Below are 52,391 nucleotides of genomic sequence, written 5' to 3'. Positions count from 1 at the left end.
AAGTGCAGTGGAGAAGAATTCATCAATGAGGTCTCTACCATCCGTAGGATTCATCACATAAACATTGTGCGGCTGATTGGATTCTGTTCAGAGGGATTGAACAGGGCTCTCATCTATGAGTACATGCCTAATGGATCACTTGATAAGTACATCTTCTCCTCAAATGGAACAAGTCATCATCCCTTCACTTAGGATAAACTCGTTGATATAGCCCTGGGAGTGGCTTGAGGCATTAATTTCCTCCATCGGGGATATAATATGCAAATTCTACACTTTGAGATCAAGCCCCACAACATTCTCCTAGACCGTAATTTCACCCCAAAGATAGCAGATTTTGGGCTTGCAAAGTTGTATCCGAAGAATCATAGCCAAGTGTCCATTAGTGCTGCCAGAGGGACAATAGGATACATCGCTCGTGAATTAATGTCGAGGAACTTTGGGGTTATATCTAACAAATCTGATGTTTATAGGTTTGGAATGTTGCTCATGGAGATGGCAGGGGGGAGAAGGAATGTGGATCCAAGAGTGGAGAACTCAAGTCAGATTTACCACCCCTCATGGATATATGATCAGCTCACTCAACAAGAAGGGCTCGAAACTGGAAACATCGTGGAGATTAGCGAAGTGGAAAGCAAGCTATCTAAAGTGGGTTTATGGTGCATTTAGATGAAGTCAACTAACTAATCGCCCCCATGAGCAAAATTGTTGAGATGCTCGAAGGGGATAAGGATAACCTGCAAATGCCACCTAGGCCCTTTTTTTTGCTCACCACGGCCAAAGTCTACGAGACAGACTTGCACCAACTCACTTTCCACTGGATTATCAATCATTTCAGAGCATGATGACTTTCCCTGACTAAAGCACGGGTCTATCAGATTGTATTTCTTTTTGCAATAAATCCATGGCATTGTGCATCCTGTTTTATGCATGCAGAATTTCTTTTTGTTTAAATTTGCTACACAATATGACAGACTTTTTTTTCGAAAAAATACTGATTAAGTACTTCTGTCTATTGCTTTGATGAATTTTATTATCTTCACTTTCCCTAGTCTGAATAATATTTGTATTGTTTGCATAGCTCTCTCTCCCATGTACCCCACTCTGCTTGTAAGCCTTACGATAGAAGGTGATGAGAGCGTTTGCTTCTTCCGTGGGAAGGCTCGATCAATTTCTAATAATATAATGACCAACTAGTTAATTTTGGAGACAACACATGATATAACGCTAGAACCGGTGAAAGGATTGTATTTACTCTACCCAAGGCCAGCTAGCCTCGCATAATAAACCGTGGCCGATACAAAATCTTGAAATTTGTTACGATAAACAGGAAGAGTAATAAAACAAAAAGAAAAAGAAAAATAATAGGGATGAATAATATTTATGTAGTTTGGTATGTTGAGCTACGTCCATAGCTAGGTCGATACAAAAATTCCACTATAAAGAATTGGAAATTATAGAGTCCAAGATTTTCTTCCAAACTCTAGCTCTTAATACATCCGATCTCTAGAATACTCAATTTTATCTTTCTTTTTAAATTTTATATATTTAATAAAGAAAGTTGATTTGGACTTAAATTAGAATATATCATTTCACTCATTGCACTATACTCTCGCTCTGCTTTGGAAAAGGATTCCTTTTTGCCTCTCTAGATCTTATAAACTCAAGGCATATTCCATAATATTAAATTATAAATGTAGCGGACTAACGAGATTATGGTTATTTATATCATATTATTTGAGTAGAATATATTAATTCTTCTCTTCACAACTATTTACTCAAGGGTCTCTGAGGCCAGCTAAAAATCTTCAATTTATCCTATCTTACATTATGGAGGACCTACTAATTAACCACCACGACATGTCAAACTTGGATTTCCAATTTTAGATGTCTTCAAATGAAGACTCACATTCACCAAAAAAAAAAAAACAAAGAGCAGTCATAGATAGTATTCGAACAACCAATGATTAATTCTCCAATCCCTGAGGTTCTGATATCCATTTATCATAGGATTATTCTCTATTGGTCTATCTCCACTGAGCTACCTCTTAGTCTCGATCCTTGACCAAGTTGTTTAACCTAATTAGGTGGCCTCATCTTGGGGATGAACGTATAAGAATTAATCGGTATACAAGAAACTGCTCAGGCTTCGGGTTTTTTTTTTTTTTTTTTTTTTCGAGTGTTGTTGGATGGGGAAACCATGTGAGTTTGTTTTGACATGGCTTAAGGGTTTAAGCACCACGTATTGTATATTAAGAAAATGAAGAGGTTTTACCTATTCTACAAAAGAATCAGGATCTAGGACTTAACCATGTTGTGCTTTTTTCTGTTGTTCCACTAAGTCTAGAAGGACAAATACATCCAGTTCCCGATTTTCTTCTCTTTTTGTCTCATTTAACCAGCTTATTTTTTTCTTTAAAGAATTTGTTTAGCTGCACTATGCCTACCATTATCTCAAAACAAATTTTTGAGAGCAGGTCTACGATGAAATATGAGAAGAAATAAGACAAGATAAGAGGACAAGTCCCAATCCTTTCAAGTCTCTCGTATGGTTGCTTTGAGCAAGTTGATGCAAGAGTCAAGATGACAATGACTAACTCTTCAATAAAAAAATAGCAAATCAATGGTGTGATAGATGTCACTTGCTCTTCAAAAGCTACTCTCTTTTCAAGAGAACAAGAGGCATAGAGTGTCTAAATTTTTTTTTAGAAAATAAAGTATGATCCACGCATTCCAATTGCAAAAAGAAACAGGATAAGATGGAGAAAAATATTCAATTCTTCCAACAAAGAAAAAATTTGGAGGGGCAGCAGAAATTTAGTTTCTGCCATCCACATGGTTAGCTATTAAACTTCTTGAAAGTGAACACGGGAGTCAAAATAAAAATGACTTGCTCTCCAATATAAAAAGAAATGTTCATAGCAGATTATTGATGTGAGGCTTGATAGACGTGACTAGCAGTGTCACTTTTTCAGATCTTTCTTATCAGATTTATGTATTTCTAAGCGTAACTAGGTTAGACTAAAAACACTGAGCATCCTGTGCAATATTTCTAGCTCCAAATGCCCAGCAAACACAAATCAAGCCAAAGATGGGAAAAATCAAACATTTGCAGCCATCTTGTTTTATTGTTAATGCAACTTTTCTGATGAGAACGTGAAGACTTTAGAGCTATGTGACTTTTCTTTAGGAGAATGAGTCAAGGGTGTCATAATGTTGCAGTCTTTATTTATTTTTTATTTTTCTTCTTTGCTTTTTTGCAACCCTATTTATTAAAATTTTCTTCAGGCTTTTTCTTGCTTATTGTGCTGTGGAATTTCTGATGTTGTCTTGTATGGCTCATTTTGTGTTCTCTATAATATTGTGACATGCTTAAACTTAGTTCCATTTTGAAATCAACAGCAGCTATGCGGAAGAAGAATCTTGCTTTCCATCCTTTCATGGTTTCATACAATCCTTTCACCATCAATTTTTTATTTTGATATCCCATACTCTCAACTATTGGAGTGGATATGCACTCTTAGAATTGATTTATTTAAATATCGAACGGCTTGCCCAAGCCTAGAGCATTCCGAACGGATCTACGCCTGAGATTGAATTTTAAATCTAATGGGCCAAAATGGGCCTACAATTTGAGCCTGCCCATTATATGGAGTTTAGATCCACTCGGCCCAAGGCCTATCCGGTCTTAAACTTATGTGTGCATCTATATATAAACCTCAGCTTGGTTTCATCAGAACTTAATTGAGTGGTGTTTTTTCTTCCACTTAGTCTGAGAGGACTACATCCTACTCTCCATTTCTTTCTCTTTACTTCTACTTATAGTAGCTTTATTTTTTTCTTAATTTAATAAGTTTGTTTAGCCACTCGGTGCCTACTATTCTCTAAGAATAGGTTTTGAGAGTAGATCTATTATGAAAGTGTGGTCCACACATTCTAAATTTAAGAAGAAATGGGATAAAATAGTAGGATATATCCGATTCTTTTAAGCCTTTCATATGGTTGGCTTTAAATATTTTTCAAGATTGATGTGAGAGTCAAGATGATACTGACTTGACTATTCAATAAGGAAGAAAAAGTTAACAGCAAATTAATGGTGTGAAGCTGGATGGATATACTTGTTTTTCAAGTGCTATTCTCTTTTTGAGAGAAGAGGAGGTACGGAGTGTCTAAAAAAATTAATTAAAAAAATAAATTATAGTCCACACATTCCAAATGGGAGAAGAAATGGGATAAGATAGGAGAAAATATTCAATTCTTTCAACAAAGGACAAATTTGGAGGGGTAGCAGAAGTTTGGTTTCAATCTTTCATATGGTAAGTGTTTGAAATTTATTGAAAGTTGATGCAAGACTCAAGATAAAAGCGACTTGCTCCCTATGTAAAAGAAAAATTTCATGACAAATTACTGATGTGAGGCTTGATAGATGTGACCAATCATGTTATTTTTCTATATATTCCTTGTCGGAGCTATGATTTTCTGAGTGCAACTAGGTTAGAGAGGAAATACAGAGCATCTTATGCGATATTTCTTGACAAACTCAAATCAATTCTGAGATGAAGAATTAGACTTTTAGGCATCTTGTTTAATTGTTGATGCAACAGTTCTAATGGGAGACATGAGGATTTTAGAGGTGCAAGACTTTTCTTTAGAAGAATAAGTCAAGGGTGTACTAGTGCTGTGCCCTTCATCTATTTTTTTTTCCCTTCTTTCTTTTTTTCTGTAATCCTACTCATTAAAATTCCTTTAGGCATTTTTTTGGCCTATTGTTATCTAGAAAAAAAAAAGAGGAATTTGATTAGGAATTTATGATGATATCTCCTACAACTTATTCTATGTTCTTTGTAATTAAGATTAATTTAATTTTAGAATCAATGGAAGCTATGTTGAAAAGATTCTTGCTTTCCATTATTTCAGAGGTTTACCAAGTCCTTTTACCTTCTATTCTTTGTTTTGATATCCCATACTCTTAACTATTTGAAAAGATATGCGCGCTAAGAATTGATCTGTTTAAATGCTGCACAACTTGCCCAAGCTTAGAGCATTTAAAATAAGCCTGAAATATTAGTTTGGTGGGCCTAATTAGGCCTACAATTTGAGCTCCCCATTGAACGATAGTTGGATATGCTTGGCCCAAGCCTGAACTTATCCGAAACCTATATGTGCATCAATATATAAACCCTAGCTCGGTTTCATCAAGAGACGTGTTGTTTTTTTTCAGATTTGCATGGCCCGAGTATAACCCCTGACTTGGTTTCATTAGGACTTTAACTTCGTAATGTTTTTTTTGTGCAGTTAATCTGGATGAACAACCTCCTATTCCAATTTCTTTCTCTTTATTTCTCCTTATACTGACTTTAATTTTTTTCTTAAATTTTGTTTAGCCACTCCATGCCTACTATTCCCTAAGAACAAATTTTTGAGTAAATCTATTATGAAAGTGTGGTCCACATGTTCCAAATTCAAGAAGAAATGGGACAAGCTAGGAGGACATGTCTAATTCTTTCAAACCTTTTATTTGGTTGGCTTTAAAAATTCTCCAAGATTGATGTGAGAGTCAAGGTGATACTAACTAGCTGTTCAACAAGAAAGAAAAATTCATAGCAAATTAACGATATGAAGCTGGATAGATGTGACTTATCTTTCAAGTGCTATTCTCTTTTTGAGAGGATGAAGCACAGAGTGTCTAAAAAAAAATTATTAAAAAAATAAAGTGTGGTTCACACAATCCAAATGCAGAAAAGAATAAGATAAAATAGGAGAAAATATTCAATTCTTTCAATAAAGGACAAATTTGGAGGGGCTGCCGAAGTTTGGTTCCAGCCTTTCATATAGTTAGCTTTTGAAACTTTTTGGAGGTTGACATGAGAGTCAAGATAACAGTGACTTAATCTCTATGCAAAAAAAAAATTTATGACAAATTACTACTATGAGACTTGATAGATGTGACTACTCATGCTAGTTTTCTATAGTCCTTATCAGAGTTATGATTTTCTAAGCACATTTAGGTTAGACTTGAAATGCAAAGCATCCTACACCATATTTCTGGATGGACTCAGATCAAGCTAGATATAAGAAATCAGACTTTAAAGCATCCTGTTTTATTGTTGATGCATATAACACTTCATGGGTGATTTGAGGACTTTAAAGCTATGAGATTTTTTTTAGAAGAATGAGTCAAAGGTGTACGAGTACTATTGTAACCTTCATTTATTTTCTTTTTCTCTTCTTTATTTCTTTATACCCATGCTTATTAAAATTTCTTTGGGCTTTGTTTTATACCTATTGTTTTCTTTAAAAGAAATTGAAAAATTTTGATGAGGAGTTTTCAATCCCGTCTCCTATGACTCATCCTATGTTCTCTTTGACATTGCGGCATGCTTCATATTAGTTCTATTTTGATATAAGCAGTCTTGATGTTGAGAAAAAATCTTACTTTCAATACTTTCATGGGTTTGCCCAACATACTCGTCAATTCTCTGTTTTGACGCCGCCAATAGCTATCTTGAAGCTGTCTTTTATTTTCCTTCCAAAAGCAAAGATAGTGCCTCCTTTTTTTATATTGATATTTCATATGATAACATATATATATATATATATAAAGGAAACATATGAGAATATAGAGATCAATATCGTTTGATTCTTGCTTGGTGGCTAGTCAAAGGATATTATTTAGATTTCTTGGCCCTGCATTACTAAAGATATTTCTAGTACATAATCCATATGAAACTAAATACATGCCCATATAGTTTCCTCCATACTCCTCTCATTTGAAGCTTAGCAACCTTATTAGGCTAAAAAATCAAATTCGATTAAATCTAGTAAAAAAAATACCAAAATTGGCCTATAGTTAGCCCAAATGGGCCAATATGATGTATCCTAGCCTGCATAGGCCATGAACTGCATTCTTTCTAATGCCATTTATCATGACCCAAATATATGAAAAACCATGCGAACGTATATTTAGTCTTACGATAGTCATACACTTCGAAAATCTTGAATATTTGCATAGAGTCAAAAAATCCAAATAATACTTTTTGATTAGTATTTTTAAGTAAAAATCTGAATTGTTGCAAATAATATTAACGTGTATTTAGTCCATGATCCATGTATACTAGTAGATTAACATTTGGACTAACCACAGCTGATCATGATGTTGATAATTGGATTTGATTGAATTTGGACCCTCTGTTTGGTGGGGATTCTAGAGTTAAAACAGAGAATATATATGAGAATCTATACAATATTTGGAGATTTATACAAATAAAAAAACTCTAGAAATACATTCTAACTAGGCCTCTTTATTTTTTTTTTATTTTTTATTTTTATTTTTCTTTCTGTTGGGGGTGCGCGCGCTCTTAGATTGTTCGAGCTTCCAGCAATATGCTTTTTGCGAGCCGATGCACCTGGATGCATATTGGATCATAGACTCCTCCAATAGGGGTGCACTTTTTCATGGGAAATGATGCCGGTGTCCCTCCTCGAGACGAAATACCCTCGGATGTATTTAGATCATAGACTCCTACAAGAGCGATACACTTTCCCATATGACCCGATGCCAGTGCGCCTCCCTGATTAGAAATCTTAGGCGATCGATCACACTTCGACAGAAGCATCAAGAAGAACGGCTATCGATACATCACCAACCTACTTTCCACAATGAAGCACCTCTACTGAGGCTCTTGGCGATAGACTTTAGCTCTTCAACGCCTTTAATGCGTCCGGCAGTCACATGTCAAACCTATGATTTTGAGAATTTTTTTTCCTCCTCTTTTCGAGGGAATGTACTAATGCTATTGTGACCTCACTAAATTGGGATAAAACTCTGGAAAAGCTTTACAGATGCATGCCTGATTCTAATTTGTTTAATCCCAAGCCATGCAGGATACTTTTTGATCGTTTTGATGGAAAATCTAAGATGTTGGTTGAATATAGCGCAACGGGCCATACCACCAAAATTCTGGGCAAATGAACTTCCCCTCTACCCAGTTCTATTATTTCAATTAATTCGGCCAAAATGACTACCAACAGCAAATGAGTTTGGGGATGAATCAAATCAGTTGTGCCGTGAACATAAAACAGGGATCAATGACCCAGGACGTCATGAGCTCTAATTATTTTTCTAATCTTAAATTCTGGAAATCAACGAAAACAAATAAATATTGGCTTGAGATTTCATAAGATCTACTTTAATTTTCCTCAAAAAACCTACTTTAGTCTAAAATTCATCAAAATATGATCCAAACAAATTTTAATCTAAATTTGCTTATCTTGCCTTACTTGCATGATTGTCATGGAACATGATCCATGTTCTGGTATTGCATATGCGCATATAGCGATGCACAGGGTGGTCGTTCTCATAATCAAAGAACAAGTTTGATTATGATGAGGAACAAATACTCAATATTTCATTAATTACTCAAACAAGATTACAAAGAGCCTGATTTGGAGGTGCTGATCAACATAATATCTACTCACTTTATTATAAGAAATGAACCTTCATAGATATTTTATAGACCCTAGGGACTTTTATAGAGTGATTATTCAGTATTTGGACTTCATTTAATATGACTTTTTTGTAGGTCTTCACGACCATTTGAACGTTCTGTTTCTCGATCGGAAATTGAAGCACAATTGTTCCAGTGTGGAAAAACATTATCTACTGGAACTATCTTTCCGAATTCTTACGTGTCTCCCTCCTCAATTTTTAAACTTTTTGTTTTCTAATTATTACGGATATATTTACACTCGTATTATTTCATAGTTCGACTTACCAAAAAAAAAAAAAAAAAAAACACATTATCAGAAGTCTACCACCCTTGGCCTGTTAGTCTCCTCTGGGCATCTATTGCCACTGTTGCTACCAAATGTCTGGTTTCAGTTGCTCCCTACGTCCCCATCAACTAGGAGCTCGGATTTTTTCCAATGATGTCAGTTTGACTGGTGCGGATCTTTATTCTTCTTCTTGTTTAGACATGCTTGTGCTCGCCTCATTTCCAACCATTTCGGCTGCGGGGAAGAAGCTTGCTCTCCATCCCATTATGGGCACACACCAAGTTTCATCCATCTGTTCTGTGCTTTCGTTTCTCCTCTTCTTCAGTATTAGACTAGCTATGGGCCTCGCAAAGCGAAAAGGCTGTTCTTCCTCCTGCGGACTGCAAAATATCAGCTACCCTTTTCGTTTAAAAGATGATCCAGCAGGTTGTGGTCTTTCATCAGGGTACCAACTCATTTGCGAAGCTAACAAAACTATCTTGGATATCCAATCAGACAAGTTCTATTATGTTTGGAATGACTTAGCCTTCCATTTTCTCAAGGAAACAAGATATTATGTCACTGAAATTTCATATGACCAACAAGAAATCCATGTTGTTGATTCTGGCTTGGCAAGTGGCCGTTGTGGTCTTCCCACTCGATCTTCGCTATTTGAGCTGGATGATTTTGAAAATTCTGACGATGACTTTTGGTTATCATTCCCGTACTGGTTAGCATATTCGAGTAATTGGTCTACTTTCATGAGTTGCACTAGGCAGATTAAGAGCGACACGTTTCAGTTCATCCCTTGCCTGAGCCACAACAACAACACATTTGCTTATGCCGTTGTTCGAGAAGACGCGAATTCGTTGCAGTTTCTTGAGCCTTCCTGCAGGTTTCTGGCTGCGATTCCCACGGCTGGTTCTCCTGAAATGGATTCAAGGACTGATGTTTTCAAACTCCTTCAGAAAGGCTTTGTTCTTTCATGGTTCTCTAGGAGAACCCCATTTCAGCAGTGTCTGGACGAATTACGGTGACCAGCCTCAAACTCTCGATCTCTTTCCCAAGCTTAGAGGTGAATGTTCCTAATTTGTTTTCTTCATCTTCGCATGTCATGCAGGTGGGATTTCCGTTATTTAAGGCGGCAGTTCCGTGATTTAAAGGCAAAGGAAATTCCCGCTGGGATGTTCGCTGCCTATGAAACGAGCATATCCTTCTTACCCTGCATCGTCGATGCATCCACTCGAAGTTATCCTCCCCGTATTCGAGTAGCCTTGGGGATTTTAACAGTAACGGTGGAGCACTTGATAAGTAAGACCATCCATCGATCACAAACCATTTTTCTTGCTTATGCAGTACCGACTAAAGACGTTCTGCTGTTTTGCAGCACTGGCAATACTAGTCAGGCTTGTATTTCCACCTTTAGCGGTTTACGTTTTCCTTGCCCACAAATTTTGGAGCATGCGAGCATCGATCGACAGCGTTGAGAAGTTTCTGCGGAACCAGCAACCACTTTTACCAACGAGGTATTCATATACTGACATCGTTGCCGTCACAAACCACTTCAAAGAAAAAATAGGACAAGGGGGTTTTGGGTCCGTCTTCAAAGGGAAACTCCTTGGTGACCATCTGGTCGCCATCAAGATGTTGGGCAATTCCAAGTGCGATGGAGAAGAATTCATCAACGAGGTCTCCACAATTGGCAGGATTCACCACGTAAATGTAGTGCAACTTGTTGGCTTCAGTTCAGAGGGATCCAAGAGGGCTCTCGTATATGAGTACATGCCCAACGGGTCACTTGATAAGTATATCTTCTCGCCAAGCGGAACGAGACATCGTCCTTCATATTTCACTTGGGATAAACTCAATGATATAGCACTAGGAGTGGCTCGAGGTATCGATTATCTCCATCGTGGATGTGATATGCAAATTCTACACTTCGACATCAAGCCTCAGAACATCCTTCTTGACCAGAATTTCACCCCAAAGATTTCGGATTTTGGACTTGCAAAGTTATACCCGAAGGAATATGGCCTGGTGTCCATGAGTGCTGCCAGAGGGACGATAGGATATATAGCTCCTGAATTGATATCTAGGAATTTTGGGGTAATATCTGATAAGTCGGATGTTTATAGTTTTGGAATGTTACTCTTGGAGATGGCAGGGGGAAGGAGGAATGTGGATCGAAGGGTGGAGAATTCAAGTCAGGTTTACTATCCTTCATGGATCTATGATCAGCTTGCACCGGAGAAAGAACTCGAAATCAATAACAGTATAGAAATTGGTGATGCGGAGAGAAAGCTATGTATGGTGGGTTTATGGTGCATTCAGATGAAGTCATCTAGTCGTCCCTCGATGAGCAAAGTTATAGAGATGCTGGAAGGTGATGTCGATAGCCTGCAGATTCCACCCAGACCTTGTTTTTCTTCGTCGCAGCCAATCTCTATAAGACAGTCTTGCATGGACTCTTCTCTCACAGAATTATCGATCATCTGCGAGCATGATGAACTTCCCTGAATAGACCACTAGAGTGGACCTTGCTAGAATGTGATGATTCCCAACTTTCGAAGGCCTTGCAAGACCAGCTTCACTATGCAACCTGCTTTGTTTTGAGTCCTAGCATTGATATTATGTTTTCTTGAATTAATATGTAGCCATCATATTATATCATGTAATTAGTTGCATATCTTTATGACTCTATCTATGGAAAATTTCTTGGTAGGTCAACCATGGATTGTACAACCAATTTGAAAGATGATTATCTTTTAGCTTTTACTGGAGCATGTAGTCATTTTCTGCTATAAGTATTTTCTTCCTATAACGGAGATGCAGATTTTTTTGATGTAACAAAAACAGAGGGGCAAGTTGTGCACCAGAATCTCATCTTTGGACCATTTATAGAGTGATATACTTCAAGATGATGCAAAACGTTTCAGTCAAGCACGTTGCCAAATTTCTTTGCTTCCATTCCCATGGCAACCACCATTCCCTGAGAAGAAGCCTGCAGGCTACATGTTCGATGAATTGCTTAATAGGAACGAGAAGATGTTGGATGATAAGGACAATTATAAAGGATACTTTAGACATGTTTAGCATTTTTTTTTTATTATTACTAGGTATAGCCTACTTACTGGGAAGCCAATCATCTTGTTTTTTTGTTTTTTATTATAAGAGAGTTTAGAAAAGATAAAAATAAGGTCCCAAACAAATAAAGAACTATAGTGAATGTCTTCCATTACCTTGATGTGAGAATGGAGTCAGAGCATTTCCCTTTTTTTTTTTTTTTTTTCAATGATGCGAACAAGAGGTAGCAGGAAGCTATACCCCCATTTTATTCAATTAAGGAATACAAAATGCTCTATAACAGAGCTCTCAATAGAGCCCAACAACAGAAAATTTCAGCTTACGGTCACATTGATGAATGGGAAAGAGAAGCAAAACAATAAGAAAGATGCATTTAGCTGCAGGGAGGGTGGGCCAAATTTCTGTACTCAATAATCAGATAGCACAAATTTCCATGTATAAAACAATAAGAGAGCGTTTCTATATTCAGATAGCACAAATTTCCATGTATAAAACAATAAGAGAGCATTTCTATATTCAATAATCAGATGGGACGACAAATTTCCTCAAAAAAAAAAATAGATAGCACAAAAAAGACACACTGATGTGGATTTGTACATGGAACGTTCGTCAATTCATACAAGGGAAATTCGATCATGTTCCTTCTTTGATAAATTTATTGCATCACTCTTTATTGCTTCAAGTAGAAAATTTCGGGCATAGTTTGGACAACCAAATAGTTTGGGCTTCAAACTTTTCTATGGATATCTGCCTTTTGTAGTTTGGTGATATGAGCATCGTTTCTAGTCAAAAAAAGATGCCATTAGCATCGCTACCGAGAGAATATGTTTAAGTGTAAGCATGCATCTGTAATACCCCTCATTATTGAAAAAACATAAAGTTAACGGTAAAATCTCAATTTACAAGCTGCACGAGTCCTGTTTCTGTCCCCCCTCCCTTCTCTCTTTCTTTCTTTTTCTTTTTTTCTCTCTATTATATTTTTAGCCGCTGAAGTTTATATATAATCATTTTATCATGTAGAGGGCTCCTGTGAGTACTTGGTTTGGATGACGCTGGTGTAAGCAGCGCGTATATATATATATATATATATGTTGATGTATACTGGAAATACTTCCAATATTGTAAAGATAAATTTGTTTTCAGTTGCTTTAAAAAAAAAAAAAAAAGCTTCCATTACTTCTTCAAATGCTCATCATTGACTCGGAGAGGGAAGATTCCATAGGAACGGTCCTCTTGAGAACAGCGTTCACCATCTACTTGCGATAAGACTCACTGGTTACGCGCATTTCAGTGGATCGATGACCAGGTCAATCACTTACTAGTCAAATCTGGCTGTGGTCAATGATGGCAAAATAATTTCAGTCCCCATAAAGCCGTAAGGGAAAACTCAGAAACGATCAGCTCTCTTCTGGAGCTGAAAGTTCTCACTTATGCTCGTTCATGGCGGTGTCCGGGCTCCTCAGTGCGATCTTTCTTCTACTCTTCCAAGCCAGAAGCAAGATGACACTGGGCTATAAAGAAGAAGATTTTTTCACAGCTTGCCCTCCTTCCAACTGTGGAAAAGGAGGCCTAGATGTCAGATACCCTTTCCGAATAAAATCCAGTCCATCACACTGTGGTGCCCCGGGCCTCGTTCTCTCGTGCTGGGGAAACGAAACCCTCCTCTCACTACCCGACTGGGGCTCCCATAAGGTGATTGACATCGACTACGTAGAATCCTTCATAACGATCAGGCTTGGAGACCCGTGGTCTGGCTGCCAGCTGCTGGGCTATAAACCAGTCAAGGATTCAGCTTGACTGGGGAATTCTAAGTAGAGCATTGTCTCTGCTATGGAATGTAGTTTAATGATTTATTCAATCTTCCTGGTATGTAATCTAATTAGTATTCTCCCTATTGTCCTTCCTACCACTTCTGTCTTCTTTTCTACATCCTATATTTATTTCTTCATAAAATTGGATGAGAATTAGGGCTAAAATCAGATCAGATATAGATCGAATATTAGCATATCCATATCCATATTTGTTTTGTCTGATGAATACAAATATAGATACAAATATTATTTGTATGCAAAAATTCATATCCATATTTGTTTTAAATGAATAGGGATATAATTCGAAATTTGCAAGTATGGATATAATGACAGATATAACTTAAATAATTAAATTTTATAACTATAAAGTCAAAGATATTACTAATTAGATGATAAATCAAGTTAATAATATATTTATATGGTTGTATATTTTTTTTTAAAAAAATAATAAATATTATATGAAATTATATAGGGTTACATGTAGATTCGGATATTCGGATACAAATTAGATAGTTGTCCATCGATATTTATATCAATTTTTCTTTGATGGATATAGATACGGATGCGGATATTAGTCGAATTCTCAAATTTTTGTCCATATTTGGATTGATTCGGATATGGAAACAGATTCGGACAGATAATATCCATACCACTTTCACCCTTAGTGGGAATGAGATAACTCTCCCTCACTATCATAAAAATAAAAAAGATAATAAAAAAAAAAAAACAAAAAGAAGAGCATGTTATCAACATTAAGCTTATTCATTAAGGTGGTGAATGCTACCACACATGCACAGTAATATGAGGACATGCATCATACGTGCAACCTGTCATTACTATTCACACTCGAGTGGCACTAGCCACAAATGGCGAGCCAAACCTTTTATATGCTGATCTCTTGGGTTGAGTCTTTACATGCTTTGCTATTTAGATGCCGGTAATAATTATCAATGGACTCAACCAGTCCTAAAACTAACATGACTTCATTGGCATAACTCTTAACAACACTGGAATATGCGATGATTTTTACTACTCTTCATTGCATGGTCTATGCTAGCAACTCCTAAAAACTACACTAAGTAGGCCATCAATATTTCACAACTCAACCCACCTTGTCTCAGCTGGTCGGCACCACTCTCTTAAGAACTTGATCTTGGTTAAGGTTTAGGGGTTCAAATCAAAAGTAAAAAATCAAAGAAAAAGAAAAGAAGAACTCTCGTCAAAGAAAAAGAAAAGAAGAACTCTCGTCAAAGATCACATTGTTTCAAAGTAAAAAATCAAAGAAAAAGAAAAGAAGAACTCTCGTGAATCACATTTTGACTTTTGCATGTTTTATTAATCAACAAGACTTGTTTAATGGAAACAAATTCCATAAAATACGGCTAAAAATGGACACGGGACATTTAATAGGCATATAAACCTCACATCTCTTCTTTTAACCATATTCCAACTGCCCATATGGGTAAATCCAATCAGCTAAATTAGTTGTACTCTTGAATGACCCTTCTTCACGTTTGTATTCTCTTCAAAATGAAATATGATGCATGAGATGTGCAAGATGGGCTACAACATTGCCGAGACTTGTGACACAAGTGGGAGCTTCACAAACGCCCTGCTACAGAGTTTGGGTTCTATCATGGAATTGATGCTTTTCTGTTTTCAATTTAGATCATAGTTTTTAGTTTCATAGACAGATCATATTTTGACTGCTAAGACATCACAATTTTGGCTTTTGCTTATTTGGAAGTATTCTTTGAAATATAGGTAAAACCATAAAATGCGGGTATTAGTTATATTCCAACTGATGGCTAGTATTTCTGTTTAATTGGTTCTTTCATCCCTCGATCCTTTCTGTGATAATCCTCTTTTCTATTTTATTTGACACTTTGTTTCCTGTGGAAACTTCTTACGTTCCCTCAAGGCACACTCGGTAATTGCTTTTTTAATAAAATTTGGGGGGCAGAGTTTCACTGCCTCCCACTTCTCAAAAGTTATATTATCGGAATTTATATCCATGTGGATTCATTTAATCAGCTGGCTTAGTTATACTCTTGAATGACCTTTTATCCAACTTGTGCTGATTGCGTGCTAATTCTCTATAGTGCTCACATAATTTCCCTATATATATGCATCTTATAACTAGGTCAACCAATGCTAATGAGATAATCTATCTTGTTTTAACTAATTTAAACATATCTATTGTTTTACATCCAACTAATTCATGTTATCTGTTAATCTTAATTTTCTGGTCGTGCAGATCCTTCAAACATCAACCTCATCATAGGTGAGTCCCTGTAAACTCTTAACAGACTTTCGTAGGAAAGCACTCCACTGAACCAGTCATCTAACATAACATTTAATGATAGATGACCAACAAAACAGTCAAGATGTGGCTTTCTCAGGAAATTCTCAGTAGAGCATTCTCTCTTGCACCCCCAACCTAATTTGTTCTCTCTCTTTTATCCTTCCTACCTCCTCTTCTCTTCTTTCCAATATCATAAATTTATTCCTTCATAAAATTGGGTGGAAGGGGGATAACTCCCTCCCTTTTTATAAAAAATAAAGTAAAAAGAAGGGCATGGTATAAACAGTTTATTCATTAGACCTCACCTATAAAATTTCCATGTGACTTTTTTAAGTATTCGAGATGGAGTGACTCTTAGGAGGAACTGCATGGCGTTGGTAAAAACTACAGCCGGACTTGGTCGCATATGAGGATGAGAGGCCTTCTCGATGATATATAACAATAATTTTACCATTTTTTCCTCTTGCAACTGAGTGTGGCAGGACAAATTGTGCTAACTACTGCATTGTTTTGCTTCATGCTTATCTCTTGGTGCATTTGTCGTACTTGTGTCGGTGGCATTCAGTCTAGTCTACATCTTTAGAAAATCTGACAAGGAAAAAGAAGTACGTTTAAGGGCCCGTTCTTTTGTAGGTAAAAGATTTACCCATGAAATTATATTTTTCTGGATAAGTATTTCCGAGATAACATTTAGACAGAAAAATAACTTACTTATGTTCTTTTGTACATGGGAAAGTGACTTTGAAATCTGTTACCCATGTTCTTTTGCATTATTACTTTCCCGGATAAGTTGCTAAACTTTATCCATATTTTCCATAATACCCTTTATGCTTCTTGGGTCAAATTTGATGATTTATTTATAAAGCTTAATTTTTTTTGTACCAAACTAAGCTAAGCTTTAGAAAGTTATTAAGCATGAAGATGATAATGATCAAAGAGATAATAAGAAGAAGAACATGAACTAAGCTTTGGAAAAAATAGTCTGAGTTATTAGGCATTAATGATAGAGGCATCGGAAACGAGAAAAAGGATATTTTATGAATAAAATTAAGAGATCACTTTACCGATTGATGGAAAAATCATTTAGCCATCCCCTGGATGGATAAAATTTTCCTCCTATTTCATGGGTAAATGCCACCCATGGAAAATAATTTACCCATCTTGAAATCTGTGAGAACATGGGTAAGTTGATCAATAGGAAAGTTGACCAACTTTTCCATGATATTTATCCACAAAAGAACAAGCCCTAAAGGTAGAAATGTTTCTTGCAACCTACGGGGCCACAAAACCCACGCGATACTCTTTTGCTGATGTTAAAAAGATGACAAAGCATTTTAAGCATAAATTAGGCTACGGTGGATTTGGAACCGTGTATAAAGGAGAGCTACCAAATGGAATTCCAGTGGCAGTTAAGACGCTGATAAAATCTAAAGGGGAGGGAGAAGACTTCATCAATGAAGTAGCCACAGTTGGAAGAATCCACCATGCAAATGTGGTTCGTCTTTTGGGATTTTGTTCAGAAGGAACATGGCGTGCACTTATTTATGAATTTATGCCAAATGAGTCACTAGAGAAGTATATTTTTGATAAAAGAAACAAAACAGATCATCAACCATTGGACATGAAAAAGCTGCAAGAGATCGCTATTGGGATTGCTCAGGGTATCGAGTATTTGCATCAGGGATGCAGTCACCGCATCCTACATTTTGACATCAAACCTCACGATATTTTATTGGACCATAACTTTAATCCAAAGATTTCAGATTTTGGCCTTGCAAAGTTATGCTCAAGAGACCAGAGTATTATCGCGATGACTGCTGCGAGGGGAACAATGGGCTACATTGCACCCGAGATCTATTGTAGAAATTTTGGAACAGTGTCTTATAAATCAGATGTCTATAGTTTTGGAATGTTGGTGCCGGAAATGGTGGGTGGGAGAAAGAATGTTGATCCTGAAATCGAGAAAACAAGTGAGATATATTTTCCAGAGTGGGTATATGGCCAGATAGTACAAGGTCATGATCTAGGATTGGTGATGCAGAGGAATGGAGTTGAAGAAGATATCGCCAAAAAGCTTGCTATAATAGCATTGTGGTGCATACAGTGGAATCCAATGGATCGGCCCTCCATGACAAAAGTGATTCACATGCTGATGGAAAATTTAGAGAGCTTGGAGATACCTCCCACACCTTTCGTCACCTCCACTGGCCAAAAGAATGGCGTGTAAACAAAATGCAGATTTCAAAAGCAGACTCAGTTGACATACCACAGAATACTATAAATGTTCCACCCTATCAATACTGTATAATGTTATATTTATACTTTTCATATCTTACTCCTACACTGTGTCAAGACTATCTATCTTCTACTTAGCTACAATGACTTCCTGTAAGTGATTTTTGTAAATAATGTCTTGAAATAATTCAATAAAAAAATTGATTGTCCCTTGAGATGAACCGTTGCTAGTAGAAAACCTTAAAACGATAGAGGGTAATAAAAAGTTTCAAATTTAGTGACGGATGCACCAAAATTATAACTAGTGCCAGGAATCTATTTGCCAACTTTGTCAGACTCAAAGTCCGAAACCCCTTTGCAAGAAAATGAGTTCATAGGCATTCTGGTGACTCAACAAGATTTGGGCCAAATTCAAACATGAACCTGCCAAAAAAATCATGTTAAATAAATTCATATAAAATAAAATTCACTAGAAAATTTGAATATTTTTTGCCAGAATATTTTCTTTGCTTTCTGTAAAGCATGTTTTTAGGAAGCAAGTAATAGAAACTTTCCGCAAAATATTTTGATCTAAATAATCTTAAAAGTATTTTATCTAAATTTCTCTGCCTCTATAGTCTGTTTAAAACATCAATTGCTAAGTATTATGAAGTATAGATTATCTTTTATGCTCATCAAAGAAAAAAAAAAGAATTCAACCAGCCATGTAAATTCAGCAGATTATTGACCATTTTCAATGCAAAAGTTCAAGCACCAAGGTGCCTCTGGCATTGAGGCCTGGTATGAGCTAGCCTCCGTGTCGCCCAAGTTGAAGCAACCCCATCTGCTTCTATGCACATCAATCCCGATCGAGGTCATGGATTGTTCCATCGCTACATCCTAATCTCGCCCTTTAGATCCCAGATTCGGATGATTTAATTCCTAGTTCAAATGAAGGAAAGAGATTAGCACATGCTGTAGCCTTTCTTGTCATGAGATATTTTAATTACTTCAAAATTCTTTACAAATGTACTTTTTCTTCCAAACATTGTTTCCTTTTCGATTTCATTCTCTTCCCAAAAAAAAAAGGGAAAAAGAAAAAGGAACAAAGAAAAGAAGCAAAGTAGCGAACTAGAAAAATAAAGATGTTTCTAGATTTGATTGCACATTATCCAGTCATGTTCCTGGCAATCTAGAGTCCTGTGAATCACACTATAATTTGCATGCTAATTTGTTGTTATATTTTTCTGCTGGCATTACTCTGCTGGTTTCTTAGGCAGGACCATGTTATTGGAATTTTTGCCTGAGGATGTAAAATGAAAAATTAGAGTAGATAAGATACAGGAGTGCCACAATCTTTAATGCATCAGCCTGTAGTCTTAGGGAACCCTCTGTTGATACCTTTCAGCACCACATACTAATAATTTCTTCTAATTTCCTCTCGGAGAAGGCAGATGTTTTCGACAAGAGAGCTGCTATTTTAAGACAAACAGGTCTCACTCCTTCCCCTCATCCAGATCAACATCCAGGTCCGGTCCCAAATGCTGTCCCATGAGCCATTTGCAGTAGCCCAACGAGAAGGTCGAACTGGATGTCACTTTGTGTTATTGTATATCATCAAGATTGAAGCTCTATATTTCATCAGAAAAAAAAAAAGATTGAAGTTCTATATAAATGGATGGCAGTTTACTAAATAATCTGGCAAGGCACATTTGTTTTGTTTAGGCTTTTGACCATTTGTTCTCTTTATCTTTAGGTCAAATTTTTGGGAAATTTGTACCTGTGTAGTCCAAGCAACTCTTGCCTTAACAAGATCTGGGATGGCATGCTCTCCTTTTTTTTTTTATTTTTTTATATGATGCCATATTTGTTTTGATGAAAAGAAAAGAAAAACCAATCCAAATTTATTAAAAAAAAAAGAAAGAAACGAATCCAAATTTATTAAGAAAAAAAAAGTACAAAAGGATCCCTAAGAAAAGAAGAAGCCCCCCGTCAACCCATCACCACTGAAATTTAAATTTCAAATTCCCACAAACATCCCATCAATATTTAAAATTCAAAATTTTCTATATACATAAAATATTAATTTTTAAATTTTGAAATTTGAATTTAAAAAATGAGAGACCTCCTTCATTCTACCAATAGAGGTGGAACATTGCTAACCATTAGAAGAAATCATCGATTCAACTTGTCTCAAGAGAGGAGAGGAAGATCTAAACCCATTCTGCAGCCTAGAAAAGGGGGTCTAACAATTGTTTAATAGATGGATCTAACTGCCAACCTAGAGAGTAGAGGATTGCTGATAGCACCAAAGCTCTGAAAGAGAAGGTAGAGAAACTTTCGAATAGGGGGGAGGGTTAACTACCGAGGGGGTTTAACCAACGCAAAAGAGAGAAGAGAGGAGAGAGAAATGAGAAGGATTTTCATGGCTCGTCTAAGCACGGCACTAAAAAAGAAGTAGAAATCTGACAATTGGGGAAGAATGGGTGCCGGCCACAACACCTTTAGCATTGGAAAAAGGGAGAGAAGCATAGAGAAGGCAACCAGCATCCGGCATCCGGAAGATGAGAAGTTGAGAGAGAGGGAAGGAAGAGGGGCTTCCAGTGGCAAGCCCACTACTGAGAAGGGCTAGCAAACATCCTGATCCCAATGCTTGGAAAGAAAAGAAACAGAGAGGGCCTTTGCACTACCTTAAAGGAAGGAAAGAAGATAAAGGAGAGAGAGAGGGGGAAAGATTTAGTTCCCAATCGAGGAAGATAGAGATACTTAGAGCCAAAGGAAAGAAGCAGAGAAGAGAGAACGGTGGAGGAAAGGGGGGCCGACCAACCAAATCGAAGGGGAGAAATCTGGCACCAAGAAAAGAAGGGAGAGAAGAGAAACCAAGTGCAAATTCTAGTGATTGACCCACCACTGAGGAAGGCCAGTGATAACCCATGAAAAGTCCGACAGGAAAGAGAGGATGAGGGGCTCGACCGAGGGGTGGGGGGGCATGGGTTTCCAACGGCAAAGAGAGAGGGAGATGGAGCAAGGGATAGGGAGAGAGAGAAGAAAAAATCAGCTCCCAGTCGAAAATGGCCTCACCAATCGTCTAAAAGAACCAGTGAAGAGATAGAAGGAGAGGATAGGGGAAAGAAGCTCGACTACCAACCCAAAAATGCCCAAGCTCACCACTAAAATGGGCCGGTGAAGATAGAGAAATAAAGCATGGGGGAATAAGTCAGCATCCAACCAATTAACCGAATTGGCCGACCAACATTGAAAAAACAGGAAGAGGGAGGTAGAGAAGAAAGGAGAGAGAAGAAAAGAGAACGAGGGGGGAGGGAGAGACACTATTAGAAATAAAAGCTTCATGGATGAACAATTCCATCAGAAAAATCTATAAAATCAATCAAAAAATGTGTTTCTCACAGATTTTCTGATGAATTCTCATCCGTCAGAAAAATCATGTCAGTAATTTTTTTATGATAGATCGTATCCATTAAAAAATTTTTTGACAAATTTATGACAGATAATCAATTAGAAATATACTTTCCACATTCTCCAATGCATATTATTTTTCTGTCAAGAAATATAATTATGATGAATTTTTTGATAGATAATTCGTCAGAAATTTTTTTGACAAACTATCCATCAAAAAAATTTTTATGACTTGATACTCAAACCAATAGATTTTTTGTAAGAAAAATTTTTGATAGAATATCTATCAAAAATCTATCACTATTGTATTTGAATTTTTCTCCATTCACTAACAAATAATCCATCACTAAATTTACAGATAAGAAATCTATCAAAAATCCATCAAAAATTTATAAATCTTAATTGAATATCAAATTTAACAAAACAAAATGTTGAGATACACCCATTAATATTCAATCAATTACATATATTCACGATCTAAAGTTTATCGTTAATTACATTAAAATATATTTAATACCATAAATAAAAATTCTTCACATACTTATAAAAGTGCATTACATATATAAACGTTAAATCCAAAATATTAAATATGTAGTGAATCAGCAACTAGAGATCATTACCATCATGAGGAGAAGGTGAAAATTGGCCTGAAGATGGTACCTCCATGCCCTTTGAATGTGTTCAAGCTTCAAATAAGTAAGAAATCAGAACCATCATCTAAGCTACAACTCGTGCCTTTATCTCGATTGTCCCTACCAACACGGGTTCCTCCATCTATTTGTTGAGCATCTGCTCAAATTGCTCCTATGTCCAATTAAATTGGAATGAAAAGCTGTCTGATTGTGCAGGAGTAGGATGCAGAAGGACCTCCAAGTATAGATGTTGCTTCTACAACTTATAGAAGAGAAATACTAAAGAAGCCAACTTGTGAAGCAGATAAATTGGAGTGAAGATACCGGATATGTAGAAAGATCCATGAGTTACCTGCAACTTACAAAAGAGAAGATCCATTTGGAAAGAGAGCGGTTGACCTTATTGACCTTGCAAGATGGCCATCTGGAGATTCCATGGCGCCTATAGATATGTTTCATGGTTGTAATACAAACTGTGAAAACATAAAATAACTAGTTTCAGATACATGATGCTCCACCATAACATATATAAAATGAAAAATACATGATTCTCTGTTTTGAGATTGCAAGTGCAACAAACAAAGGTAGAATTTTCAGAAAACTAGCATTATGCACATGCAAAGTATATGACCCTACATAAATGGTTGATGAGCATTGAGGTTCTATAAAGACTCGCTATTGTATGTTAAGAAAATTAAAAATTTGAAAACAGTTGAATCTAGTGGTTGAGTCAACATCCCAGGACTTCCCGTTATACTAGCAAGAAGATAAACAAGCAGAGGCCAATTGTACATCACGAATTACACTGAGACAACAGAGGAGGAAAAAAATAATGACGATTATTTCATAAAGGCACATTGCATTACTGACATTATTTAAAATCCATAAATACTGCTAAGTAAGAGCTTATAAAAAAGACTTCAGGCATCAGTTGCACGCTTAAGCTTCCCTCCAAGGCTTTTGCAGGATCTTTCAGGCTCCCAGCAAAATACTGTTGGAGAACCTTGAGACTGATTGTTTTCTCAGCTTTACCTTGTCTGCTTTCAAGTGGCCTATTATTTTTATTGACCAAGGAAGAATAAGGAGTTCCAGTACCACTTGAATCAACAACAATCTTTGTATTCCTTTTATCATTAGCATCTGTCAGGAAATGTTGTTCTGACAACTCAGGAATTGCATTTTTCTCTTTCTGCATCCCATTAAGGCCCTCAACAGGATTGCATTCAGGGAAAGTATGAAGACCATTCTCACAGCTTCAAATACAGATTGGTTTAGGTTCCGATCGATTTTTGACTCTCAATTTCAAGCATGTCAATAACTTCAAGAGATGATCCTTCTTGTAGTTCTACATCAGTGATAACTTTTAGGCTACAAAAACATTTTTCCATCATGGTTGTCATTGACTGCAACAATGCCAGTTGTTCACCAACATTCTTGCAGTCAAGAGACAGGAAGAACTCGAATACATAATCATCATGTCCAGTCTGAGTAGTCTGTAAGCATAGAGCAAAACAGCAGGCCAATCCAAACATTTGAGCATAATGGGCTAGAGGATACTCAATTTTGAAGAACTGAGTAATATCTTTAAAGAAACATGGCCTCCATGATGCGAATGCCCTGCCTGCGACACCTTGTCCCTTTTGAAGATGATGTTCCACACACGTCTCCCTGAATCCCCACATGTAAGCATCAATGACATGAAATGCCACATCAGTTGTTGACATGCAGACTTGTCCCATGCAAGTACCATCAAAGCTGGAGCAATTCTTTTTTGAACCAGCACCATGTGCAAGAATCCTATGATGTCTGCAAAGAACCCATATCTGAGCCAAAGGCAACTTATGTGCTTCATAGACCATGGTGAGGATTTTCAATATTTCAGCCAAAGCATCTCAGCGTCCCTCATTGCATATCTAGTTCAGGATAGAGAGAATAACATGTACTTGAGAAGAAATCAAATGAAACAATTTAAGCTGCTGTTGCAAAAATTTATGACTCACCTAAACATTCGAATGGTCAAGAAAATCATAACTTTTTAGATTTACTGCAATTATGTTACTGAAAGGAGAGTCAAAAGGAAAAGGAAACAACATAATTAGACATCCTTCAAAAAATCGTCCACTTCAGTGAACAGGCCACCAATGAGGCCACAGCATGGCTCATCTTTCTTTTTAAGTCAAGAATGTTTATGCCTCATCATAGAGATACCCAGATAACATTTTGATTGGTACCAACAGTTCATAAGTATCCTCAACATTAAAAATAATAATAATAATAAAATACTACCTTCATTTTCTTGCTAACTTAAAAATAGAACTTTGTTAAATTATAAATTACATAGTCAAATTTAAAACACTACTTTTCTGAGCACCTAAGTAATTTTAAATATGTGATCATTTTTAATTAATGTGTTTACAGAAATTACCGTAAGCTAATTTCAGTTATAACAGAGACAGCATTCTTCTCTGGATAATTTGGTGTCGCTCATCATCCACTATCGACCCCCCAACATACACATCAAAGAACAAGAAAACAAAAGCTTCTACACTTGATATCTGTCTGTCCTATTTAAAACTACAAGCTTTGTCGAGAAAAGCTTTTAGCAAACTCTCCTCAATGACTTTGATTGGGATAGTGTCCGTAATTGGGATGCTAAGCATCAATGACACCATATGCAGCTGATCTGGATGATCACCAGCCAACAATCAGCCACATGAAACTGAATGGATTCTGACAGTGAGCCACCCTAGTGGCACAGTAAATCGAATTGTTTGAGACCTGAGTAGCCAAAGAAAATAACATGTTCTGGAACCTAGATTTCAATCATAAAACTTGTCCATTGAAGAAAAATATGAATGAGGGTTGAAATTATTGGTCCAGAATCCTCACATTAGCTGGCGTTGCTTTTCTTGTTCCAAGACAAATAAGTTGGATCACCAAGGGGCTTGCAAACAGAAACCATAAGAAAGGATAACATATACTTAAACCTTAAGGGGAGACTATGACTTAATGTATTGCTATACAGCATAATTGCATTAGTTAGAAAGTCACTGCTGCAAAGCCAGCTTGTTAATGACATGATAAACCGAATGCTTCAAGCATAACATATTACAACAGAGATACAGAAATTACAAGGAAAAACAATGGATAGTGTTGGTGCAAAAATCCACTTGCGCCGGAAAAGCTGGAGTCGAAGGAGTCGTGGTCGCCACCGGGACCTGCAAAGGAAGTCTAAACCGGAGGTGGGGTTGCTCCGGCAAGACCCTCCGACGCTCAAGTCAGTTCTCTACCTCAACAAGAATGGAGTGCTCGAACGGAGAATTTAGCAGAGTTTTGAGGTAAAAAATGAGAGCTTATTGAATAACGTATCTGGGGCCCCCTTTTATAGGCGGAGGAGGCAGTAGCCTGATAGCGACATCTGTAACCGTCTGGCAGAGGGCTGCCCAGGGTCAGGCGGAGTTTGCTGCGAAGAGTAGTGGAGTAGACCCGTGGCTATCACTGGGGCGTACCACGTGGAGTCTGCCGCGGAGAGTGGAGCGGCGTCTGTTGTAGCGACTTGCCAGCGGATGGGAGAATCGCGCGGTATCCGTCGCAAGAAGTGGAGCAGGATCGTGGCCATTATTGTGGCCTGCCAGGGAGTAGTGGAGCTGCGCGGGATCCGTCGTAGGAAGTGGAGCAGTGCTGTGACCGTTACTGCGGCATGTCAGGGAGTGATGGAGCTGCGCGGAATCCGCCGCAGGAAGTGGAGCAGGATCGTGGCCGTTATTGTGGCCTGCCTGGGAGTGCAGATCCGTCGGCTGAAGTTCGACAGCGGTCGGAGCTGATGACGGAGTCCGGCTCCCGTAGGAGTCTGGGCGGAGTCCTTGCGGTTGGAGTCGTGGGCGGAGCCCAGCTCCCGTGGGAGTCCGGGCGGAGTCCTCTCGGAGTTGAAGTCGCGGGCGGAGCCCGGCTCTCGTAGGAGTCCGGGCGGAGTCCCCTGCAATTAAAGTCAAGTGCAAAGTCCGACTCCCGTAGGAGTCCGGACGGATCTTACCGGCAGTCGAAGTTGGCGATGGAGCCCGGCTCCAGTGGGAGTCCGGGCGGAGTCCCCCATGAGGTTGGACTCGTGGGCGGAGTCCGGGCGGAGCCCTCGCGGAGTTGAAGTCGCGGGCGGAGCTCGGCTCCCGTAGGAGTCCGGGCGGAGTCCCCTGCAATTAAAGTCAGGTGCGAAGTCCGGCTCCCGTAGGAGTCCGGACGGATCTTACCGGCAGTCGAAGTTGGCGACGGAGCCCGGCTCCCGTGGGAGTCCGGGCGGAGTCCCCATTGAGGTTGGAGTCATGGGCGAAGTCCGGCTCCCGTGGGAGTCCGGGCGGAGTCCTCTCGGAGTTGAAGTCGCGGGCGGAGCCCGGCTCCCGTAGGAGTCCGGGCGGAGTCCCCTGCAATTAAAGTCAGGTGCGAAGTCCGGCTCCCGTAGGAGTCCGGACGGATCTTACCGGCAGTCGAAGTTGGCGACGGAGTCCGTCTCCCGTGGGAGTCCGGGCGGAGTCCCCCTTGAGGTTAGAGTCGTGGGCGGAGTCCGGCTCCCGTGGGAGTCCGGGCAGAGCCTTCTCGGAGTTGAAGTCGCGGGCGGAGCCCGGCTCCCGTAGGAGTCCGGGCGGAGTCCTCTGCAATTAAAGTCAAAGGCGAAGTCCGACTCCCGTAGGAGTCCGGACAGGGCTTATCAGCAGTTGATGTTGAGGACGGAGCCCGGCTCCCGTAGGAGTCCGAACGGAGTCTACTTGCAGTTGAAGTTGTTGGCGGAGTCCGACTCCCGTAGGAGTCCGGACGAAGTCTGTCTGCAGCCGTTGGAGTCGAGGGCGAAGCCCGGCTCCCGTAGGAGTCCGGGCGGAGTCTTCCTGCAATTAAAGTCAAAGGCGAAGTCCGGCTCCCGTAGGAGTCCGGACAGGGCTTACCAGCAGTTGATGTTGAGGATGGAACCCGGCTCCCGTAGGAGTCCGGACGGAGTCTACTTGCGGTTGAAGTTGTTGGCGAAGTCCGACTCCCGTAGGAGTCCGGACGAAGTCTGTCTGCAGCCATTGGAGTCGAGGGCGAAGCCCGGCTCCCGTAGGAGTCCGGGCGGAGTCTTCCTGCAATTAAAGTCAAAGGCGAAGTCCGGCTCCCATAGGAGTCCGGACAGGGCTTACCAGCAGTTGATGTTGAGGACGGAGCCCGGCTCCCGTAGGAGTCCGGGCAGAGTCTACTTGCGATTGAAGTTGTTGGCGGAGTCCGGCTCCCGTAGGAGTCCGGACGAAGTCTGTCTACAGCCGTTGGAGTCGAGGGCGAAGCCCGGCTCCCGTAGGAGTCCGGACGGAGTCTTCCTACAATTAAAGTCAAAGGCGAAGTCCGGCTCCCGTAGGAGTCCGGACAGGGCTTACCAGCAGTTGATGTTGAGGACGGAACCCGGCTCCCGTAGGAGTCCGGGCGGAGTCTACTTGCGGTTGAAGTTGTTGGCGGAGTCCGGCTCCTGTAGGAGTCCGGACGAAGTCTGTCTGCAGCCGTTGGGGTCGAGGGCGAAGCCCGGCTCTCGTAGGAGTCCGGGCGGAGTCTTCCTGCAATTAAAGTCAAAGGCGAAGTCCGGCTCCCATAGGAGTCCGGACAGGGCTTTCCAGCAGTTGATGTTGAGGACGGAGCCCGGCTCCCGTAGGAGTCCGGACGGAGTCTACTTGCGGTTGAAGTTGTCGACGGAGTCCGACTCCCGTAGGAGTCCGGACGAAGTCTGTCTTGCGGCAGAAGTCGTGGACGGAGCCTCGCGAGGGTCGACCCTGCCAAGAACTTCGACCGAGGGTATTTTATGCCCAACACCAGTCCCCCTACTTCCGAGTTCGAATTTCGAATGAAGAAAGTACAGAGAAGTTGTCGCGGCCGAAGTTCTTCCCCTGACGTCCGGGCACAACCGTCCTTGGATATGTCGGCATTTAATGCGCGCACGCCAGAGTCCTTTTTCCGATTATGGCGACCCGAAGAGTCTTTTCGGAACTCCCGCTGAGATGTGACCCCAAGCGTCGCGCCATGAAAATTTGCGAACAGTCAATCCTCGATAGCGGCGAGTGGGACACGCGGGACACGTGGTAAGCACTGGCTGGTCTAGGGACACCCGCCACCATAATTGCGCTAAGATCCGCTGCCTATTTAAACTCCCTACCCCTCCTTCGGAGCCTTACTCCGCCTAAAAGACGGCACCTTTCTTTCTTCTGAGAGCCTAGCTACTCAGCCACCCCCTTGGTGCTCCTGCCGACTCCAAGCGCCGGTCACTGCCGTCTCTCTGCCATCCTCAGCCCCCCGATTCCTCTCTAAGGGGTTTCCCCGCCAGGTCCTCCACCTCAGAGGCCATTCTCGAGAGGATGCCAAGGACTTGGAGGAAGGCAAGGAGGAGAACAGCAGTCTGCGAGTTCTCCAGTCATCGAGCGGCTGCTGCAGGTCCCTGTCGCTTCAAAGGGGCTTGGGGAAGAATTCCTTCAACAACAGGGGTTTAATAACGGGAACCACCGATAAAGGCGTTCTGCCTGAGAATTTCGGAGTAGCAAGACGGGGTGACACCGATCAGGAGGGCAGAACTGTCGTCACAAGCTGTGGCGGGATCCTTGATGTCGTTGGGGCCGAGGGACCAGAAGCTGTCGGCGTCGACGGTGGGGCAGTAAAACTTGTTGCGGGGACGGTGGAAGTAGCGCATGCCGACCTTGCCGGAATACTCCGGACGGCGGTTGTCACGGAGCATTTGGTGATGGCGCATATCTCTGGCGCCGCCGCTGCCCCCGGGGTGACTCCGATTCTTCTTGAAACAGGTCTTCGTCGTCGCTGCCGTCGCCCTGATTGCCCCCTGGAATCTATTCCATCCTTTTCCCCCCGAGGTTGGGATCTCGGAGGTGGAGCGAAACAAGACGGGGCAAGAGCCGATAGGTCTGCTATACGCACTGGAAAACGCGGCCGGAAAGGACAGGAACGGGAAGAGAAGTTTGCAGCTTGAAGCGGCCTCCGGGGTAATTCTTTCCAAGCCGTATTTCGAGCCTTGTAATAATGTATTCTTTTCTGGCCCTCCGGGTCTTGTAACGTACATCTTGTTAGTTGAAGAATGAGAGGGAGATTTTGTTACCTCGTGAATTACTTTCCGCCGAACTTCCTTCCCTCTCTCATCTTCTTGTTTCTCTTTTTCTTCTTTTCCTCTCTTCTTCTCCTTTTTTTTTTTTTTATGTCATCCTTAGGTAGCCGGAGGCTCTTTTATTTGTGTTGAATTGCCGTTTGCCGAGCTCCTTTTCGGTTTTTGCGTCGCTCGGAGATACTCGGTTGCCATCATATCGATCCATCCTTTCCGCCAGCGGCCGCGGACTCGCCTGGGGGCCATTCGGGCTTGCTGTCCCCCCTCAGGGCTTGAGCTCGGAGGTCTGAGCTCCTGTCACCCCGAGGAAGTTGTCCTACCTCTGATTTGCGTAGAAAGCTTTCTTGAAAGCTGGGATTCCTGATGAGGGCCCCAATCCTTGCCCCGACAGGGTTCTCCGTACCTCGGGCGCTGTTTGTTTTCCAATCGTCGTTGATGTGGTCCATCGCCTTTCTTTTTTTTTTTCGCTTGGAATCTTTCTCCCCTCTCAGCGAGGCTACGGGAGTTTGGCTCCCGTAAACGAAGTCGGGGCGAAGTTCGGCTCCCGTGGGAGTCTGGGCGAAGATCGCCAGCAGTTGAAGTTGGTGACGAAGTCCGACTCCCGTAGGAGTCCGAACGGAATCCTCCCTGCGATTGGAGTCGCGGACGGAGCCCGGCTCCCGTAGGAGTCCGGGCGGAGTCTTTTAGCGGTCGGAGTTGGTGACGGAGCCCGGCTCCCGTAGGAGTCCGGGCGGAGTCCGCTTGCTGTCGAAGCCGGAGACGAGGCCTGACTCCCGTAGAAGTCCGGGCGGAGTTTGTCTGCAGTCGGAGTCGGGGACGAGGCCCGGCTCCCGTAGGAGTCCGGGCGAAGTTCACCTGCAATCAAAGTCGGGGCGAAGTCCGGCTCCCATAGGAGTCCGGACGGAGCTTACCAATGGTCGGAGTTGGTGACGGAGCCCGGCTCCCGTAGGAGTCCGGGTGGAGTCCGCTTGCTGTCGGAGCCGGAGACGAGGCCTGGCTCCCGTAGGAGTCCGGGCGAAGTTCACCTGTAATCAAAGTCGGGGCGAAGTCCGGCTCCCGTAGGAGTCCGGACGGAGTTTACCATTAGTCGAAGTCGGGGGTGAAGCCCAGCTCCCGTAGGAATCCGGGCGGAGTCCACCTGCAACTGGCGTCGGGGGCGAAGTCTGGCTCCCGTAGGAGTCCGGACGGAGTCTTATTGCGAAGGGGCCGCTGGGGAAGGTCCCCCCTTTTTCTCTTCTAGTCTTAAATGATCGGACTTTAATTGATGCCGGGATGAGGTTCTTTCCCTATTTCTGTCGTAACAGGTTTCAGCTTCGGTTAGGGCGAGGTCCTCCTCTTGTCTCTAACGCGGCTGTAGACGTACATATGGGCGTTGCTGGGTCTCTCCCCCCATCCGGTCTAGAGAACCGGGCCTTCGACTTTGCTCAAGTTAGGGCGAGGTCCTCCTCCTGTCCCTAACAAGGCTGTGGGGGCACATATGGGCGTTGCAAGGTCTCTCCCCCCATCCGGTCTAAAGAACCGGGCCTTCGACTTTGCTCAAGTTAGGGCGAGGTCCTCCTCCTGTCCCTAACAAGGCTGTGGGGGCACATATGGGCGTTGCAGGGCCTCTCCCCCCATCCGGTCTAAAGAGAACCGGGCCTTCGACTTTGCTCAAGTTAGGGCGAGGTCCTCCTGTCCCTAACAGGGCTGTGGGGGCACATATGGGCGTTGCAGGGCCTCTCCCCCCATCCGGTCTAAAGAGAACCGAGCCTTCGACTTTGCTCATGTTAGGACGAGGTTCTCCTCCTGTCCCTAACAAGGCTGTGGGGGCACGTTAGGGCGTTGTAGGGCCTCTCCCCCCATCCGGTCTAAAAGAACCGGGCCTTTGACTTTGCTCATGTCAGGACGAGGTTCTCCTCCTATTCCTGACATGGCTGTGGGGGCGCATTAGGGCGTTGTAAGGCCTCTCCCCCAATCCGATCTCCAAATAATCAGACTTTTATTTTAGTTATGTTAGGATGAGGTTCTCCTCCCGTTCCTAACATAACCTTATTTTAATTGTTTGAAGGGGTTATCCCTAGTCGTAACAAATCCATGCCAAATGGGAGGAACATGCAAAGTCGAAAAGAATTTATATTCAGGGCAAAGTCGTAAGCGATACCTTTACCGGTTTTTCGAGTTCCATGGTCGTAGAAGGTCTACTCCTCCTTGAGGCCCTCCAGTGATGGAGTCGATGGTCCCAATTGGAGGCCGATCTCTGGGCTGCTCCTCCCTCCTTGGCGGTTCAGGTTGCGGCAGGGCCCTTGGCCGATCTTCTCTACCCTTAGGCTGGTGTCGATGAACCTATCGAGTCGACCTCGCGGGATGAGCTCCTCGATCTCGTCTCGGAGCTGGATGCATTCCTCCGTGTCGTGGCCGTGGTCGCGGTGGTAGAGACAGAACTTGTTGGGGTTGCGCTTCCCGGGGTGTGTGCGCATCCTCTCTGGCCTAGGGAGCTGCTCCCTGACCTCCATCAGTACCTGGGTCTTCGAGGCGTTGAGGGGGGCGTAGTTGCGGAATCTCCCCGGTGGGGAACCCCGCCGAACCCCGCGATCCGGACTTCTCTGCCTGCGCACCCGGGGTGGAGTATGGGCACGCTTGTGCCCAAGAGAGGATCGAGAACGCGGCCGGGCTTCTCTTGGCCTTTTTTCGATTGCGGGCTTACTCGAGTCTCCCGCCTGCCGCTCCCTCGCTGTTTGTTCATCCTTCATTTTGAAGGCTTCTTCCGCTCGGACGTATCCTTCAGCTCGAGCCAGCAAATCAGCAAAATCCCTGGGGTACTTCTCCAGGGAGAACAAAAGGTCATTCTTCTGAAGGCCACCCTTCAGGGCGGCCATTGCGACTGATTGGTCCAAGTTCCGGACCTCCAGCGCCGCGACGTTGAAACGGTTGATGTAGGCCCGAATGGACTCCCCTTCCCTCTGCTTAATATTGATGAGGGACTCCGAACCCTTCCGGGGGTGCCGGCTGCTGACAAAATGGGCCACAAATTGGTGGCTCATTTGATCGAAGAAAAAGATGGTACCCGATTTCAAAGCCGAGTACCAATTCCTCGCCGCTCCCTTCAAGGTGGATGGGAAGGCTCGACATAGAATGGCGTCGGGAGCGCCGTGAAGCAGCATCATCGTCCGGAAGGCCTCCAGATGATCAATCGGGTCCGAAGTCCCGTCGTAGCTTTCGAACTGGGAGAGCTTGAAGTTTGGCGGGATCGGTTCCTGCATGATCATTTGAGAGAAGGGAGAGTCAGTACAAATATCCTCACCATAAGCGAGGGGAGCATGGCGGAGTTCTTCGATCCACCGGTTCATCTCTTGGAGCCTCCGGTCCAGGAAATCCTCCCGACTTCGAGTCTCGAGGGTCTTCTGGCAGAATGGGGGCAGGGATCTTCCAGGGGTGGAGCCGTGGTCCGATTGAGGGCTCTCCACCCTCGGGTTTGCTTTCCCAGGAAGGACGGGGCGGCTGGCCCAGGTGGCCCGCCCCGCCGCCTGATTCTGGTGTTCCGGAGACACCCTTTCCAGGCGTACTGATGCCTGTGACTGCTGTTGCTGTATAGCCTGCACAGCTTCTGTGAGGCCTTTGACCTACTGCGCCAGCAGGTCAAACTGCTCCGCGCCGACCGCCGCCGTCGGAAGAGGTTGAGAAACAGGAGGGGAGGCCGGAGCCTGAGATCTGGCCGCGGAGGCCGTGGACCGTCGCGTGGACGCCTTGCGGGGAGGCATCAAGTAAGGATCCCATGGGGAAAACAAGGAGTGGGTGCCGGAGGAGACGATCGGAGGCGGCTTCGTTGAGCGCTCCTTTAAGAACAAGGGTACTGCGAAGACACAGCCCCTTCCTCTAGCGCCAATCCTGTTGGTGCAAAAATCCGCTTGCGCCGGAAAAGCTGGAGTCGAGGGAGTCGCGGTCGCCGCCGGGACCTGCAAAGGAAGTCTAAACCGGTGGGGTTGCTCCGGCAAGACCCTCCGACGCTCAAGTCAGTTCTCTGCCTCAACAAGAATGGAGTGCTCGAACGGAGAATTTAGCAGAGTTTTGAGGTAAAAAATGAGAGCTTATTGAATAACGTATCTGGGGCCCCCTTTTATAGGCGGAGGGGGCAGTAGCCTGATAGCGACATCTGTAACCGTCTGGCAGAGGGCTGCCCAAGGTCAGACGGAGTTTGCTGCGAAGAGTAGTGGAGTAGACCCGTGGCTATCACTGGGGCGTGCCACGTGGAGTCTGCCGCGGGGAGTGGAGCGGCGTCTGTTGTAGCGACTTGCCAGCGGATGGGAGAATCACGCGGTATCTGTCGCAAGAAGTGGAGCAGGATCGTGGCCGTTATTGTGGCCTGCCAGGGAGTAGTGAAGCTGCGCGGGATCCGTCGTAGGAAGTGGAGCAGTGCTGTGACCGTTACTGCGGCCTGTCAGGGAGTGGAGCTGCGCGGAATCCGCCGCAGGAAGTGGAGCAGGATCGTGGCCGTTATTGTGGCCTGCCTGGGAGTGCAGATCCGTCGGCTGAAGTTCGACAGCGGTCGGAGCTGATGACGGAGTCCGGCTCCCGTAGGAGTCCGGGCGGAGTCCTCCTTGCGGTTGGAGTCGTGGGCGGAGCCCGACTCCCGTGGGAGTCCTCTCGGAGTTGAAGTCGCGGGCGGAGCCCGGCTCCCGTAGGAGTCCGGGCGGAGTCCCCTGCAATTAAAGTCAAGTGCGGAGTCCGGCTCCCGTAGGAGTCCGGACGGATCTTACCGACAGTCGAAGTTGGCGATGGAGCCCGGCTCCCGTGGGAGTCCGGGCGGAATCCCCCTTGAGGTTGGAGTCGTGGGCGGAGTCTGACTCCCGTGGGAGTCCGGGCGGAGCCCTCGCGGAGTTGAAGTCGCGGGCGGAGCCCAGCTCGCGTAGGAGTCTGGACGGAGTCCCCTGCAATTAAAGTCAGGTGCGAAGTCCGGCTCCCGTAGGAGTCCGGACGGATCTTACCGGCAGTCAAAGTTGGCGACGGAGCCCGGCTCCCGTGGGAGTCCGGGCGGAGTCCCCCTTGAGGTTGGAGTCGTGGGCGGAGTCCGGCTCCCGTGGGAGTCCTAGCGGAGTCCTCTCGGAGTTGAAGTTGCGGGCGGAGCCCGGCTCCCGTAGGAGTCCGGGCGGAGTCCCCTGCAATTAAAGTCAGGTGCGAAGTCCGGCTCCCGTAGGAGTCCGTACGGATCTTACCGACAGTCGAAGTTGGCAACGAAGCCCGGCTCCCGTGGGAGTCCGAGCGGAGTCCCCCTTGAGGTTGGAGTCGTGGGCGGAGTCCGACTCCCGTGGGAGTCCGGGCGGAGCCCTCTCGGAGTTGAAGTCGCGAGTGGAGCCTGGCTCCGGTAGGAGTCCGGGCGGAGTCCCCTGCAATTAAAGTCAAAGGCGAAGTCCGGCTCCCGTAGGAGTCCGGACAGGGCTAACCAGCAGTTGATGTTGAGGACGAAGCCCGGCTCCAGCAGGAGTCCGGGCGGAGTCTACTTGCGGTTGAAGTTGTTGGCGGAGTCCGGCTCCCGTAGGAGTCCGGACGAAGTCTGTCTGCAGTCGTTGGAGTCGAGGGCGAAGCCCGGCTCCCGTAGGAGTCCGGGCGGAGTTTTCCTGCAATTAAAGTCAAAGGCGAAGTCCGACTCCCGTAGGAGTCCGGACAGGGCTTACCAGCAGTTGATGTTGAGGACGGAACCCGGCTCCCGTAGGAGTCCGGGCGGAGTCTACTTGCGGTTGAAGTTGTTGGCGGAGTCCGACTCCCGTAGGAGTCCGGACGAAGTCTGTCTGCAGCCGTTGGAGTCGAGGGTGAAGCCCGACACCCGTAGGAGTCCGAGCGGAGTCTTCCTGCAATTAAAGTCAAAGGCGAAGTCCGACTCCCATAGGAGTCCGGACAGGGCTTACCAGCAGTTGATGTTGAGGACGGAGCCCGGCTCCCGTAGGAGTCCGGGCGGAGTCTACTTGCGGTTGAAGTTGTTGGCGGAGTCCGGCTTCCGTAGGAGTCCGGACGAAGTCTGTCTGCAGCCGTTGGAGTCGAGGGCGAAGCCCGGCTCCCGTAGGAGTCCGGGCGGAGTCTTCTTGCAATTAAAGTCAAAGGCGAAGTCCGGCTTCCGTAGGAGTCCGGACAGGGCTTACCAGCAATTGATGTTGAGGATGGAACCCGGCTTCCGTAGGAGTCCGGGCGAAGTCTACTTGCGGTTGAAGTTGTTGGCGGAGTCCGACTCCCGTAGGAGTCCGGACGAAGTCTGTCTACAGTCGTTGGGGTCGAGGGCGAAGCCCGGCTCCCGTAGGAGTCCGGACGGAGTCTTCCTGCAATTAAAGTCAAAGGCGAAGTCCGGCTCCCATAGGAGTCCGGACAGGGCTTACCAGCAGTTGATGTTGAGGACGGAGCCCGGCTCCCGTAGGAGTCCGGACGGAGTCTACTTGCGGTTGAAGTTGTCGGCGGAGTCCGGCTCCCGTAGGAGTCCGGACGAAGTCTGTCTTGCGGCAGAAGTCGTGGACGGAGCCTCGCGAGGGTCGACCCTGCCAAGAACTTCGGCCGAGGGTATTTTATGCCCAACAGATAGGAATGAAGAGATTATCCTGATATGCAGCTGTTATCAACATTGTGAAAGTACACAATCTTTCAAGACACGTCATTATGTTAAAAGGAATGGTATCATGCCAGTGTAGAAATTTACTTCTGGTATTTCACATGAGTCAAAGCAAACAAGACTGAGATCAGAATGAAGGAGGTGCCAGTGGCAATATAGGCCATCTCAAGGAAACCATTTTTGCCTCCCAGCCAATTGGATGTTGTAAGAACAATCTTTTTCTTCCCCCCAAAGCTGTAAGTATTGTACTTGTTAACAAGATGTACTATCATGATCTCATCAGCATCTATAACCACTTCAATTATACCATACCGTATCCTGAAGGTAGGCAGAACAGCAGTACGCATCCACACCATGAGATCCTCTTAGTCGCGCAACTACTTTCACACTATGAGTTCCTCTTCGTCGCTCAACTACTTTCAGGAAACAAAATGTAATCCAGCAAATTTTCTTGAAGCAACAAAAACAAATGCATACATGCAATCACAGGACTTGGGATGTGCATGAAAGCACCCATAGAACAGGAATGTCTATGAAAACACATCCCAAGGAAATGACGGCAATCCGAGACACCCACCCAATCCTAGGAACAAAAAGGCATTTTCTAATCATCAGAAGAGGAGGGAAGGAACCCCAGAAAACTAAAATAGAAAGGAACGGCAAATCCATCATTACTCTGCTCCTTTTCTTAAAAAAAAAAAAAAAATCAATATTCAGAAGGAAGGAGCGGAAAAAAAAAAGATAGAAAATTAGGAACTTAACTCGCTCTAACTCCGGCCAGCACCCTCCGCCCCATAACGCTGAAGGGCCTCTCCAGGAAGCCGGCAGATCCGCCGCTGTGGCAGCACCTCCGCCCCCATCTCCTCATGGAAGCTAATCGCATTCACGTTCCAATCGAGCACGCACCAGTCAACCCTCCCCATCCCCATCTTCGCAGCCTGCGCCGCCACCGCCGACAGCAGCATTCGACCAAGCTCCCTTCACCGCCAAGCCGCCCTCACAAATACATCATCCACGTACCTCCCCAGCTTCGCCAGGAAGGTTGAGTAGTTCGGGAAGCACAGCACGAACCCCACCACCACCGCCCCTCCGCCGCGCGGCGACGCAAACTCCACCGCCTTCGGGTCCTCCAGCACTTCAGCTCCACCCGCCGAACAATCGGGCAGAAGAGAGAGGGGTTCGCCGCGTCCTTGTGCTCTTCATCGCCTTTGGAGAAGAGATTCGGGGAGCGCTCGAGGATGAGCACGGTGAAGGACAGGACGGCTGGAGGTTGGGGAGAGGGGAAGAGGGTGGAGGAGAGGGAGGGCTTGATGGCGGAGAAGAGGTGGGTCAGCTTCTCGAACTCCACCATCTGGTGGATAAGACGGTGGATGTGGGGGATGTCCCGGCTGTCGGCGAGACGGATCCGAGCCCACACAGCGGCTGGTTGAACCGGTGCGGCAGCGGTGGCGGCGGAGGAGAAGAACACGGTGAAGTCGCGAGGGTTTTGAGGAAAGGGGTTTGGGATGTGGGTTACTCAGGGGTTGCGGGTGCTAGGGTTCATGAACAACCAAGTACAGTTAAGGCCCTCCATTAATAACATTCTAACTACTATTTTTGGATATTGTTGGGCACCTCAAAAACTATCAAAGCTAACTAATTTCATAGGCTATATTGAGTTTTTTTTCCTTTTTTTTTTGGTAAAAGGGCCGAAGGTGTGTATTAAGCAACGGATACTATATTGGATTTAATGGAGGGGAATTGGCCTCATGTCTTTCAAATTTTGCATTGTAGTCACCCAAGTTTCATAAATTTCAAGTAAAATCAGTTCGACCAACTTGTGAGAAGAATTAATTGATACGATAATATTTATATATAAAAAAATTATATAAATATAAATTATATAAAAAATAGATAATTTTATTATAATCTATTTTATAATAATTGTTTACACATACTTAATAACTCAGTAGCCAATTCAATTAATCATCTATTATTTATTGACAAATTATGTTTTGTAAACTAAAAGTAAACTAAGCCAATATACTAATCATGGCAATTTTTTGATATTGCATATGTATAGTATACTTTTTTGGGACAATATCTTATGTTGTCATAACTAATATACTAATCATAATGATTTTATAGTAATGCATTACATATCGCCACAAAGAGTATCTTTTTTATCATAATATTTTATATTATCATAAATAATATATAAATCATGATAACTTTTTAGTAACACTATATATTGTCATAAATAGTATCTTTTTGTGACAATATAAATTATTATCACAAATAATATACTATAAGTCATAACTTTCTAGTAACGCTTATATATTGTCATAAATAGTCTAATTTTTATGATGGCACATGATGTTCTTACAAATAATATATTATTTATGATGATTTTTTAGCCACGAGTAATATATCATCACTACAAATTAATCTCTTATGACAATATTATATGTTATCACTATTATATTCAATATTAATGACAAATGTTAATATCGTCACTATAGACTTAGCGCAGTAACAACTTTTTAGATCGTTACTATTGCGTCACCACTATTACTCTTAATTCTTGTCATATTCTCTTATTTCTATCTGATTTTTTCTAAACTTTTTCTCCGATTTTTTTGGAGTTTTTTATTTATTTTTTCTCTACTTCTTTCATCCTCAAGAACCTCAATCAAATGAAGGAGCAATCAAACAGAAAACATGGTGGCCAAATAGAGAAGCTTAGTCAATGGGAAAATAAGGGTTTTAAGTTGGATTTATATAGAAGGGTTTAAGTAGTATAAATAGTTTATCAATCATGATATAATTATGTCTTGGTTAGGTTTTGATGGCTAAAATAGTGAATAAATTATCTAAGGATTTAGAGTTCAAATCCTTCCATTTATCCATCACAAAAATTCAAACTTGTGTTATTAATTTTTGATAGATTATCCATCACAAACTTATGATGTTAATTATTGACTAATTATCCATCACAAAATTTATCATACTTATGATGTTAATTTCTAACAAATTATCCATCACAAAATTTATTTCAAATTTCTGATAGCTCTTCTATTAGAAATAGATATTTTAAGAATTTAAAAATTGTTAAAATTATGTTTCTGATGAAAGTTTAGGTTAGAAATATGATTGATAAATAATTTATCACAAAATTAGTCACAAATATTTTTTATATTATTTAGATTTTTTAAAAAAATTCAGACAAATGTTTTAACAGATGTTCTGATGGAGTTGGTTCTGATAAATAATCCATCAGAAATTTGTCAGAGATTTTGAGATGTATCAATTATGTTTTGTTCCTCCTTTTTTGACGTTAATCTATTAGTGATCCATCAAAAATTTTTGATGGATCATGTCCGTCAGAAAATTCCACTAGTGAAGCCCTTATTTCTAGTAGTGAGAGAACAAGAGAGAGGGGGAGGAAAGAGGAGAACAGGGAGAGAGAGAGACGAAAAGAGAGAGGGGCCCAGTGGTCGATCGCTGAAGGAAGGGATCCGTTGGAGGAGGCCTCAGTGCTCAAAGATTAGTGGGAGGAAAAAAATTTCTCAAACCTTCTCTCTCTAAAAAGATTAGAGAGAGAAGTTTATCCATATGATGTCATAGTAGTGACAACATTTCCTCACTTGTTAGACTATGCCTAGAAAAATAGTACTTGCTAGAGGTTACAAAATTTTGCTACAACTCAATGTGAAGGTTCTAAGCATGTGTAATTAAGTGTACTCATATATCTTGACGTGTTTTCCATGCAAAAAATTTATATTTTTCATATCCTATTTGCCCTCGAAATCTCAGCGAAAGTTGGAGATGGTTTTTCACACAAAAGATTTATATTTTACATGCTCTATACTGCCCTCAAGATGTCAGTGAAAATTGGATTCTATTTGCACAAATATCTAAGACTTTACCATGGTAAACTAGCATCTTTACTCTAAAATCTTATGGAAATCTTGTTAGGATTGAGGAGATAGTACTTTACTATCGAGTCCTAAATAGCAAATTTCTATTCATCAACAACAATTTCAAATATCTTATACCTTGGTAAGGAAGGTGATATGAGCAATGACCACCTATATGGCATAAATAAGTGCTTTTTTTGATAGCAGCATAATACAGCAAAGGATTTGGTGAGACTGTCATTGCTTCTACTATGATATGTTCCAGTTACCTGGTTCACACTTACTCACCATTGGCACTTGGTCAAAGACCTAGGTATCTCTCAATTGATTCATCAACCTCATCCCTCTTCGACCTTTATTTCTTGGATGTCCCATTCTTTTGGAGTGTTGATGGTGAACTTTGATGGGACCCTAAGAAACTAGGAAGCTATAAGTGGCCTTGTTCGCTATCTTATGTTGAACTAATATTAATGGGGGCTTGGCTGAGACTATATGTTCTAGTTACTCATTATAACCCATGGAAAGTTTGATTGTATGTTGTAGTGGCCTAGATCAGTTGTTTTTCACACCGCAGTGCTGGTTGCTCTCCAATATTGTAGGATATCTTGCAAAGGAAGCACTCTTTTAAAAAATTCAAGGTGTTGCACATGAGGAGGGAAGGACATCAAGCTACTAACTAAGCAGCTGTGAGCAGCTGAGCATGCATTGAATAATAACTTTTTAGTTTCAATATGAGAAGGTTCATCCTAATCTGGCTCATATATTGGCTACACAAATTTCGAATCTAATATTTTGCAAATGGTTAATATTGCTTATTTTGCTCTTCGTCTTCTCTTTATGTTTCAGTTGAATCTCAAAAGATAGGTTGTGGTGCTCTCTAATAATTTTTTAGGCTACCAGACTTGTGGTTTCTAAATTTTTGTAATGGCCTCTATCTTTAGTCTATTGTCAATCTTTTTTTTATCTATAATTATCTGGTTTTTCATGTTATATTGCAGATTCTTGGGCTTCTTTTCTTTCTCTATAGCGATTGAGAGCCTAGTTTCCCATTCTCCTATAGTTTTATAATTTTTTTTATTTTTTTATCTAAATTGAAAGCCACTAGAACCACCAGGAAGATCCTATTAAAAAGGAATTAGCGAAAGAGTTACAAGCTGGAGAGATTCCACAGCTCCTCGACATAGTGGAAGAGATATACTTCTGAGGAGATGAATAGGATACATCTACAAATGAGGACAGACCAAGGGGCAAGATAATGGAGATTAGGTGCTAGCCAAGGAAGTGGGGACTTGCTTTATCTTTGACCAAATTGCACCAAAGACTATAAGCTACTTGGGCTTGCAGAGGACAACCCAATCATTGAAGAGGAAAAAGGCATCGCATGCGACCACCAATGTAGAGGAGGTTCTCTATAGGAAGAGCTTAGAGTTACATTCCTTTTAGCATGTCCCAGCAACATCGACAAAGAGCATCAGGATAACTGGTGGGACAGCCTTTGAAAACTTCATTTCCATCCAATCTATGCATATGTACCTAAAGGTTGATTGAGGGTGGAAGACCCCCAAGGCAAGACATGGACTTCCAAATCATAGAGAGAAAGAGGCAACAGGAGAAGAGGTGGTCAACAATTTTAGATGAAGAGCTACAGATTGAACAGCCACCTAAGATTTACCGAGCTTCTTTCCAATAGCATCTCTGGTATTCAATTTATTATTCCAACATAGTCATAGGAAATATCAAACCTTCAGAGAAATGGAGATTCCATAAGGTGGAAGCAAACCTATAGACGCTCCCAGAGGAGTTAAGAAATTGATACAACGAGTCAGTAGTGAAGTCGCCACTGCCAATAGCCTTCCAAACTAGCTGGTCCTCATTGCTACAAAGCATGATAGAGCTCAAGATTGTAGAGATGTGAGCAAATTGGGTGCATACCTCAAATGAAGAATTAGAAAGTAGTTTGAGATGCCATCTTCTTGAACTCAAATTGAAGTAACTTGCTACCGTGTCATTCTTGTTCCTATAGAGCTTAAAGAGGTCAGAGAAAGTGCTTGGAGGGGAGTGTTGATGATCCAATTATCTTTCCAAAAGAGGGTGTGGAGACTATTGCATAGCTAAATTGAGTGCGATTCCAAAAGGCAGATAAGACATGCATGACATCTTGCCATAAGGAAGAGTACCTCCTAGGTGGTCTTTATAAGTTAGCTAACTTGATTTTCTTATGATATGGCCACTAAATTTGCTTCTTCCACATACCAAATTCATTTGAGAGTAATCTCCACCACTACCTAGCAAGAAGAGAGGTATTAACTGGTAAATATTCTTAACCTTAGCCATCCTATTTTTCAGGCAAACGATACTCCAACTAACCTTACAAGATAAGCCACTGGTTAAGGAGGACCTGGCCCAAAGGAATGGCCATCAATAAGAGTCGATCTTCTTAGCCACCCAAGTAAGTAACCTGAATAAAGACATTAAGTATAAGGATAGTGAGGTGAGAACTAAGTTGACCAAGATGAGCCTCCCTGTAAAGGAGAGAAGCTTGAATTTTTATGTGGTAAACCGGGATTCAACCTTTGAGAGAAGAACATTTTAGTCTGATCTCGAGAGCCTCTGGCCATCCAACGACAGCCCAAGATAGTTGAATGGAAAAGGAGGGATATAGCAGTTGAACCAAGATAGAATTTTGATAATATAAGAAGGAATAATCTGATAGAAGGCTTTTGAGAAGTCTATTTTGCAAATCAGATTTTATCCAGAGGATCGCCTGGTGTGGTGAATGATCTCACTGGCAAAGAAATAGTTATCCAAAATAGAATGCCCCTTAAAATAAGTAGTTCGACTAGAATTGATTAGGTCATTCAGGAAAGGTCTCAACTTGTTAGCGAGCAGCTTGGTAAAAATTCTTATACAACAATGAACAAGACTAATTGGCTGAAAGTCGGAAGGTACCTTAGCTGCTTTTTTCTTTGGGATAAGGGTGAGGGAAACATAGTTGATTTTGGCTAGGTCAAGATTCAAGAAGAACATCTAAGTGAAGAAGAGCATCAAATCTTAGATAACCAAATCCCAGAAATGTTGGAAGAAGAGCAAAGTGAAGCCATCTGGTCCAAGGCTTTTATCATCAGGGTTTTCATGTCATGTTTATACTTCTAAGGTTCCTTTGCTTCATCTTTTTATATTACGTGGCTATTTTTACAGCCATATGCAAGTGTCTCTATTCATAAAATCTATTATAGGCATTTCAATTGTTCAAATTCTGGTGTTTCATAATCCCATACTCACAAGTAAGGGCCTCTAGTTTTTTTCTACTTGCTGCATGGTTCCAATGGTTTTTTAAGGTGTTGAGGATGCAATTTGGGCCATCGTTTAACCTAATGCTTACTTACTCTATTTGGAGCTAATTATAGTTTTCTTCTCTTGTTTTATATATTATTGCTTACTCTCTCATTTTTTTTTTTGGGTTTGTTTTTTCTTTAATCTTTTATCTACTATTGATGCCTTGTGATAGTCAGTTTATGGCAATATAGTAGCATAACCACTTTATTATTAATTTTTTTATAAAACACAGCAATTTCAAGCATCATATAAGATTGATGCAAAGGGGCCCTCCTTAGTGACACGTATGAGCTCCTATAAAATCTCTATTTAGAACCAAATACTAAATTATCCCCTACCTCAGTAGGGTAAGTGAACCCAAGGTCAACCCTAACCAATTGCAAAGCTTTCCCCTCCTATTGACTCCGATCCCTCTAGTTATTTCTGAAAAAGATTTGAATGCCAAACCCCACCAATCATAAGTTTCCTTAAATGTCACCAGTCTCATCCGATGGCTGTGAACATCCCATCACACCACTCCTTGCCACATGGTGGGCCTCCATGCCAACACCCTTTCACAAAGCATAATGTGACAAATGCACCTTCTATGGGTCCCCTAGAAGGCATAGAAGGTGTCAAGTTGCATCTTTTACATTAAAGAATGATTCACCTCCTTTCATATTGCTAACCGTTAGATTGCCCAATCTACACTTTGAAAGCTGTGTAAGCAGATGAAAGAAAAGTTCGATGGTGCTTTGAAATCTATATGAGGTGTCATCTAGTGGCTGACATCGTGAGAGAAAATTAATTATTCTTTCGGACATAAGATACAATCCAGACCCCTCCATTCCTCTCTTTCCATCATCATTCACATTACTAAGGGTCCATCCGAAAATTATCTTTTTTTGGCTAAGGCGGAGCACTCATACAACTTGAATACAACCAAACAAGTCAAACAAATAAAAAACAAATATTATAAAAAGACAATGGAGTAGCCAATATATTGGTCTACAAAATTCTTTCTAAATGTTCCATAATAAAAGAGATGTATAGTAATAACCCTCGTCGACCCCTCAATTCAATCCATCACAATAGCCAAGTCCCCCTGGATCGGCCCTCTATGACCAGAGTGGTTCAGATGCTGATGGGGAACCTGGAGAGCTTGCAAATACCTTCCACACCTTTTGTCTCCTCCACTAGTCAAGGGAATGGTGTGCAAACAATTTGCAGATTTCAAGAGCATAATCTATTGATATACTACAAAATACTATGCATGTTCTACCCTATCAATCCTGTATAATATTATCTTCGTACTTTGCATAGCTTAATCCTAAGCCATGTTAAGACTTCATCAATCCTCTACTCAGCTATCATGACTTCCTCTAAGTGATTTTTGTAAATAATACCTAGAAATAATTCAATGAAAGGATTCATTGTCCTTCAAGATGAACAGAAGCTGATAGAAAAGCTTAAATGGAGGGTAATAAAAAGTTTCAAATTTAGTGACAGATGCACCAAAATTATAATTAGTATCAACAATCTATTTGCCTAGTTGTTCAAACTCAAAGTCCAAACCCCCTTGTAGGTGTTAGCTGTTAATCCTGATTCTTTTGCTTTATTGTTTTTTATTTGAATAAGTCTTGGTGAGTTTGTTAGTCTAGGTTAGTTTGTTGAGTCTATATCTCCTATTACTATGGAATGTTAGCTATGTATGCTTAATCTTTATCTTGTAGTTAGTGGTAGCATAAAATCAGGAAAGCAAAGCAAAAAAAAAAAAAGATTCCTCCTCTCAATTTTATTTCTTCGATCTTTACTCATCTTGCTCCTATAATTTTGTTTGTGTAAGTAATACTACATCAGTGATATCAGAGCTTGTACAATGAATAGCTCGACTCAATTCTCAATTCCTGTCTTGGATGGGAAAAATTATAATCGATGGAGTGTTCAAATGATGGTGCTTTTCCATTACCACGAGTTGCTAGATATCGTGGAAAATGGTGTTGCTGATCTTGCAGAAAATGCAACCGATGCACAGAAGAACACCCACCACGAGAGCAAGAAAAAGAATAAGAAGGCATTACATTTCATTCATCAAGAGGTGAATGATGAAGTTTTTGAGAAGATTGTGAGAGCAATCACATCAAAGCAAGCTTAGGATACCTTGATGATGTCATACAAAGGTGTGGACAGAGTTAAGAAGGTGAGACTCCAAACTCTGAGACGTCAATATGAGTCTTCAGAAACTACCACTACTTATATTAGTCGAGTTCTTACTTTGACAAATCAAATAAAAATATATGGAGAGGAATACAAGGAGCAACCCAAAGTGGAGAAGATTTTACGGTCACTCACTTCTAGATTTGAGCATATCATGGTGGCGATAGAAGAAGCACATGATCTTTCTTCGATGACTATTGAGGAATTATCAAGCACTTTGCAAGCCCATGAACAACGCATGAATGAGAAGAAAGTTAAGAACCTTGTTGAGCAAGCTCTTCAAAGTCAAGTCCCCATCGAAGGTGATCAAGGTGGTAAAACAAGCCAAAAGCCCAGTGGTTCTCATGGCAGAGGACGAGGACATGGTGACTATTACTACAATAGAGGTCGTGGTGGTCATAATAACAATCATGGAGTTGGAGGCAATAATCAAGAAAAATCAAGTACTAGCCATCAACAAAACTCAAGAGGTCATGGCAGTGGACGCAGTAGAGGAAGGTATGACAAATCCAATGTTGAGTGTTATTCTTGTGACAAATATGCCCATTATTCAAATGAGTGCAGATATAAGGATAACACTCAGAGGGCTCATTGTTTACAAGAAGATGATGATGATTATGGTGGCGACCATGCTCTCTTGATGGTCACTGCAACTGGTGAAGCACCAAACTACCATACATGGTTCCTTGACACTAGGTGTACCAATCATATGTGTAGAAAAAAGGAGCTATTTGCTGATCTTGATGAGTTATTTCGCACCAAAGTTAAATTTGCCAATGACAGTACCAATCCAGTGACTGGAAAAGGACAGATTCTTATCAACTTGAAGAATGAAGATCATAAGTATATTTCTAGTGTCTTCTATGTGCCAGGCATGAAGAGTAATTTGCTTAGTAAAGGTCAGTTGGCGAAAAAGGGGTATGCTATGAACCTCTGTGGCAACCAACTTTTCATTCTTGATAAAAAAAGAATGCTCATTCTCAAAGCACCTTTGACAAAGAATCCTATGGTTCAAGTTGATATTTCTAGTGGTGTTTATAATTGTCTCAATGCCATAAATGATAAGTCTTAGCTGTGGCACCTTCGCTTTGGATATTTGAACTTTAGAAGTTTAAAAATGCTTGTTAGAAAAAATATGGTGAAAGGCTTGCCTAGTATTCATCATCCAGAATAATTGTGTGAGGCTTGCACTCTTGGAAAGCATCACAGATTGCCATTTGCAGCAGAACAGCGGCATGCAATACAACCACTGGAGCTTATTCATTCCGATGTATGTGGCCCAATGAATATCTTGTCAAATGGTAATAATAGGTATTTTTTTGACATTTATGGATGATTTTACTCGAAAAATTTGGGTCTATCTTTGCAAAAGGAAGTCTGAAGTTATTGATTGCTTTAAGAAGTTTAAGGTGCATGTTGAAAAGTAAAGTGGTTATTCTGTTAAAGTTCTATGAACTGATGGCGGGGTTGAATATACTTCCAATGAATTTAATAAATATTGTGAAGAATAGGGAATAAAGCATGAAGTCACTTTTTCCTACACTCCACAGCACAATGGAGTTACCAAAAGAAAAAATAGAACTATAATGAATATGGCGAGGAGCATACTAAAGGTAAAAGAAATGCCCAATTCATTCTGAGGTGAAGCTGTTTCATGTTTTGTTTACTTGTTGAATAGGTCTCCAACAAGGAGCATCCACAATATCACCCCTATAGAAGCATGGAGTGGTTTCAAGCCGAGTGTGAAACATCTTAAAGTATTTGGTTCTGTTGCTTATGCACACATTCCGATAGAGATGAGGACTAAGCTAAATAATTGAGCAGACAAGACTGTCTTTCTTGGATACAAGCATGGGAGGTACAAGCTGTTCAATCCCATGATAAAGAAGGTGATTGTCAGTCGAGATATAATTTTTGCTGAAGAAGAAGCTTGGAAATGGGATGTGGATGCCCATAAAGATTCTTAAATACCGTGTTATTTCTGTTCTTGAAGAAGAAGTAGAAGCTTCCATCACAATGAAGAAGCCTCATCAAGCTTTGCTTAAGAAATTTCTTTACCACAGGCTGCTTAAGAAACTTCTTTGCCACAGGCCTCGGTAGAATCAAGAAGGCCAAGGCGGCAACACCAACAATCAGTACGCCTGCAAGATTATGAGGTAACTCTTGATGATGAAGTTGATGATGTTGGAGAATTGGTACACTTTGCTTTCTTTGCGGATAGTAAACATGTGACATTCGAGGAGGCGATCCAAGATCCTAAATGGGTGAATGCCATGAATGAGGAGATTAAGGCAATTGAAAGAAAAAATACATGGAAACTTACTAATATCCCACAAGGTCACAAAGCAATTAATGTGAAGTGGGTTTTCAAGACAAAGGTGAAGTCAAATAGTGAGGTGGAGAGACACAAAGCAAGATTGGTGGTGAAGGGATTTGAGCAAAGGCCTAGCTATGATTATCAAGAGGTTTTCTCTCTTGTTGCTCGAACTGAAACAATTAGATTTCTAATTGCTTTAGCTGCCCAGAAGCAGTGGAAGATCCATCAAATGGATGTAAAGTCAGCCTTTCTAAATGACCCACTTGAAGAAGAGATTTTTGTCAAGCAACCGCATGTATTTATGAAGCAAAAGAATGCAGATATGGTGTACAAATTGAAGAAAGCATTGTATGACTTCAAGCAAGCGCCACGAGCATAGAACAGATGAATTGATTCTTTTTTTTATAAGGCCGATTTTCAGAAGTGCCATCTGAACATGCTTTCTATATGAAGATTAATGACTCTGATGATATAAATATACTGTTGGTGTGTCTTTATGTTAATGATCTAATATTCACAAGCAATAATCTTAGAATGATTAAAGATTTCAAGAAGTCTATGATGCATGAGTTCGAAATGACAGATCTTAGTCTCATGTCATATTTCCTTGGTATCAAAGTAGTTCAAAGAGAAGATGGGATTTTTATTTGTCAAAAGAGATATACTACTGAACTCTTGAAGAAGTTTCATATGCAAGATTGTAATTCTGTGAGAACTCTTGTGGAGGTTGGTACCAAATTGTTAAAGAATGGAGAAGGGATGCGTATTGATTCAACTTATTTCAAACAAATTGTTGGGAGTTTGAGATATCTCAGATGCACAAAGCCAAATATTTCTTATGGTGTTGGTTTGATTAGTAGGTTTTTGGAATCTCCTCGCCAATCTCATATGCAGGTGGCCAAAAAAATCATGCGGTACCTAAAGGGGACTTATGATCATGGTTTATTATATTTCTTATCTAATAATTATATTCTTATAGGTTACTCCAACAGTGATTGCAATGGAGATTTAGATGTCCATAAAAGTACCTCTGGCTACTATTTTATTTTTGGTGCTATAGCTTGCTCATGGTCATCAAAAAAGCAACCCATAGTTGCACTTTCAACTTATAAAGCAGAGTATGTAGCTGTAGCTTCAAGTACATGTCAAGCAATATGATTGCTCAACATAATGAGCCAAATCCATGCTCCAGTTGAGGGGCAATGAAGATCTTCATTGACAATAATTCTGCAATCAACTTGGTAAAGAATTCTATCGCACATGGAAGAAGCAAGCACACTAATACATGCTATCATTTCTTGAGAGATCAAGTTAGAAGTATGATGCTTTTACCAAGTTAAAGCATATGCTTGAAATGATGGCTTCTTTTTTGAATCAGGATTAAGGGGGAATGTTAGCTTTATTGTTTTTTACTTGAATAACCCTTGGTGAGTTTGTTAGTCCAGGTTAGTTTGTTGAGTCTATATCTCCTATTACTATGGAATGTTAGCTACGTATGCCTAGTCTTTATCTTGTAGTTAGTGGTGGTATAAAATTAGGAAAGCAAAGCAAAAAAAAAAAAAAAAATTCATTCCTCCTCTCAATGTTATTTCTTCGATCTTTACTAGTCTTGCTCCTATAATTTTCTTTGTGCAAGTAATACTACGGCAGCAGAAAACTGAGTTCACGGTCATTTTGGTGACTATGCAAGATTTGAGCTAAATGCAAACATGATCATGCGAAAAAGATCATATTAAACTAATTCATATAAAATATAAATTAAATAGAATGATTAAAGATTTTTTTTTTTGTCAGAATATTTTTCTTGCTTTCTGTAAAACATATTCTTAGGAAGCAAGCAAACAATATAAAATTTCTGCAAAATATTTGGATCTAAATAATCTCAAAAGTGTCATATCCAAATTTCTCTTCCTCTATAATAGCATGTTTAAAACATCAATTACTAAGTATTATAAAGTATAGATTATGTTTGATGCTCAAAAAAAAAAAAAAATCAACCAGCTACGTAAATTCAGCAAACTATTTGCTTCTTTCCATGCAAAGTTTCAAGCACCAGGGTTCCTCTCGCACTGAGGCCTGGTATGAGATAGCCTCCGTGCCACCCAAGTTAAAGCAACCGCATCTACTTCTATGCACATCAATCATGAAGTATCGATTCTTCCATCGCTACATCCTAATCTTGCCCTTTAGATCCCAGGTTTGGATAATTTAAGTCTTTGTTCAAACGATATATCGGAAAGAGATTAGCACAAGCTGCAGCCTTTCTTGTTATCAGATGTTTGAATTATTTCAAAATTCTTTGCAAATGTTCATTTTATTGAAAGTAGTGTTATATTTTTTATTTTTTATATGAATAGGTGGTAGAAGGATGCTACCTTTTTTTTTATTAAATAAAACCTACACAACACAGTTATAGCGGTGATGCTGAGTTGGCATGAGTTACAGCAATGATGCTACACCTTTTTTCTTTTTTTAAAAAAGCATTATTTTTGAAATAAACAAAATAAAAAAGAACACAGAAAGAAACAAAATAAAGAACAAGAAGAACAAAGATGTTTCTTGATTCGGTTGTGCATCGCAGGATTGTACACTTCTTCCACTATCCTAATCCATTGAGCAATTTGCCTTTGGTTGCATGACTTCTTCCACCATCCTAATACGTCGATCGTGGCGATACCGCATGAACCGGGATGGAAGTAATTAATGGGGAGTACAAGGCCTCTTCCACTTCTGACACCAAAAACCTCGTGTTGGTTACCGAAAGAATAAAAGGATGAAGATAAGTCCCATTAACCTTGAGATCAAGCATGGCTGCGTCTTCGTGAGCGTGGAACAAGGGGCTACACTTCTCTCCAATAGCCTTAATACTGCCTAGCATGAGGGAGTTTACGAAGAAAACATTCTCAGGTCGGAGGATGGTTTCATACCGCCTGCGTCTTGGCACGAAGTCTATAGTTCTTTCGTAGGAGACTTGACGGATGTGACAAGTCATCTTCCTTATCAAAGCTACGATTTTTCCTGCCCTTATTTGTATGAACCACACCCAAATAAACCATCCAAATCCCCGGTGGATAACATACCACAGTATTTCACGAACTTTCGATTATGCATTATCCACCATGAAGATGCTTCAAGATGTGCCTGGAACTACCTGTCCAGGCAATAATTTCTCATGATTTTCCAAGCGCAGCCCGGTTGCACTAGAAACATGGAACAGCCTATCCAAAGTTTTTGATTCCAAATGCCTCACAATCTCAAATCAAGCCAGATATGGGAAATCGGACTTTTAGATATCTTGTTTTATCGTTGATATCTATATATATAACCGTGGGCTCCATATGGAACTTATGTGTTTAATTGTATATATATTTTTTGATGAATATATATATATATATATATATATATATATATATATATATATATATATATATATATATATATTGTTGGGTGGATGTCTGGTCAGGACACCACCTCCCAAGATCTTTTCAGTACCACGCGATGCAGCAGGAAGAAAGAAGAAACAAAATAAAAAAAAAATAATCAAAATACGTGGATCAGCCACAAAAGAGCTCGCCTCCACGGGGCATGCAAACTTCACTATGAAAAAGAAATTTTACAAGAGGAGACCTCACCCTCAACCCTTGTACACCCAATTCTCTCTCACTAGAAGTTTTCCTCACAAAAGCTCTCTCTCTCTTGAAGACCCCTCCTGAACTCCTGAAGTGCCTGACGATCGCTGTCCAGAAGCCTCCTGCTCCTTCTCTCTCAGTGCTCTCGCCTCTCTCTCTCTTCTCGGGTTCGTACGGGCTTCGTACGGTGCAAATCCGAACCACTTCCTCTGTTCGTCATAGGGCCCTTTTAAAGGGTTAAACTGGGTTTAAACATAATTAGATTAGGTTTAAGAGTCATAAACAAGCTAAATCAACCTCCTGAACCATCGGATCGTTATCGAAAATCACCTGGGCCCTCCGATCGCGCTCCGATCCAAGGAATAGTGCCGTGGACCGTGAGAAACACGTGGAAAACGCCCATGCGGTCCACAGGCCCCACCGTTGACCGCCCAATCCACGGTGGACTGGGGCAAAGGGGCCAGCAAGCCGCTGGGCCTGCGCCGGCCCGCGCGCTGCTGCCGCCCGCCATCGATCGCCGACGGTCCTCCATCGCCTCGAATGTCGTGCCGACTTCAAAAGCTCGTATCTCCTCCATTCGAGCTCCGTTTCGGGTGATCTTGATCTCGTTGGACTCCGTTTTTCACCGCGAACCTCGCTGTGGATTCAATATGGGCTGAATTTTGAGGCATCAAATCCTAACAATCTCCACCTCGACTCGATATTCGGCCTCCTTCAAACTCCGAGAGCTTCTGGATCTCCTCGCCCCCATGCCCTGGGATAATCGCCTGCTGATCATGGATGGACAAACATGGGAGTTGAGCCAGACTGCTCGATCCCATTTCCATCGTATGCTGTGCTCCTCCTGACCTGAGATCTGCTCGGGACATCATCCTGCGGCAATAGGAATCTCACCTTGCAATGTCGCCTCTCATCCTCTCGAGTCTCCTGTCTCGTGCCCGATCTACCTCCTGGAGCTCCACCTCGCTCTGGGCTCCACCTGACTCTCGAAGTTCCACCTCGCACTGGACTCCCTACCAGGTAATAATGTTCTCTGCTCCCCTTCTTTTCCTCCAGCATAATCCTATCACCGCGTAGCACCTTCAGGATTCCTCCACCAGCTACCATCCTGTAGCCTCTCG

General features: G+C 41.8%; 4 protein-coding genes across 15 annotated transcripts; 3 read left to right on the top strand and 1 right to left on the bottom strand.

The window, feature by feature from the left end:
• The first annotated feature begins 8,978 nt into the window (after positions 1-8,978).
• Positions 8,979-11,526, top strand: LOC140853249 (uncharacterized). The gene is made up of 3 exons (XM_073247541.1): positions 8,979-9,784; positions 9,872-10,062; positions 10,139-11,526. Exons 1-3 carry the CDS (start codon positions 9,039-9,041, stop codon positions 11,266-11,268), a joined length of 2,067 nt encoding a protein of 688 aa, XP_073103642.1. The 5' UTR covers positions 8,979-9,038; the 3' UTR covers positions 11,269-11,526.
• A 5,521-nt stretch (positions 11,527-17,047) lies between these two features.
• LOC140853239 (rust resistance kinase Lr10-like) lies at positions 17,048-18,380 on the top strand. The gene has a single exon (XM_073247481.1). It carries the CDS (start codon positions 17,210-17,212, stop codon positions 18,176-18,178), a length of 969 nt encoding a protein of 322 aa, XP_073103582.1. The 5' UTR covers positions 17,048-17,209; the 3' UTR covers positions 18,179-18,380.
• A 377-nt stretch (positions 18,381-18,757) lies between these two features.
• LOC140853238 (uncharacterized) lies at positions 18,758-37,463 on the bottom strand. Of its 12 annotated transcripts, none has more exons than XM_073247475.1 (4): positions 23,085-34,287; positions 22,567-22,687; positions 22,203-22,493; positions 18,758-19,107 (listed from the first exon to the last, which is right to left on the bottom strand). In XM_073247475.1, the coding sequence occupies exon 1, from the start codon at positions 32,649-32,651 to the stop codon at positions 31,503-31,505; it is 1,149 nt and encodes a 382-aa protein (XP_073103576.1). In that variant the 5' UTR covers positions 32,652-34,287; the 3' UTR covers positions 18,758-19,107; positions 22,203-22,493; positions 22,567-22,687; positions 23,085-31,502. The 12 variants fall into 12 exon arrangements, 10 of the variants coding, with proteins under 10 accessions (XP_073103576.1, XP_073103580.1, XP_073103579.1 ...); XM_073247479.1 differs by having other exon boundaries at positions 22,203-22,476; XM_073247478.1 differs by having other exon boundaries at positions 22,203-22,470.
• Positions 37,464-45,271: 7,808 nt separating this feature from the next.
• On the top strand, positions 45,272-46,396 carry LOC140853101 (uncharacterized). Its single transcript, XM_073247199.1, has one exon. It carries the CDS (start codon positions 45,272-45,274, stop codon positions 46,394-46,396), a length of 1,125 nt encoding a protein of 374 aa, XP_073103300.1.
• Positions 46,397-52,391: the final 5,995 nt, after the last annotated feature.

This window comes from Elaeis guineensis, chromosome 13 (assembly GCF_000442705.2).
Source record: "Elaeis guineensis isolate ETL-2024a chromosome 13, EG11, whole genome shotgun sequence".
NCBI lineage: Eukaryota > Viridiplantae > Streptophyta > Magnoliopsida > Arecales > Arecaceae > Elaeis > Elaeis guineensis.
This window is presented reverse-complemented; position numbering and strand designations above follow the sequence as displayed.

Bases quoted from the DNA above. Each gene is read 5' to 3' on its own strand.
- LOC140853249 (XM_073247541.1), top strand. From the start codon at position 9,039: ATGGGCACACACCAAGTTTCATCCATCTGTTCTGTGCTTTCGTTTCTC. The intron at 9,785-9,871 runs GTGACCAGCCTC...CATGTCATGCAG, and splicing joins CAGTGTCTGGACGAATTACG to GTGGGATTTCCGTTATTTAA. The intron at 10,063-10,138 runs GTAAGACCATCC...GCTGTTTTGCAG, and splicing joins AACGGTGGAGCACTTGATAA to CACTGGCAATACTAGTCAGG.
- LOC140853239 (XM_073247481.1), top strand. From the start codon at position 17,210: ATGTTTCTTGCAACCTACGGGGCCACAAAACCCACGCGATACTCTTTT.
- LOC140853238 (XM_073247471.1), bottom strand. From the start codon at position 32,651: ATGAACCGGTGGATCGAAGAACTCCGCCATGCTCCCCTCGCTTATGGT.
- LOC140853101 (XM_073247199.1), top strand. From the start codon at position 45,272: ATGATGTCATACAAAGGTGTGGACAGAGTTAAGAAGGTGAGACTCCAA.